At 43.6% G+C, this 59,694-nt stretch overlaps 2 protein-coding genes and 1 long non-coding RNA gene across 3 annotated transcripts; 2 read left to right on the forward strand and 1 right to left on the reverse strand.

Moving 5' to 3' along the window:
- Positions 1–15,175: 15,175 nt before the first annotated feature.
- Positions 15,176–32,731, forward strand: grhl1 (grainyhead-like transcription factor 1; the record flags this gene model as incomplete). The annotated part of the gene is made up of 16 exons (XM_080850226.1): positions 15,176–15,195; positions 17,687–17,876; positions 18,198–18,271; positions 18,615–18,978; positions 19,752–19,834; positions 20,206–20,362; positions 20,943–21,054; positions 22,242–22,336; positions 24,779–24,989; positions 25,421–25,554; positions 28,399–28,527; positions 28,898–28,926; positions 29,114–29,202; positions 30,904–30,989; positions 32,432–32,496; positions 32,617–32,731. The coding sequence occupies 16 exons, from the start codon at positions 15,176–15,178 to the stop codon at positions 32,729–32,731; spliced, it is 1,953 nt and encodes a 650-aa protein (XP_080706352.1).
- An 8,949-nt stretch (positions 32,732–41,680) lies between these two features.
- Positions 41,681–45,043, forward strand: klf11b (Kruppel like factor 11b). Its single transcript, XM_080849907.1, has 4 exons — positions 41,681–41,829; positions 42,655–42,912; positions 43,317–44,154; positions 44,347–45,043. The coding sequence occupies exons 1-4, from the start codon at positions 41,809–41,811 to the stop codon at positions 44,637–44,639; spliced, it is 1,410 nt and encodes a 469-aa protein (XP_080706033.1). The 5' UTR covers positions 41,681–41,808; the 3' UTR covers positions 44,640–45,043.
- A 3,303-nt stretch (positions 45,044–48,346) lies between these two features.
- On the reverse strand, positions 48,347–50,364 carry LOC308374163. The gene is made up of 3 exons (XR_013968862.1): positions 49,474–50,364; positions 49,250–49,299; positions 48,347–49,057 (listed from the first exon to the last, which is right to left on the reverse strand). It is a non-coding gene; the product is annotated as an uncharacterized lncRNA (long non-coding RNA).
- Between the last annotated feature and the right edge of the window lie 9,330 nt (positions 50,365–59,694).

Here is a 59,694-nt window from a genome sequence, read left to right on the forward strand (position 1 = left end):
TTACACAAGTGAGAAAACTCACTACACATTCATCAAAAACACCTACCCTGTACCTCTCTTTGGGTCTTGCCCATTCTCCCCATGCATAATCCCTTACAGTGTAGTTCAGAGGCTGAAAACATTTCCTCATTCTCACATCACAATGGCCTGTGAAGGTCAAATGATCAGCTAATGCTTCATGTCTACCATAACAATATATTGGGGCTCAGTCAGTGTAGAAGCAGTTTTGGTCTGTATAACTAACGAGCTAACTACCTAAATGGCCCGCAAAAGCCTGGCAAAGACCAACAACCGCCACTTGTGATAAAACCTTGTTAGCATACTAACTGGTGCCTTTAAATACATTGGTAATCAATGTTGTGAAGTCCTTTCCTCAGATCAAACCCTTTCCTACAATTTTACAGGGCATTCTGTCCCGCACCACAGAACTATGTAGTGCATATCAAAATTAATTTGAAGATGATGCCAAAAGTGGTCGCCCATAAAAGCAGACCTGGACTTGGACCTGGAAGTGAGAGTGAGGCCAAATGGTTTTAAAGTGTCAGTGTATGTTCATATGGTGAGGGTGGTTTGGCTAAGTGATCTGTACCCCTGAGAGCTGCACCAGCTCACGGCAGACAGCCGTAGACATGTATCCATGCATATTTAATACGTCACATAACCCAGGTCTGCTCCTACACCTGTATCCAGTAGGCAGGCAGGGTGCTTCCTCCGAGGCTGGCGCAGTTTAACCCCTTCGGCTGGCCAGCCTGGGGGAGAGACCCCTACATGGGGATCCTGAATGGGGCTTCAGTTGGCCTGCATGATTGGCTCAGCCAAAACATGAGCTCAGTGACAGACAGCACTGCCCGATGAGGAGATGCTATATGAGTGAGTGTGACTGGGTGTGTGTTTGGACGTGGGTGTGGGCATGTGGGTGTGTTTTCTGTGTGTGTGTCTGCAATTGTATCAGTGTGTGATTATGTGTGTCTGTCTGTGTGAGTGCGTGGATGTGAAGGAGAAGGCGGGGAAGAAAGAGAGAGACAGAAAATAGAACGGAAAAGATGCTTTTCAGAATCTTGCTGCTTCTCTACTGTTGTCTCCTTTGCTGTTCCTCTTTTCGTTCTCTCGACTGGACGTGGGCAAAACATGACTGTCCTGGTAACCGTAGCATCCCACTGGTAACCCTGCGCCGCTCTGCTTGATGAGGATAATGGCAACCCACTTCTAAACAAAAACTTTATTTTAAAAATGAATTTAAAACATTATATATTCCTATGTGAAATGCAGGTAGACAACCATGGCTTTGTGATCTGAATGAAATTTCTAAGCAAATTCTAAGGCATTGAAACACTGCATTACGATGCAGGTGTTTGCACATAGTGACTGAAACAGGAAGTAGCACCATGACCTCACTGACTACTGTCGATCTGAAATGTCTGAGAGAAAAGTTCCATATGTTTATACAAACACAGCCTTGTGTAATGCATAAAGAGATATTCACATAACCAAATGTTAGCCAGCAGTAAAGAATTAGATTAAGTCCATAACAAAGTTAAGACATTTGAAGGTTGGATGTATTTCAGGCCTTCAAGCTGACAAAATAATCATTCCTGTGTTCATTAGGAAGCCTGTTGTCATGGAGATAAATGCTAGCAAACAAGTGCTGACAAGATGTTACTTCCTTGTGTGACTAAGAGGCGTGAGGTCATATATTCCACTGAGAAACGGACTCTAAGTCAAACTGTGGCTTGTCTAGAGAAGTAGAGGAGTGGACAGAGATGGAATCGGAACCAGAGAAATCTCTGACAAAATGATCTACACAAGGAAAGGGAAAAGAAAAGGCTGGGGGAAGCCAGAAAAGGATTTGCAAAGACAAAATCAATAAAATAATACAACTGAAGTCATATCCTCAGATTTGTTACTTATTAATCAAGAAAGGTTGCTCAGTTTGAAGAGGCAGGTATTCCTCTGAATACTAACTGCCAACATTAGAACTGTCGTCTGTCATGGGGACTGTGATACCAACTCACACCAAAATGTGAAATGGTAGAGAGATGGGAAAAGGAGCACAGGCATGGAAAAAAAGAAAACAATAATCACTCCGTGCATTTCACATGGCCGCAGTCTGATCAACAAAGAGAGCGCTGGTTTCCATGGCGACCAGCACGATGCAGTGGTACGTGGGTAGAGCCTAATAGACGAGTCCTCAGAGGATTTCACGAGGAGCGTTGTGGGCTTTTGGGGGTGGGGGGGGCTTTAAAAGCAAAACATAACAGTGGTCCTTCTAACATCTGATGGTTTGATGTGTGTGCTAATGTGTGTGTGTGTATGTGTGTGTGTGTGTGTGTGTGTGTGTGTGTGTGTGTGTGTGTGTGTGTGTGTGTGTGTGTGAATGTGTGTGAATGTGTGTGTGTGTGTGTGTGTGTATGTGTGTGTGTGTGTGTGTGTGTGTGTTTGTGTGTGTGTGTGTGTGTGTGTGTGTGTGTGTGTGTGTGTGTGTTTGTGTGTGTGTGTGTGTGTGTGTGTGTGTGTGTGTGTATGCGCGTAATGTGTATATGTATGTGTGTGTGGGAGGCAGATTCTGTGTAACCTCCTCTCAGAAGACATAATAGTACATGCAGTAATGGACTCACACGCTAACCATTGAAAGATGAGTCCGATAGGGCAGCAATGGGTTTCTAATGATGTTGGCGTGTAAACTATGTGTGGGGGCTGTTCATACCTTTTTATTCACAGCTGTAGTATCGTGCTTATAAAAAGAACCACAACATAACACTTATTTCTCCCTGAAACTTCACATTAACACCTCATCCATTATAAAGAAGGCACACCAGCGTCTCTTTTTTCTGAGGAGACTAAAGAAGGTCCACCTGTCTCCTCAGATTCTGGTGAATTTCTACCGCTGTACCATTGAGAGCATTCTCACAAACTGCATCACAACATGGTACAGCAGCTGCTCTGTTGCCGACCGCAAAAGACTGCAGAGGGTGGTGAAAACTGCCCAACGCATAACCGGTTACACTCTCCCCACAATTGAGGCTGTCCAGAGCAAGAGATGTCTGCGGAGGGCACGCAGCATCACGAAGGACAGCTCACACCCCAGCCACAGTCTGTTTGCCCTCCTCCCCTCTGGGAGGCGCTACAGGGTCCTCCGTTCCCGTACCAGCAGGTTTAAGAACAGCTTCATCCCTGCGGCTGTCACCCTGCTGAACTCTGCTCCACGGGGGTAGCCCCCCCACCCCTTCTCACACCTCCCCCTGTCACTGTTCCCCCCCCCCCCCCCCCTCCAACAACTGAACTTTGCACTATACCTACTCCCCCCCCACCCTGGCTGACTGCCACTCACCCTCCTCTAGCCATTGAACATTTGCACTATACTTAACTTCACTCCTCCCCCCCCACCCTGGCTTGACTGCCACACACCCTCCTCCAGCCACTGAACATTTGCACTACACCTCATTCCTCCCCCCCTATACCTGGCTTGACTGCCACACACCCTCCTACAGCCATTGAACATTTGCACCTTAATGTCTTAAAACTGTATCCACTTCACTGTATTACCTGTATAGATTGTACTTTACTACCTCATTCTCTTGATTTCACTTGTTACCATCAGTTTACTTTCACCTGCACTTTATATACTTATCATACCTCACTCTTAGCTCAATTGCTGCTATTTAATTTCTGTTTATATTACAATATTACAATTCTGTGTCATATTCTAACTCTTACTGTACATATCATATTTATTCACTTAGTCCACCCTACATTTACACATACTCTGCACTTTTATTGCTATTTGCACTTACTGGTTAGATGCTAAACTGCATTTCGTTATCTCAGTACTTGTACTCTGTATAATGACAATAAAGTTGAATCTAATCTAATCTAAAACATCAGCTGTAACGGTTTGCCTATTTTTATTAGAAACCTTCAATTCTTACAATTTCAGCATCTTCGGTGCTTATAAATGCAAGTTAAATCTGCTTAACATTAGAATAGCCACAACTGGGGCAATAAGAGTTCTTTACATTATTTTGCTTTATAACTTGTATAAACTGTGCCGCAAATCCTGAGAGAAAATGTTCAAAGTGTATAGAGTGAGCATATTCTCACAGCTCACAGAGGAGAATCAGTGTCAGTCTGATGAGCAGCAGACGAGGTGGAAGGACTGACGCCGATTGCTTCACTTCCTGTGCAAACTGTGCATTTCCTCCCACAGACACAGCTGTTTTCTCCCCCTTTCCCAACAGTCGGGGGCCTTCAAGTGGCAGCTTGGCCCAGCCTGGTCCCTTGTGCCAGCACTTAGCTCCAGTGAGTGGATACAGCCCTGCCTGCCTGCCTGCCTGCCTGCCTGCCTGGAGCCCTCAGCCCTGATCCCTGGTCATGCCACACAGCCGCAGGCACAGCCACACCCAGAGGAGCCAACCACAGCCATGTCTGCTGTCGGGCTGCTCCCACAGACGCTCTCCTCTCCTGAGAAAGGAATGAGGGCCTGGCCCACATGCCTCGACAGCAAGCTGCCAGGAAGGAAACGGCGAGAGGCATCTTGCTCAGAAGTTTGCTGCTAGCTTACCCACGGGTGCTCATCGCTACTAACCTTGGCGGCAACTCATTTATATGATTTAAATTAAAACTAATTTTTAATATATGTAAATGTCTAGTTTGCAACTAGCCCTCCCATTGGTGCAGACTCAGTATTTGATGTATGTGTATGTCAAATGAAAACATGTAAATGGGAATGAATGTGAGTGTTATACATTCACCATTGTTTCTCCCAGTGGTTGTGGTTAGAAACTGGAAGAGTTTTGAGATTCTGTAAGGCTGTCGGTGGCATTAATTCAAATTTTTAATTAATGTAAATGTCTAGTTTGCAACTAGCCCTCCCATTGGTGCAGACTCAGTATTTGATATATGTGTATGTCAAATGAAAACGTGTAAATGGGAATGAATGTGAGTGTTTCTCCTAGAAGTTGTGGTTAGAAACAGGAAGAGCTTGGAGATTCTGTAAGCGTTGGCTGTGCCAAGGAACCATATGTGCAGAGGCTGCCGGTGGCATAAATTACCAGCGCCCGGTCATTATGGCGACCACGACAGGCGAACTGAGCAGATGATATATTCTCCAGCGCATAGACAGTCTATTCAGGCCTCTGTATAATTTTCTTTTCAACTCTTTAACATGACACCACCACGCCCCCCTCCCCCCACCCGCTCAGCCTTTCTCTCAGTGGGCTCTCTCTAGCGAGCTGAATATCATATAGAAATGCACCAGTTGAACAGCGTGCAGCACATCAAACACTGTGTCTTTTGTGATAGGCGGACCAGCGGTCGCTGGCTGTTGCTGATTTACATAGACAAGAGGTACAGATAGCTATTTGCATGAAGAGAGCTGTGTCTGCGAGGAGTAGGAGGTATGCACTGAAATCAAACCCCCATGCAATCCCCATGCAAACTGTCTCAAACAGCCTTCTATGGCAGATCCTACGTTAGTTGCTGTGTATGCACATATTGAGAAATATGATGCCCTGTCTCGTCCAAGGGAATGTACATATTCAGTATCTTGGCAGCTATTTTGCTGGTGCATCTGTGTGTTATACCCATAACAACCCTACCTTGGGAGTGAGGCCCAGGGTTATGACAGGGTGAAGGCCCATTTTGAGTAGAGAGAATACTAGGTGGTGGAAACCTGTGTATAATGGCCTCCATTTGTCTGTCTGTTTGTTTGCATGGAACTGCCTGCCATAAAGGTGTGAAGAGTGATACTGTCACCATGGGGCTGCTGGGGCTTTATTGTAATGTGTTTGTGAAATTACAACACGTTACACGAGAATTTTTATTAAACGCAAAACAAACACCAACTGTTCTTATCCGTACTCACTCACACACACAAGCAGTTCAAAGCGAGCCTCTTCCTCCCTCTTTTGGATTTTCTTGTGTACTACATATTGGCTGAATATACAATTGCAAAATTAACAAAAAGCTTTACTATGAATGGGGCCCCTGTACATGATAGATAGATGGATACTTTATTAATCTTGAGGGAAATTTAGGTAAATACATACAATACATACAGTCATTAACAATGGTTCTGTAATATTCCCCACTCTTCTCATAAGCCTTAGTAGTCTCTTTCCATTGAATGCAGTGCTCTATTATGTGCTGTATTTGATGGCAGTGTGAGTCTGTATTAACCTGGGGTGTTATTGTGCAGACCCGCCACACGCAAAGGGAGATCGATGCCCATCCCTTTCTCTTTCTCGCTCCTCTCCTCTTCTCTCTTTTTATGGCAGTGTGAGTCTGTAATAACCTCTGTTTAATGGACGTCATCAACCTCACCTGACTGACACTCATGTTGGCCTCTTGACCTACGGCCAGTGAGATATCAGGAAGTCCTGAGTCTTTAAATGTCTGACATAGTCAAGGGTCAAGTTAGCTGAATAAGAGTGGTGTTGAGGAGCATGTCAGGCCATTCTGTTATCAAACCGTCTTTTTGAAGCTCATACAGACTCCGAGAGGTCACCTCGCAAATTACTATTCAATAAGCAAGTCATTAAAATGGCCACGATTGATATTATGTTGTTCACAGTCGCAACACTAGGAAACCCCAAATGAGATCTAGCACTACATCGTTAGCAAACCCAAAGTTTTGAAAAGCTCTGATTTAATCTTACAAGGGGATGGACTGCTGGAGTAGGCCTGGCCGGCCCAACAGGTTTCCTAATGGTAACAATAGCTTGTTTACGAAGCAAGTCTTAAGACTGAGCAAGCTATTAAAAGAAAACATGGGGCTTTTCCGGTACAGTCAGTGCACTGCAGGTTTGACTGGTTCACCTGGTAACTATTAATTCTCAAGAAAACAGGATTTGTGCCTTTTTTATCATCTCAAGGAACACCTAATGTTCTTTTCAAAAGGGCCTCTCCCTTCTCTGGTAACAAATCAGATTTTGACTAATGGGCAGGCCTAGAAGATGGCACGATAAGGTCAGGAGTGGAGCAGTCCCACCATCACACTGTGATGACACTATCCACACTTGTCTCTACTGCTGAACGCTGGTGAATACAGTGTGCACATTCAGTCCAGTCAGGCACTCATCTCAGTTCTAGCAGCTTGATGTCCGGTGATAGTTCTGGCACTTCTGAATCATTTAAGAGTTTAAATGGATCGTTGCTTTTCACCACAGGATGGTGTTTAGGGGATCACAGACACTTGGTACTGAGGGGACCATTGAATATATAGGTCGCCCCATCCAAACCACAAACAGGTACAAGTGACATATCCACATGCAGGGAAACAGGAGGGCAACAGGAGAATGAATGCCTTGACTTTCACTGCTGCTGGGGCTGGATAATGGATACAATCTGATTAATGCATCTTGGGAAATGATGACTGTTTTTGGTTCAGAGTTTGGAGTCAACACTTTTACGATATAGAATAATATGGAAACACAGTGGATATCTCATTACCCACTTATCAGTGGCACTAATAAAATATCATCACTTACGGAAATAATAGTCAAAACTGAAAACTGACGCTACACAAAGCACCTAACAGCCTAGCCTATCCACTGTTGATCAGACAGTCACATTGTTTGGTGAGGATTGCCAATGTCGTGCCTGTAGCCAGGATCAGAGGTAGCGTGAATTTCTTATCGAAAGCCAGAAACACACCTTAGCATCTGCATTCTTGCCTGTGGGTGGGTAGCTTGGCTGAGGTTCAAGTGAAACTCCATGTCTGTTTTTAAGTGTATATCATCTCACCTCGAGGGTGTTAAGTCGCTCCGGCAGCCTCGTCGCCTTTCCTTCCAGCTAAAATGCCTCTCTGACTTCTAGAACAGTGCCCTACTGAAATGACACTAATTGGCAGTTTGATGAACTGTTTAATTTGCAGAGTGTATTTTATGCTACTGTCACTTTTTGTGAAAAAAAGGTTTCAACCCTTTCCAAGTTTCTGTATTTATTTTAAGGAATGCTGAACACTGTGGGCCAACTTAAAAAAAAAAAAAACAGTTGGAACTGAAAAGCTCATGCATGTTCCAACTCAGTGGGGTTATCCATCCCTGATGACAACTGCAAATGAAACTGTGGGCCTTAATCTTTACCCAGAAATCACCCTTACATCCCCATTCCCGTCAAAACCAACGGCAAACAGAACCTTTGTGGGATTTTTCCCTCCATTTTTCCCAGGCTTTATGGGAAAACACCCATGCTGGCCATGCTGATGAGAACCACGAGGTGCATGTCATGGCATCCACCACACCATCAGCAGCCAGGAAACAGTGTGTGTGTGTGTGTGGGGGGCTGAATAACACACAATCAAACAAAGGATCAAAATCCTGACGACTTCCATCCATGTCTGCTACAAATTTGACGGTTTTTCTCCACAGAATGTTCCACCCACACAGAGGCTGAGGGCCCGCTCTGCGTCTTGAGCGCTCCCTCATCTCTCTCTGCCTGCCTGTAATCGAGGCGCCGAGTCTTGGCCGGGGCACAACTGAAACTGCGGCGTGTTCGAACCTGTCCCCCGGATCAGAGCACCACCCTCCCTCTCCTCCTCCTCCTCCCTCTCTCGCAGTGCTGTCTTCTGGGGAGCGAAAGCCACTCAGGCCCCTTTCAGCTTGTGCTTAAGGGGATTAGCGACTCGCATTGTGGTTTGGTGGAATAGGGAACGCTCTCATCCTACACCTCCTCCTCCTCTTTCTGAGGTGGGAGAATTTGGTGGTTATACTCCTTTGTTTCACACTCTCCCTCTCTGCGGGAGGGCACATAATCACTGGTTCAAGTTTAGTGGACACATTGTGTGTGTGTGTGTGTGTGTGTGTGAGTGTGTGTGCGTGTGTGCGTGTGTGTGTGTGTGTGTGTGTGTGTGTGTGTGTGTGTGTGTGTGTGTGTGTGTGTGTGTGTGTGTGTGTGTGTGTGTGTGAGAGAGAGAGAGAGATAGAGAGAGAGAGAGAGAGAGAGAGAGCGAGAGAGAAAGAGAGAGAGAGGGGAAAAGAGAATTTTTCAGAATTGAAATATTTTGAACAGAATTGAGTTACAGTAGATAACATGGCATCAGCACTGACATCAGCACAGCATCTACATCAAACATTACCAATTATTTGAATTTAATTAATACATTAATTTGAATTAGAGAAACAAGAAAGTGATTGAAATCAGCCACTAGTAATGGGCCGCATAATTTTCCCTGACTCTTTTTGGCCAATACTGGCCTTCATTTCCATGCTAAAGTTGGCCTATCTTGATGCATTGCACAGTGGTCTAGCTCTAGCCTACGGCTACTATCTGCTGCAACAGTACCACCTGCAGGTGGATAGTGGTATTCCAGGCCTGTGAAACCTTGAAAATGATGTTGTTGCAACAACACAATCAAAGGTCACACACTGGAAAGCCATGTGGGTCAAGGGATGGCAGTAGCCTTGAAAAAGGTTGATTTTGTTGCCTGGTGTCAACATGGATGGAGTTTCCATTAAGTTGTCAATTTAGTAGGCCTACATTTATACCTGGAGATCATCCATCCCTAATGGTATATGCAGTAACATCATAATATTCTTCCCATCTCTCCTTGAAGGGACACTTTTGGCTCAGCTGTGTAAAATGCTATGTAGTCATAGAACTGTATGTGTGCGTGTGTGTGTATGTGTGCAGGTGTGTGCACACGCGTGTCTTTGATGTGTGTGTGTATCTTCTACAGATCACAGTCACTGGAAACTTGACAGGGCAGAAAAAGAGGCCTAACTGGGTGAGGCAAGGGGGCACGCTTGGTGTTTGCTCTCCTATAGACTCTCTGCCAAACAGGTTAGGGGGACACGACACAGCAAGCCAATACCCACCACCTCAGCTGGATTTGGTATTGGGGGGGGGGGGGGGGGGCAAACATTGATCATACTCCTTCACCAACATGGACTGGTGACTAAAGGACATTAAAAATACACTTGAGCTGTCAGGGAAATGCATGGATGCACACATCCACACAATCACAGAGACAGGGGCTGGTATAGAGAGTGAGAGAGATAGATAGAGAGAGACTTCAGTCATAGTCATGTGCTTCAGAGATACGTAACTATCATGTGACCACATTCTGAAAGTTGATGTGCTACGGCAGGTTTTAGAGGCTCCTTCTTCCTGGTTGAATATATAGAATCAGTGGAAATGGTGTGAGTAATCACAAACATATACTGAAAGAGAGAGAGAGAGAGATAAAACCCCTCTCCATCAATAGTTTTCTCCATGAGTTTTGAATGAAGCAACACCAAGGGTTCATGGGTTTGTTTTCTGTACTGAGTGCCATCATCGTACGACTCGTTACATTTGTCAAAACTGCAAAGGATAGCAAAAGGTGTGCTCTGAAAACATGTTTGAATCTTCAGTGATCTGATGAGAATGCAGTGGAGTCTGTCTGGGCGCATTCCAATCCGATGTAGTTGCAGGCAACCTATGAGTGAGCAACTTTAGGGTTTGTTGTATTGAACACCAGCCTCTTCCTCTGCTTTCCACATACTGCTTCTTCATAGGCTGTGACTTGTCATGTAGTGTTCAGATCCTGTTTTGTGCTCTTGCCTTGCATTTAATTGTGCCTTCTTCATACACAATACACTGGATGAACGTGAACGTGAGGGGGGAATAAGGAGTCTTTAACAAGTCTCTTGTGCCCTTACATACTTGATTTACATACTAGAATGCCATTAGTCTCTAGTGAACTGTCATGGTTTTTGTTGAATCTTCCTGCAAACGCTGATATGTTGCCTAGCATGGTATTATACGTATAGTTCTGACAATCTCTCAAAGGAAAACTTATTTTTATTAGACAGACAGAAAACAACAGATACTTAACCATCCTTGTGTAATCTCTGATGAAAGGTGATTTGGATATGCTAAGCCTGTGGTTTTGTCTAGGCCTGTGGCAACACAACAGTTCTCAATAAGAGGAACCCTTAACTACTCCAAATTACTCTCCAAACAAAACTTTGCTATACCAACTAGCTCCTTAAACAATGCTTTATTTACTGTGCCATTACAGTCAATCACTAGCTCGGTATTCTCTGCACCCAACAGTGTACAGAGTTTACTGTTCCGTTGCCATACCTTCAAGGTAAAGCTCTCCATGTTTAAAACAAGTCAAGAGCAAGCATGTTTTTCAGCAGGTACTCTTAGGGGACAGATCCATGTTTCTAAATATGTTAGTATGATCAGAAGACCTGAGTCCAAGCACAGTTACGTCGGTTAGGGGGGAAAAAAGGAACTTATCGCCTAACAGTCAGCCTGTTGTTGAAAGCTGTGTTGAAGCTGACAGGACAAGCTCATCTGACTGTAAACGTGTTTGAACCTGTGGTCTACCTCAAGTGAAAGAAACAAAAGCGTCGGGATAAACTTGTTAGCACCAGTGAAAGGCAAGTCATTCTGCTACTTTCGATAAGGATGTCTCACAATTCTGTTGCTATGAAAGAGGATTAGCCCTGAAACTGTTAAATTGTTCTAGATCCTTTGTCGAAGTTTACCAAGGTCTAACTGAAATTTGACAACCACAGTTAGTCCCAATATCAACATTCATCAAAATTTCAAAGTAAACACTGTACTACTGACAAACAGAAACTTTCAATAATTTCTAGGTAAACACTGTACCGCTGACATACAGAAACATCGTCAATACTTGTTTCTGCGCACAGGAGTGGTTTGAGATTGATAGAAAGTTTTTTGTTCATAGTTCATAGTTCATCGGCATTAACCTTTGCCCACTAGAGGTCCTTTTGAAATCCATCAGGCACACTGATAGGTTCAGAACCGAGAGCACTACCATTTTCATCCATAATCATAAACATAGCAGGCCTAAGTACAACATGTTGAGGGATAATAATGACAAATATGTTTGTTGTCACAGGGAGCACACCCTTGTAAGAGACAACTTCATCCCTACAAATATGATTTCCAAATAAGAGCAACATCCTTCACATGAGTTTTCAATTAAATTCAGTCCGTTCCACCGCAACTCACATCACTTCACCTCTGCTCCTCTTTACTCAACTCTTATTCTATTAGAGTCCATTTAGCACAGTATCTGCCCTCAACTCCTCTGACAGAGTGCAGATCACTCACTCCCTCTCAGTTCAGTTCAGTTAAAGTGATACAACCCTTTCCTCGTAGAGCATAGTACTGAGATGCTAACAATAGAAGCAGTGTTTCCCCTACAATGATATTAGGGTGGCTGTAAACCTAGGGGAAACACTGAGAAGTCTATGAATCCTTGTGGCAAGTATAGATTGGAAAACCATCCGTATAGCTGTAGGAGAAGAAAAGCCTGTCAATCTGTTTAGTGGATCTGGGAGAGTTATGATTTCCCATTAACGCCCCCATACCCCCCCCCCCCCTCCCCCCACCTGTTGTTTGTCACTATAACAGTGCTTATGGTCCATTAAGAGTCACTATCTTACGGAGAGCAGCCGCCTGCTGACACGCTCAGCAAGCCATGAAACACAGCAACAGACTCCCAAGCAAATCATCCCAACATCCCATAACACCTGAGGACATGGAGACGGTGCTCACCTCATAGCATGCTGGGAAAATGAAGAGGGCTTGGGAGGCGGGGGCGGTTTGGCATGGGGGTCAGTGGTACCCTCACACTCCCACAGTGTTTGCACTGTAAGCAGAAGGAGAGCCGTGATAACATCTTCCCAGCAAAGCTTTGGCAAAAACAGCCCCGCTCAGCATGATCACCTCACTGGCAGACATATTTGTTTTGCGCCTCAGATGGAGAAAACACAGAGCCCCCATCCACACGGCCTTCATAAAACAATCCTTTTCTTAATCGACACTGTTAGTCGGCCATCCCTGGGAGACCATTTTCCTTAACACTGCTGCTAGTTGTGTGAACACATCCTCTGGGGTGGCTCTGAATTAACAATACAGATTACAGTTTTCAGACAAGGAGTCAACATGGTCTTTTTTCCATCAAGCCAACAAAACAGAACTGGGCTATAAAATTGATCAGATCATACCTGACTGATAAAAAAACACAGTATGTACACTCCATGAAAGCTCAATACTTTTGTTTTCAAGTTCTTTGTGAGAAGCCCCCCTAGGCCTATCATCTGACGGATAAAGCCCCTAACAAGCCCTAACCCATGCAGAAGTGATTGCATTTGCATCTCATTTCCATTGCATCCTGGTTTTGTTTAGTGTGCCTTGGGTGCACACTTTGTTATTGAAGGTGGAATAAGATACTTCATGTCAACTGCCAGGAACTCTGGAATGAAGAAGAGAGAGAGAGAGAAAGAGAGAGAGAGAGAGAGAGAGATATGGAAGAGTTGAGGGTAAGAGTATTTGAGAGTTGGGGGGTATGTGTTGAGGGGGGGTGAGGGGGGCAGGAGTTGGTTGGGCGGGTGGGTTACCACATAAGACTGTTGATTCTCATTAAAACAAACACGCAGTTCAAACAGATATCTCATGCTGGGATAGTAACTGTCATGATGAACCACATGAAATAGAGTAAGAGAATGGCATATACACCATGAAGATTCTTCGACAATAAACATCTCAATATCATACATGTGTCTTGTGCACTTATACCTCTGTGAGAAGCTGTACTGTGAATCTCCATTTAAAATATCCAACCATTTAGGTGAGGTAACAAGTCGCTAATGTAATATAAATCATATTTCATCAGCCAAAAAGCTTCTATCTAAAATTATTTTTTTTCACAAAGAGAATACTTTGTCAGATTCTGTTGTGTGTAAGAACAAAACATGATTTGATCAATTCATTCCTGAGGGCAACCAGTGGCTCACCTAAGATCCGTTCTGAGCGTTCCCGTCTTTCTGAAAAGCTAATGCCATTCTGAGTCAGCAACCCTGTGTGGATGATCTCACCTCCTGACTAGATCTCTGCTGCTCAAGAGCCTAATGCAAACATAAACAAGTGCCCGGGAGAAGCAGGTGTCTCTCCAATGGGATGTATAAACAATAAAGCAGGACATTGATGGGGGAGGGGTGTGTGTGTGTGTGTATTTGGGGGGGGGGGGGGGAGGGGGCGAGTTCATGTGTGTTTACCTATATTGTTATTCAGTCGTATCATATCCTTAACACCCTGATAGCATCTCTTCTTCTTCCACTGGTTGAACAGAACAATTGTGTTTATCACTTCGTCATCTTTCTTACTTCTTAATCCACTTAAATGGGTGATGTGTACTACTAACACATCATTGAAGTGTGCCTTGTCTGTGTAGTGTATCTAGATGTGTAGTGTAACTGTTAGGTGTTCCCTCAACAGCTTTGCATATCAGTGAAGGTATGGGTGTCTAGAAATTCAGCCAAGTGGAACTATAGTATTTAGTGAAGGAACCCAACATGTTGGCCTAAGATTGATATTGGTCTTGCCACCCAAACCATGTTGTTTATATGATGGCCCTAGGAAATAGAGGTACCGTGCGCCTCCTAAGAACAATGACGAGACAGCTGTGCAAAACAACAAGATCTTCCTACAGGTGAACAGCATATGCAAATCTATTGTTTACCGTTAGATTTGGGTCAGGGTTATCAAGGGAATCTGTCAATGCAGGCAGGATACTTATCTGTGAACGTATCTTATGTCATAAGTTATACCACACGGTCTTCTCAAATAAACCTGGGTCATCAAATGTCTCCTGTGGTCTTGTTGAATTCTGCCGGTAGTGTGTTTAGACAATAGCCCGATCCAGGTGCATGCAAGGATTCTCGTTTCCTTTTACCTTTCACATTTGTTTAAAAATTCTTAGAATGTAGCCTACATCTCATTCTCGTCTTCTGTCTTCAGAGGCAGTGTCTACGGGTCTAATGTGAGTGGAGTTTAACTGTTGACCGTATGGAACGGTATCACACTGCTATAGACGGTGATGCAAACCGTTACTGGTTTCTAAGTGAAAATGAATTGCCGTAGATAATAACTTAAACCAAACCCACGTCTGGTCCAATCAAAAACAGGCAACCTGTGTGTTTGCTGTAAGCCCCGCCTCACAGGTAGACGTAATCCAATCCCATGGCCAGTCACAGGTAAAACCGGCCATAATTTTCTGAGTATATCCCAAAAAGCAAGAAAAGCCAACATAACCCGTTCTTTCAAACTAGACACAACTTTAACGTGGCCCTGATCCCGCGTGTGTTTCCCAAGTAAAGAGGACAGATCGGATTTACAGTACCAACTAGAAAGTCCAGTTCGACCGACAGACATGTCACAGGAGCATGACAAGTAAGTGATTTCAGTCTCCAGTTGAAGTCCAGAGGAACCACTATGTGGGCAACATAGAACTATTTTTGTACATCATCTGGATAATTTACACAATAGCCTTACAGGTCGCAGGTTAATGTATGCCGATACATGTGGATTTATCTTGTTGTCAGTGTGGGAAAACATCGCCTACTAAAACACTATGTTTGCCAAGATCTCTCTCCACTTGATTTCGGATTCATAACTGTCGGTCTGGGCTGCTAAGCTATGTTTCCCGTGTCATGTCCCAGCCTGCACGCTTACAGGTGTATCTGCACCTGTTGCGCTATACTAGGAAAAGGTCGCTTAGAGAGCAACGGTAGCTAATGGGCAGTAACGACTCCTCTCTTTTAGCCATTATGCTCATCTAAAAACCTAAATTCTGTGTTTAGTGTAAAACAAAATTCTACTTGGTCAATTCTGGCAGGATTCACGCAGTACTGAATGCTTGTGACTTGTCTAATTTATTTATTTCTTTAAAAAAAAAAAAACGCGTGCCGAAGTTTCAATAAAGACTACATGGCATTGGCTATTAGGTTATGTTCTGTAAAATTTTCAGGGCAATGACAAGGAGACTGTTGACTCTAGTGAAATCGTACACCCATTAGGCGTTGGCTGTTTCTACACAAGAACAATGTTTAAGCTCTACCTAGTTTGTTTTATAACAGAGGTTACAGACACACAAATGTCTTAACTTGTTTGATTGCTACTTTTCTTAATTCGCTCTATAATTAATGTTCTTTATAGACTTCGTTTTGGAATATTTTTGCCATTCAGGGAACTTGCTGTTTCATGGTGAAATAAAATGTCTCTGTGTGTCCTTTTAGTGTTGCTTATTCATTCTTAAGAGCCACAACTACTTTTCTCATAACATAACATAATCTACAAAGACAACAAAAAAAAGCAATGGATGGATTCTTTTCCGAACTTGATTCCATTAACACATTGCTACATAACCCATTACCATTAAAAAAAAAATCAAAACGAAACAAAACAAACAAAAAACATCCTCTAAAAAGAAATGTGAACAAATAGGTTTTCAGATTTCCACACACTATAAATGTAATGCAGACTTAAAACACCAGTGAGTTAAGATTTTGTGCGTGACAAGAGTCTTTTGTTTTAAGCATGGATTGCATGTCCATTGAATTTTATGGACACTGAATAACGGATCTATCAGGTTGCAAATAGAAAATCGGCCTTCAAGAATAGCACAATTAGATATTAAATTACTCATAATCCGTTTAACTGTAGATGACCCTCAGGTCTACTGGACAACCACATTTTGTTGTGGAGTGTCAAGTGGAAACACCTTGTTAAGTAGTTTGGGGTAGTTGCCTAGTGATTTACTTTACAAATGATGCTACATCTCATTAGAATGTGTACAATTGTGCATGGAAGACGACGAAGGTTTATGGGGCATCATAAAAAAAAAAACTAAGACAAAAAATGAAAAGAAAAACATAACGAATATTATTATGATGTATGTCTGGTGGTGTGTTTCTCTTGTTTTAAAGGTGTGTGTATGTAGAAGTGAGTGTGTTTGTGTTGTTAGCTGCCTATGATAAATATGATACAAAATGTTGCGGGGGGGGGGGGGGGGGGGGGGGTAAAGAATAATTATATAATAAATACTGATGAATACTGCTAAATATATAATACATGCTGCAGAACTGCATGTCACAAGTTCTTTCTTGTTTTCGACGAAGACGCAGATGACGCTGATGGGGAAAGTAACCTCTCTCAGCGTTGTTCAGCAACAGACTTTGTAAAGTAAAAAACACATCTCTATTAGAATACATTGGAATGTCAAGAGAGGTGTTGCGCAGTAGAGTTGTCAGTTGGCTTCCATCATCATTCCTATTTACCGGTAGATCCAGTACAACATCTTGTCAAGCGGGAAGTCGTGACCTTTGCTGAGATTTGTTATGCCACTGGTTGGGTTTTTTTCAGGTACTCTGACTTGGGTAGTTTTGACACTTGTGACAAGACAATGCCCCATCTTTGTTCTTTAGGAATACCAATGTTGTTCATCCAGTTTCTCACTTAGGCCACATCAGTTAGGCCATATTAGAGTCAACAAGACAGTTATATATATATATATATATATATATATATATATATATATATATATATATATATAGCGCGGAGTGTATGTATATATATCTGTCTCTCTTTCTCTATCTGTCTGTCTGTCTGTGTAAAGTGAAGTGAAGTGAACTGAAGTGCCATTGAGCAAGGCACCTAACCCCGATCACTGCTCCCCGGGCACCGCCAATGGCAGCTCACTGCTCCGGGTTAGTGTGTAACCTCACTTCACTGTGTGTGTGTGTCACTTCCCTGGATGGGTTAAATGCAGAGGTGAATTTCAGAGTGTGTGTGTCTACACCACCTCTGCCATAGAGAGGACTTTCACTCTTTTTCCACCCACTCACTCTGCATATTGTCGTTCCCCTCTGTCCATTCTCCTGAGCAGTAAGAGGGCGGTGCTCGTGCTGCAGAATGACCCAGCCTACAGCCAGCGGCGCTCCTTCACGATGGAGGACGAGGCGTGGAAGTCCTTCCTGGAGAACCCGCTGACGGCCGCCACCAAGGCCATGATGAGCATCAACGGCGACGAGGACAGCGCCGCCGCCCTGGGCCTCCTCTATGACTACTACAAGGTACCCAGAGGCTCAGCAAAGCCCCACAAGTCACGCCATTGGTCTGGTCTAAAGTTAGAGTAGCTAAGATTTCAAAGTGTGGGTAGACGTGTAGGTCTCTGCAGGGGGGGAGGATCCATTGTCCCAAGTGCTGGGATGGATGTAAAATGATATAAACATAGAAGATAAACAGTATGTATACAACTAGATATGTGTAAACATATAGACGTAGATTGACATTGTTTATAGTCTATAGTTCAGAAGCAGTTGCCCAGCTGAACTGATAACTGTGAGACCACTGGCTGTAGTCAGGCCTATAGACGCTGTGTTTACCTTTCCCAGGTGCCCCGGGAGAAGAGGACAATAACCCAGCAAAAGGCAGACATCATGGGCTCAGATGTGGATCCCAACAAAAGGTAACATCCCTGGTAATGCTTTGAAGAGAGAGTCATTGGATAGTGATTGCCCATAGATGTGTGTTTGTGTGTGTGAGGGGGGGAGGAGAGAGGGGGGGGGTGAGGCGGAGCAGAGCGGGGAGAGAGGGGAGGAAGGGAGAGTGTGTTTTCAAGTATTAACAATAATTAACACCTATGTATCGTGGACTCCTAAACTCTGGACATCCCACCGCCTCTTGCTGTAGGTGTATTGTGTGTGTGTGTGTGTGTGTGTGTGTGTGTGTGTGTGATTGTGTGTTTTTTCTTGACTTGATATTTGTTTGATGAACCTATGCTCTCTCTTTCGCTCCTGCCTTTCACCTAGGAGCCTAATGGCTCTTCCAGAGACATCCATGGCGGCCTCAGAGGGCAAGATCCAAGTCTTGAAGGGAGTTCCCTTCAACGTCGTCCTGCCGGGGAACCAGCTGGTCCAGGACAAGCGTTCCCTCTTCCCCTCCCCGGCCACTACAGTCACCGTCTCCATAGCAGCCGTGCCAAACTATCCAATCAAGACAGAGGGACCCTCTAATGGTTTCTCGGTGACGATCCCCGGTGCCCATTGCTCGGAGCCAGACAGCCACGCCGGGGTGTTTCAAAGGCAGCTGGCCCACAACCAGTTCAGCCCCAACAGCCAATCCCGCACCCCAGACTCCAACTTCCCTGAGACCTTCAAGGATGGGTCGCAAGAGGTATGGAAGGATCAAATAGCCCCTTTGTCCCGCCCCTTTGTTTTAGTTCTCTCTTGGTGTCTGCCTCTCAGCCTGTCTCCCTCACTAACACATAGACAAACACAATTGCACTCTCTCCCTCAGAAACGAGACATAGACACACACACACACACACACACACACACACACTGTCACACAACTCGTGTCTCTTCCTCTAGACAATACCCCATTTATCTGAGGCTGTGGAGCCATCACTTTGCTCAGCCTGCCTGGTTTTATTTGAACATGCCAAAATAGCAGCTAGCATGTCATTACACCATTGTCTCCCATGCACAATAAAGTGCTGTGTGCCCCCCCCCCCCCCCAACACACACACCTCACTCCTTTCACAATGGCTAAAGCTTTTCTCCCCCTCTCTCACTCCCCTTTCTGTATTAAAACCTGAAGGGGGGATTACCTCCCAATGGACAGCCCAACAAAACCCTTCACACACGGATGCTGTGTGTGTGTGTGTGTGTGTGTGTGTGTGTGTGTGTGTGTGTGTGTGTGTGTGTGTGTGTGTGTGTGTGTGTGTGTGTGTGTGTGTGTGTGTGTGTGTGTGTGTGTGTGTGTGTGTGTGTGTGTGTGTGTGTGTGTGTGTGTTTGTGTTTGTCAGAGGTTGCAAGGTTTGTTTTCCCTGGGACGCGACTCAGGCTCCCTCTCTGGCCCTGAGAGCGCTCCCTCGCTGGCTGGCTCGCCTCTCCCGGGGGTTTGTGTAAAGCCGGGCACTCGCGCCCTTCTTTTGTGTGCCACAGGTGTTCGCGTTCCCAGGGGAGCTCCAGTTACGCATGGCCCCCATCGGCCAGGACGGGTACTCTGCTTTTGACACCGTGTCATGGTAAGCCAACCGGGGGGGCCGCCGACACAGTCGTGGTGCCAGAGCACGACACGTCTGACAGTGGCCTCATTCATTTCCCTGGGAGTCAACTGGGAGTCACAAAATTAGATCAGTTGGCAGCAATAGCGCCAAGATCCTCACACACCCTGAATAGAGGTCAAAGGTCAAAACTATTACAGAGTTCTAAACACCGCTAGCAAAGGAAATGTAATACTAATTTGAATCTCACAACAGAACTTCAAACCTCCATACATCACATGGTGATTGATATGAATATTAGTAATCTTCTGTTTTAGAGGCATTATTATGCCGACAAAGTGGGATAATTGATGATTGATGATTGATCATCTCTTTTGTCATTGTGTCATTAGCAACAACTTCGAATACACACTTGAGGCGTCAAAGTCTCTCCGTCAGAAGTCAGGTGACGGCACGATGACGTACCTCAACAAGGGCCAGTTCTATCCCATCAGCCTCAGGGAGATGGACAACCCTAAAGTGCTCCAGCACCCCATCAGCAAAGTCCGAGTGAGTGCCTTTATCCTTTTCCACTGGATGGCATGGCTATATAATGAATGCCAACAGTATTGGGTGTGACTGTTTGTGTGCAGATGGGTCTGTGTGTGTGCATATAACATCCGTCGTGTTTCAGAGTGTAGTGATGGGTCTGTGTGTGTGCATATAACATCCGTTGTGTTTCAGAGTGTAGTGGTGGGTCTGTGTGTGTGAATATAACATCTGTCGTGTTTCAGAGTGTAGTGATGGGTCTGTGTGTGTGCATATATCATCTCCTGTGTTTCAGAGTGTAGTGATGGGTCTGTGTGTGTGCATATAACATCTGTCGTGTTTCAGAGTGTAGTGATGGGTCTGTGTGTGTGCATATAACATCTGTCGTGTTTCAGAGTGTAGTGATGGGTCTGTGTGTGTGTGTGCATATAACATCTGTCGTGTTTCAGAGTGTAGTGATGGGTCTGTGTGTGTGTGTATATAACATCCGTCGTGTTTCAGAGTGTAGTGATGGGTCTGTGTGTGTGCATATAACATCCGTCGTGTTTCAGAGTGTAGTGATGGGTCTGTGTGTGTGCATATAACATCCGTCGTGTTTCAGAGTGTGGTGATGGTGGTCTTCGGAGAGGAGAAGTGCAGAGATGACCAGCTGAAGCACTGGAAGTACTGGCACTCCAGACAGCACACAGCCAAGCAGAGATGCATTGACATCGGTAAGGGCCAGACACCGGACACCGGACACTTAAAGGAAATCATACACAATCCTAGAAATGCTAGACCAATGTCGTTTCCTGAATGCCAAGTGGTGAGCACCAGCTGCTAGTCCCTTATATGCCAACATCTGCTTTTGTACTCGGATGTGGAAGTGAAACAGAGGGTATGTTACGCACCACTTACTGTTCTGTCCACCTGCAGTGTATAGTACACAGTCTACCGCCCCCCCGTCCCCCGTCCCCCGTCCCCTGTCCCCAGCCCGCACCTACACTGTCGCCTACCCCAGCCCTCGTCTACACTGTCCCCTACCCCAGTCCTCATCTACACCGTCACATGCTGGTACTGTACTCAAATGAACTGGCTTCAGATGAAGTGAAATACAGAGCCAAAGATCAACCAAAGAATGGTTTTACTTCTATGAATATATATATGTATTTGTATGGAAAATACGTAAATAATGTTGTGCAAATTCATTTTGTGCGCATTATAAGACGATGTGTTTGAGAATAGGCAGGAGTGATTTGGTAGTTTGTTTACCTGACCATTATTCAGTTCTTCATGACCCTGCACAGAGAGAATGACCTCAAGTAGTCAGTCTCTGCCTGTATACATAGTGTTCATAGTGTGTGTGTTTGTTGTGTGTGTGTGTGTGTGTGTGTGTGTGTGTGTGTGTGTGTGTGTGTGTGTGTGTGTGTGTGTGTGTGTGTACAGAGAGCTTAGTAACCCCTGACAGGGAAAAGTTAATTTATTGCTCTGTGGCTTGCTGAAGGGGCCCTATTGTATTATGTCACACAACTTGGCCTTTGTGAAAATCAGACAGTGACAGTTAATCTATTAATTTCCTTAAGCATGGATAATACTCATGGCTCCAGCAACACCTCTGACAATGCAAATGTCCCTGTTTGACCAAATCTGCGAGGAACCAGAAATCTCAGTATTGATAGCCACTCCCACACCATACTAACTGCGAGGGCCAGTTCTACTCGTCTGAAACAGGGACTGCAAGGAGATATATTTTTATGATCGTTACACTATGTGAACTCCTCCCTTGGTTCGCTCTTGTGGAACACTCCGCTCTTCCATCTCCTCCTCTTCACACCCGGCCACTTGGTTCCTCCACTTGCCTCTCACGGTTCTGTCACCCCTCGCTCTCTCCTCGCTGACCTCCTCCCTTTGCCGTCCGCAGCCGACTACAAGGAGAGTTTCAACACCATCAGCAACATTGAGGAGATCTCCTACAACGCCATCTCCTTCACCTGGGACATCAACGAGGAGGCAAAGGTAAGGGCCTCAGGCCCAAAGACTCATAGACTGGGTGTGTGTGTGTGTGTGCATGTGCGTGTGTGTGCCCCCTCTACCACCCGGTCTGGTCCATCCTTTTCATAAACCAAAAATATACCGTATGATGAAACATTAGTTTCAGGCATGATTGTGTTTCCGGATAGTCAGATATGATCCAGAGAGGGAGGGAAAGATGCTTACGTAATGTTTTTCATTTTCCTTTACTGGTGATCATGTCAACTATGAGCTGGATACAGCGACTATACAGTCTGTGTCTTTGGGGTTGGCGTGACTGTCTGCACAAACACAGCCCACATTATTATTTGCACACATAAACCCTCTGTCTGAGTCAGACACAAGGTGCAGGATCAGTGTTGATGTGTTCTGAACTTGGCACAAGGAAGCATGACGTGCTCGGGTTTACCCTAGGCTATGATCGCTATACATGTGATCTGGGCACACTCTGGTTTGTTCTTGTCCACTGTGAAATTTTCCATACTTAACATGTTGGTTACTGTCGATTGAGCTGAATGGGAACGGTTTGCAGATTCACTGGACAGTTTGACTGTGTTCTTGTTGTACCATAGGAAGTGTGTGTGTGTGTGTGTGTGTGTGTGCGTGCACGTGAGTGTGCTTGTGCGTGTGTGTGTGTGTGCGTGCGTGCGCATGCCATGAACACAAGTGTGTATGTGAGGGAGAAATAGACTGTGTGTGTGTCTGTGTGTTTTTTTTGGATGTGTCTGTGTATTTGCCATGTACATATTAGTGTATGTGAAGGAAAAATAAACTGTGTGTGTTTGCGCGCGCGTGTGTGTGTGTGTTTGTGCACACACTCTTCACTCACCACCCGCTACACCTGTAGCCCTTATTGTGGACACACTTAAGACACACACCAACAAGCTTCTGAATAAGTCTGTCTGCAAGGAAAGACAAAGAATGAGGAAAGGCGTCAGGAGTGAAAGAGACCTGGGTATGGCGTGTGATGGAATCCTGTCAGACGGGTACGTTTAAAACCTGTCTTGTGCTCGCCGCGATGGCCGTCCGATCACTCCTCTCTGCCTTCAACCGCTTTGTGTTTCTTCATCAGATAAAGAGGCTGACATTCACCGTCAGTAGTAGTTGAAGGTTCATTGTACGTTCATGTGCATAAGCTATAGATTCATAGTATGGAACACAATGCATTCACAAAATACGGCTGTTATTGCCATAGTGAAACATTACACTGACACCACAAGACAGCCATCATCCATTTGTTTGTGTATTCCCAGCCATGTGTTTTCACATCCAGGATGTTGTTCATTAGATAGCCCTGGAGACATAGGATGTTCATCCGTGTATATGTACTGTGATCTGCGCCTTGTTTGGTGAGGTGTTGGATGTCATGGATAAAGAGTGGGATGAGCATACAGGTGTCTCTGTCGGCGTGGTTCACGGCTTGGTAGAGAAATTCGTTTTCAGGCAGTCAAATAGTGCCCTCTAGTGGCAACAGCTAAAATCAGCTAATTGTTCCGCAAGTAGTTTTGAAGTGAACTTGTGATCCTGCTATGCGAACCATTATCTAAAACTTTAGATTTTTCCTCAGCGAAGACATTTAATTAGCTCAATCGAAATCTTGACCATAGATATCAAATCAGTGCAGGGACTCACATTTGGCAGCGACACTCCTGATTGCTTAACTCCGCTTAGGCTGCAATGCACATTGGAGTACTTGGACAGTGCCAGCAGGGGGCGACATACACAGACACATGCATTGTTAGGTGGCAGGTTTTGCAATAGAATCCACTCAGCACCCCATGTGCAATTGAACAAATATGTCTGGAAAGTTTTCAATCACGTTTTTACGTTTCTGGATTTTATTTTCACTTATATATATATTTATTATGCTAATATTTTATCCTGTTATCTTTTCAGCCATCACTTTAATTTCAGGTTATTATGTCTATGTATTATGGTTTTGATGTTACTGGGAATATAATTCTGCCCTGTCATAACACTCATCATGTGTATGTGCTGTTGTTTTTGCTTCATTATCTAATATCTTTATAAAATCATCACACAGTCATGCATCAGGGACTAGCATGCGTGTTGTAACGCTTGGTTACAGACACATAAACTCCATTCACATTCAGTCTCTTTTGCCTCTCTTGTTTTTAGATCTTCTGAACATTCAGAGGATGAGCTCTCTCACTGCTTGCCTAATCTCCCTCTCTCTTTCTCACTCTGTCACTCTCCCTCTCTTCCCTCTCTCCCTCTCACTCTCTTCCCTCCTTAACTCTTTCTCACTCTCTCCCTCTCCCTCTCTTCCCTCACTCTCTCCCCCTCTTTTCCCTACTCTCTTTCTCTCTCTCTCCCTCTCTCACTCTCTCTTTCTCACTCCCTCCCTCTCTCATTCTCTCTCTCTCTCCTCCCTCCCTCCCTCTGTCTCCCTCTCTCCCTAAACAGATCTTCATCTCTGTGAACTGCCTGAGCACAGACTTCTCCTCTCAGAAGGGGGTGAAGGGGCTGCCACTCAACCTGCAGATCGACACCTACAGCTACAACAACCGCAGCAACAAGCCCATCCACCGCGCCTACTGCCAGATCAAGGTCTTCTGCGACAAGGGCGCCGAGAGGAAGATCCGCGACGAGGAGCGCAAGCAGTCGCGCAGGAAGGGCAAGACCACAGATGTCAACCCCAACCTGGGGAGCTGTGAGTGCCATCCCAGCTGCACGCTCTCCTGCAATGACAAACTCTTCTACATCTCTTACATCTCTAAACATCCTTAACTGATTTCGTGCCATTATTCCCATGGTCATGCCATTTCTTCTGTTGTTTCTTATCATTTAAATGTCTGCTTAATATTAATCTTTCTTAATTGTAATGATCATATTTCTTAATTGTAATAATTGCATTTCTTCTAAAACCATGCTTTCTGGTTAGCGGAGGGTTGGGAATATTCAGTAATCACTTTTGAGTGAATTTCTAACCTCTGGAGTCTCTTTATTGGCAAATAGTTTAAACTTAGAAACGTTGAATCTACCCTGAAATGCATCTCTCTCTCTCTCTCTCTCTCTCTCTCCCTCTCTCTCTCTCTCTCTCTGAAGATCACTCTGTGGATGTGAAGGTGCCTCTCATGCACAAGCGGAGCGACATCACCTGCTTCAAGGCCATGGTAGACATGGAGACGCAGCCCGTTCTCTTCATCCCTGACCTCCACTTCTCCAGCTTCCAGCGCCATGTGAGTGTCCCATCACCATCCCCCAGGGTACCAAACATTGGTGTAAGCCCAAATACTTCCTCTCATTGAATACTTCAAATACTTCCTCTCATTGAATACTTCAAATACTTCTCTCATTGGTAGTACAAATACTTCCTCTCATTGAATCAATTGAGCACTTATGATATTGATACTAAAGACACTTATGCAGATCAGGAAGGAAAGGCTGCGACTGCAGGTTATGAGTATGGCTGCCCACCAATGCGATGGAGACGGGTTAATGGTGGTGGATGAGTTTATGTGCATGAACACAAGTTATAATTGGGAGCTCAGTTGTGTGACACAGAGTAGTGCCACAGATACTGCAGCCTTGTCACAGATGACATGTTTGATTTGATGTGAGCGGTTGCAAAGGTGAACTTGGAGAGTGTGTACGTGTATGGCTGAAAACATGTAGAACACACAATCCTTAGACCCCCCCCCCCCCCCCCCCTGATAAGATAAGAAACCATATGCGTGGAGCATGTACCTTACGAGACATGCCTGAACATGCCCCTCCTGTCTGAGGAGGATACACTGTGGCCTTGAAATTACAAAGGCGAACACTCCCGTGTTGTGGTGGGCCTTGTGGATATTAGCCTTGGATAATGTTCCCACGCTTTTGCTTTTGAGAATACAATGAGGAACATATTAGGTTTGTGTGTGTGTGTGTGTGTGTGTGTGTGAGAGAGCGAGAGAGAGCAAGAGAGAGAGGGAGAGCTGCTACTAGCATGTAACCAAGATGCCTTGTCAAGGGAGGTCTCTATTTCTCAGTATCTGTTCATCTATGCCCGTGCATCGTAAATCTGAATCTGAATGAGGGAACACACACGCTTTTGACCTCTGAGTAGCTCAGTTCTATATGGTTGCCTTCTTCTTATTGACTGCTTAGTCAGCATCTTATCATAGCTTCGCCCTCAACAGGAGAAGAGTCTCTTGCCAAGTGCTGCCTTTGATCACTCTGTGGAGGGCTGTGGGAAGTACCTCCGAGACAGAAATAACCATGCACTCTCCTCTGGCCATCTGCTGGCCAGCAAACAGCCAATGGGAGTTGTTTAGCTGAGGAGGAGAAGTTCAAATGTCTGTATTTGAACAAGAAAACAACCACACAAATGTGGGGCACCAGGAGTTACATTTCGTGCACTGAAAACATTCTGTGCTGTGAAAGGCATTTATTTATTACAAAGCCATGTAACACAGGTACAATATGGCAGTCATATTTAGGCAAGCTATTGACAAAATATACTCTATTATATGTTATGTCTTGTTATGTTATGGTAGAGTGGTACGGTGTCCTGTCCTAAGAATTTCAGTTCCCAGTCCGACTCTGTTGCTCTGTGCATCTGACAATAAAAGACTTGACTTGACTTGTCTTGTCTTCTGCCGAGTCACTTAATGTATCATACCTTCAGTATTATAGCCGATGGACATAATTAATTCAGTACTTCAGTACTCTACAAAAGTGATTTCTGTAACCTGCCAACTCAGAATGTATTGGACTGAAGACCTTGTGTATTTCGTGCCACAAACGTCTAATTGTTGGCCTTGGATATCTGTTATGTGGACATAATTACTTTTGTCTATGAATTGAGTTTGTTTGTTCCACAAAGTGAGAAGGGCATTCAGCTTGTTTCCTACAAAATGAAAAACACCACAGCCAATTCAGTGCACAACATGGATCCTTTCGTCATGTTTTCTCTGCAGAAAGAATTGTGCCCTCTTCAATATTTCGTAGACACAAAGCTAGTGCTTGTCTTTTTTCTGTGGACAAAAGGCATTACAGTGTTACATGGCTTCATAACAAATGAATGCATTCTCAGGTGCTTACAACCTGTAGAGGCAACACTCTGCAGACACTAAAGAATGGAAAATTCAACATAACCTCAATATTTACACATGGTGTTACTCGAGGCATAGACAATGCATGTTTGTACCTGATTACCTACCAGTTGTCATTTATATTATCAGCCAGTGAGAACCTTATCCCAACTGATCATAGTTGATAGGTGTTATATTTAACTAGATGCTGAACATTACAATCTTAATTGAAAACTCCATTTTATTGTGATGGCCTGACAGTCCCAGTTGGGAATCTGGCAAGTATAGTATGTGGTTACAAACCATGGAGTTCTGCTCTCTTCAGAGATTTAGTTCACTGAAAAGCCATTACTTCCAATGTTTGACACATTTTGATGATTTATATCATCAACATCAACAACAACAATAAATTGTCAACAACAACAACAACAACATGTGATTTGGATACAGGCGTGTCTCAGAAATGCTCTTGTAGGGTCATAGTAAGGGTCATAGTTACCTGGTCTCTGAGCCTTGCCAAGTGGTAGGAACAGGGTGATCCTTCACTGGGCATGGTGTGTAGGTGTTTATGGCTGTGGTTAGGTGTTATCTGGCTGAACTCTGGTATCCTTGGAGAGGCTTGCCAAGCACACTGTGCCTCTGCCCACGCATGCACACACACACACACACACACACACACACACACCCACACAGTCCTAGTAACACCATAACAGGAGTGATCTGGTAAGTTTCCATGTGCTTGGCTGAGGACCCACACTGGGTCAGGTTGACCCAAGCTAGATGCTTCTCCTTGTTTTGCAGCATGTTCTCAGTACGTGACTGAAGGCACAAAGGCCAGAGCCTGTTGTATGTAAAAACCTGTACCAACACGTGTGTGGTGTGTGGTGTTTAGTGTGTGTGTGTGTGTGTGTGTGTGTGTGTGTGTGTGTTAGTGTGTGTGTGTTTGCGTGAGGATTCGTCAGAGAACATGCGACATGTCAGACCTGTCTCAGCACTGTATCACCCCAGGGGAGTTTTGGCTCTCCGCTGTGTCCTGTGCTGCTGAGGTCACATGGGGGCCTCCGAACCAAGACCCCTTCCTGCTGGGTGACCCTTGACCTACTTGCGTCCTCACACGTCTTGGTTTACCAGCCCTGGGTACCTGATTTGGAAATCTGAAAATAATCTGCCCAGGTGTTTGCTTTCACAGCAGGTGGCTGGTGAAAACACTCCTTTTGGTGCACGCCAGACGTTGGACTCTTGTTGAACGAGAACTTGTTAAACCTCGACAGTTCAGTCACCTAAGTGAGGTTAAAGGGTTCCCTGCCTGCGGGAATTGGTGTATGCACAGCACTAAAATAGAATTTCAATGTTTGACCGAATGATCAATGTTAATGCTGGACTTTGCTCCTTTGTCTAACCTTTAGTCTAATTCTCATCTGTGCATGTTGGTCTCACATTAGACTCATATTTAGACTCGAATTAAACTCATGCCCTATCCTTTGTCTCTCTTTTCATTTCCCTGTAGCCTTTCACTCCTGATGATGCGGAAGATAGGTACGTTTACCATTACACACACACCAGTTAGATCCTCCATGTTTTCCCAATAAACTGGTTGAGTTTCCTAGAAACAGGCATGTGTTTGCATAGCAGTTAATGATGCCATAATGATGACTGCCTCCCATCTCTGGGGATGGGCTCTTTCCAAGACATTCTGTTTATCAATATTGTACTTCACCCACAGCACGGGGATGAAGAGATTAACCTATGGCAACGAAGAAGAGTTTGGCACAACGCCCAATAAAATGGCCAGGATGGATGAGCCTAAGAAAGGTATTACAGCAGTGTTGCACTGCTCACCTCACCTCACAGCTGTTTGTGCCCTGGTCCTTTGACTGTTTTCACCACCTTAGACTAGTGATCTACTGCAAGAGTTGGGCAGGAGCTGGAGAGTGAGAAGAGAAGAGAAGGGTAGAGAAGAGAAGAGAAGAGAAGGGTAGAGAAGAGAAGAGAAGGGTAGAGAAGAGAAGAGAAGAGAAGAGAAGGGAAGGGAAGGGAAGGGAAGGGGAGGGTGTGTAAAGAGAGAAAAGAAGAGACGAGAAGAGAAGAGAAGGGAAGGGAAGAGAAGAGAAGGGTGTGTGTGTGTGTGTGTTTGTGGTGTTGTTGCTCACTCCCACAAGACTGGCTGGCTGCCTGACTGATTCCATCCCCCAGCCCCACTTGGGGGACGGGACTTCTTGTGCTTCCTGGTATCCATGGTCACAGATTTAACCGCGTGCCGCTCACCTACCTCCTCCCCCACGCCCCTCAGCGCACACAAAAACCACAAACACACACATAGACACACACATAGACACACATACACACTCATACACACACATACACACACACACGCACACACACGCACACATACGCACACACACACATACACACACACACACACACACGCACACACATACGCACACACACACATACACACACACACACACACACCCCTCCCCCATGCTGAGCAAAAACAAACAGCTCATCCTCTGTCGTATATTGCCCCACCTATCTTTCACAGTTCTGCTTTGTTTTCAAACTAAGCCACAACGTACATTACACACACCCAAAATGAAATTCTCACAAATTTCACCATAAGTTTAAGTGATTACTAAGATGTTTTCTAACCCATAACCCCCCCCACACACACACACACATACACACACACACACACACCAAAGCAACTGAAGCAAAGACAGTGGCTATCCAGTCACAACAAGAATGCTAACACCAGCCAGTGCTACGAGGTCATGACTCCAGTCCAACCCCACTCCTCATCTCCCCCCTCCTCACCCCTCACCTCTCTAACCATCTCCCCTCTGTTATTTAGTGATTAAGTTTGCAATTTTGTGTACTTATAGGTTGTGAAAGTCCTTGAAAAAAGTAATGGAAAAGTTTTAAAATTGTATCAGTAAAAATGGGAGGGAACCCTGATATTTGCCTGTTGGCCCCACATCAGAGCAGGCGGCCATGTTTGTCCGGGCTCCCTGCCAAAGGCAACAGGCCCAGGGGCTCCAGGCTGCGCTGGGGACCAGCGTGTGTAATCTCTGGCCCAGGGTGACACGCTGCCTTGCCCATGCATTTCCCATCCTCCCCCTCCACCCCTGCGCTAAAGGCCAGGGTATGGGAAAGCCACGTTGGTTTGGAGCCCGGCCCTGTTTGCAGCCTCAGCTGCCTGGAGCTTAGGGGGGGAGAACGTGAGGCGGCGAGGGCTTGCGGTCCTGGGCCAGTCCCTCACCAGAGAGAGAGAGAGACACAGAGACAGAGAGACAGAGAGACAGAGAGAGAGTCCTTCATGTTAGGCTCCATGTCCTCAGAGACAGGGATGCGGTCTGCTTCAAAGTGGTGCCCCCCGAAAAAACAGAAGCCCACATAAAAGGTGGCATTTTCACTTAAAAAAAAAAGATGACATTAAGGCTGAGATAGACACAATGTGCCGGATTTTTGTACCAAGCTTCTCACCACATCTCGCCCACACTCTCTCTCCCACAGTGCTGCTGTACGTGCGCAAAGAGACGGAGGAGGTGTTCGACGCACTCATGCTGAAAACTCCCACACTCAAGGGCCTGGTGGAAGCTGTAAGTACCAACAGTTTTACAACCATGTCTAAGCAGACAGTAGACGACTATGCTGGCACACGTGTCCAAAACAAACACATGACACATGACTAGCTGGATTTTAACATTACTGGAAACTGGATTGGATCTCCAGACCTCTTATGAGCATATTCTCAAGTGTTTTTGATTTGTTGAAATATATTCCCTCCTTGCGGGGTGGACTAAGACACACAGATAGATAGATAGATAGTGAGAGAGGGAGAGAAAGTGATGGAAAGAGAGAAAGAAAGGAAGCAGCCTGAGGGAGGCCTGTATTCTAAGTACATGACATGGCCAGTCTGGGTGGCCTTGTTTTCTAAGCCTGAGAGGAGCACAGCCTGGACTGCCAGGCAATTATGAGTGTGCAGCCTCAGACAGCCCCGACACTTGGACCTGATCCTAATTCAGCTCAGCATCTCCAAGACAGACCGAGCGTCAGAGGGGGAGAGAGCAGAAGAGACGAGCACAAAGCACATGGACACGTGCCACCCTGAGAGGGAGAGGGAGAGAGGGAGAGGGAGAGGGAGAGGGAGGGGAAGAGGGATAAGGAGAGGGAGAGAGAGAGAGAGAGAGAGGGAGAGGGGGAGAAAGAGGCAGAGGGAGAGAGAGAGAGAGAGAGAGGGAGAGGGAGAGGGAGAGGGAGAGAGAGAGAGAGAGAGGGAGAGGGGGAGAAAGAGGGAGAGAGATGAGAGAAAGAGGGAGAATGGCAGAGGGAGAGAGAGAAAGAGGAAGAGACAGAGTGGGAGGGTGAGAGAGAAAGAGGGAGAGGGGCAGAGGGAGGGAGAGAGAGACCTGCCACAATGCTGCTTTACGCAATAAAAGGGGGGTCAAGATGTAAGGTAGGGAGGGGGGAGCTCTCAGGGGCCTGGTCTTGTCCAGTGCGGTGGATACACAAACAGCCAGCCCACAGCAGGGGAAGGCCAAGCCCAAAAGAGCTCGGCATGGGTTCTTAACGGCCCCCGAAACAGCTCAAATGGGCTCCGACAGCACTTCCACTGGCCTCCAGGGCAGGGATGTGTTGCTCATTGACAGTTCCCAGGAAGAGTCCTGCTTGTTGGGTAAAGACCTCCCGGGGGGGTTCCCATCCAGGCCTCCATGGTGGATAACAAACACTGCACTGACAAACTCCAGATCCCGCCCCGTGAAAGAATGGCATGCATGGACTGGCCATTTGAAGGGGAAACATGTGTCAATGGCCCCAGAGAAGACAGCGCTGGGAGGCCCGGGTCAGGCGGGGTCATGCTGTTGAATGCACTGAAAAACCTCATGATTTGTCTTCTGGCATAGCCATGTGATTCAAAGCAATGAGACCGATAGATCCTAGACCTCAATTTTATGTTTTCATTAATTGAAAGACACTTTTCCCTGTAGTTTTTTTTCTTCAGTATCTCCCTAAGTAACAGTTATTGTATGTGTTATTCCAGATATCAGAGAAATATGAAGTTCCTCTTGAAAAGATGGGGAAGGCCTACAAGAAATGCAAAAAGGGGTATGCTGCTTCAGAACACATTGAGCTTTGTCTTTTGAGCCGCTGTCAATCACCTTACCACGGGTCTGCGTAGAACCGCATCTGATAATTCCCTCCTGTGTCCCTCTCTGAACTTCCCAGGATCCTGGTGAACATGGACGACAACATCATCAAACACTACTCGAACGAGGACACCTTCCAGATCGAGATGGAGGAGGTTGGAGGGGCGGTCAAGCTCACACTGACAGAAATCTAACGGGCGGACGCCTTCAAAGCGTTCCCCCTCCAGTGACAGGCCTTCTGGTTTACACGTCTGTAAAAAAAGAAAAAGGGAACAGAATCCTCAGTGTCTCTGCTGTATGATACGTGCTGTCCTCTGCTGCCTGAGGAACTACATGTGTTCCCAGAATTCCTTGCTGATCCTCTCGTTTATTGGGGGGATTTAAAGTCTTGTTTGAACCTTTCTAAGGTGCACTAATGCACATGGTCTCAGAGCTTTATCAAAGGCTTGAGATTGATGCAGTGAAATAGGAAACGGGTCATTTATGCTAAAGGGGGAAGGATGTGAGATGTTGGAGAACTTATCTTTTGCGAACACAACCTTTTGCTGTAGGTTTCTTTGTAATACTGGCAGATTGTCTGCTAGACGAGGGGAAAAATGCACTGCTCTTAAAGTAAGTCTGATGCTTGGGTAAGCCCTATACTTTACTGTTATTGTTCCCCTTTGAAAACCAGAGCACTGAAGATCTTTGTCTTTTTACGAGATGATTGCGAGTATAAATTAGGTTGGGAAAACACTGGTGAAGCTGTAAATAGTGGAGACAGGATGGCCCTGTTGGCTCACTGTATTATACACAACATGTGGCAGTATTTAGCATGAACTGTAAGCTATTTCTCAGTGTATCTTTAGTTTCACCATTCTGGGTATGCGTGTGTGTGTGTGTGTCTGTGTGTCTGTGTGTGTGTTTGTGTGTGTGTGTGTGTTGTGCAGGTGGGGCACAGCAAAATATTTACATAAGCATTAGTGAAGCAGATCACCAACATTAATTGTAAAAAGTATTACTTTAAGTTAAATCTCTACCCTCAGTGCATTCATATAATCAGCCGAATACTGCAGGTAACTCAATCTATACCTAATTGTAACAGACATTGAGATGGTTAGCACAAAGTGCAATATGTGTTTTTTTGACCACATCCACAATTAGATTAGTAAAATCGTCAGTCACTTTTGTAATACAATATTTGCCATGTCCAAATGTTATAAAGCCATTGAGTCATTTTGAAACGCTAAATATTTTTTCTAACCACTATTCAGTTCCTGTTTTGTATGAAAGTACTTACTCAGCTCATGTGTATATATTTATTAATAAATCGGAAAGGGTTATTTTACATGGTGTGTCAAAAATGTTTATTTGAGATCCTGTTTTTGTTTTTATATTACATCAATCCTGCTGTATTTATGCCAAGATATTTTTTATAAAGTTCCAGGGTGTTCAAGTGCCTTTTTGCCCCTAAAAGGAGACTTCCATATGTATCTCATTTATTCCCTGCATATCTTAAACACTCCTAAATAAAAGCTGCGGTAGCTGTGTGCGTAAAAGCCAGTGTGATGTTCTTTTGTGGTCAACACTTTTGCAACTGTTGGAGTTGTGATCCTGGAAGCAGCGTGATGTTCCTGACGCAGTGGTCCAGCAGCCTATCAGTCTGGCCAGAAGCCCTGCACCACAGACACAGGAAGCAGGCAGGCAAACAGACGTCCACCACACCACTGTCCTCAGATATCCCCAGAAGGCCTCTCTGGAGCCCCCCCACCCCCTCTTCCTCTTTCTCTTCCTCTCACTCAGCACACGTTACCAAACACCAGTTCTCCTCTCCTTTCCTTCCTTAATCCACCTTCTGGATAATGAAGCCGCAGTCTGGTGGATGTCTTTTCTTGATCTCTTGGTAGAATGAAAACCGCACTCTCAAGCTTTTCTCTTTTAACAATAAGACCAGTTTATTTTAGTACAGACGCGTTTCGGCCTTACGCCATCGTCAGTGTGTTTTCTTGATCTCTTCCCAGGCATGACCACGCAGCGAATATCACAGGCCGTTGTTTTAAAACCAATCGCCAATGAACACCAATTCCTAACTCTGTGGTAATGGATTGACAAGATAACAGGCCCTGAAATGCTGACAGGCTGTCCACACCAGTCATCTGCCAGGGAACCTGTAGGGGCAAACTGCGAAGGCAATCTGGCCTTCAGGGTGTGGAGGGGAGGTGAGCCTGACTGAGCCAACGGGGCCTGCATGCACCAGAGATAAAAACAAACAAACAAAACAAAAAAAAAACGAGAGGAGCTGGTTAGTCTTTAACCACCCAGCTAAGGCAGCAGCTCTTGGGGTGGAGGAGGAGTTGGTGGGAGGAAGGGAGGGAGAGTGAACCATCTGCTCGCCCTGAGTCATCCAGCCTTGCTTGTTTACTCCTCTTCTGTGTTCTCCTTTCAGTCACATTCTGTTTCCTTCCTCCCCTCCCTCCCCTCTTGCGTAGGGTGGCCCTAGTCATCAGGCTGCTGCCCTGGCTCAAGCCCCTTGCCCCGACTCTCTTGGTTCTGCCCGTCAAGCTTGGCATTTGGGCAGGGTGCCAGTCACTGAGAGTCTTCCCCGGGGCCCATCTCTTTTCTTAGCATCTCCCCTTGTGCCCTCGCCCTGACCCACCTCTAGTGGGTCTCACACACACACACACACACACACTGGCACACACATACACGCAAGTGCTCTGGCCTAGATTCCCAGCAACAGGTGAGGTCCCACAGATTTTTCAGGTCAATGTCAAGTCTACGCCAGAGCTTGCCAGTTGATTTTTTTCCTCCACTGATTGATTTTAGTTTACCTCCAGTCTTATCACTGTTGACAAAATGCCTAAAAAGATATGAATGTAGTTTACCTGGAACAAGCCTTGTGTTTTGTTACAACAGGTGTGTTGTTTCGTTGAGTATTGGGAAACTCCAAGGTGTATGACTGAATCGTGATTCTTTGTTCTCTTACCCTACAGTTTGACTTTGCTCAGAAAAGTAGGTCAAAGGGAAGTTGTGCTCTGAGGTAAGGTGTGTTTGTGTGTGCACACTGGTGTTTTGTGGTTACTGGTACACTTACTGGTCACTGGCTTTTAAAAACAAACATATCCTGGCAGTGCTTTCACTAATCCATTTATATATAATAATACGGTGTAAACCACAACTGAGGCGTGAGTCAGCTGAGCTGCAAATGAGTTAGTGATATAGTCTCAAAGGGCTGCTTGGGGGTTTATGGCATCAAAAAACAGGATCAGCCAGGAGCAGAACAGCACCAGGGCCAAGCATTTGCACCTGGGCTCAAAATACAACACGGATATGACTTCACAGATTCATACGGAAACGGGAAAGTTCTTGGGAAAACATTGTTTGTTTTTTTTGTTCTCCCTTGATTTATTCCACAGTGTGTTTATCTGTGTTGTAAGCTCTGCACGCTGACATGGCATGTCCCTGTGAGTGAGGGCGGGAAATGTCCCGTTGCCATTCCTCACGTCTGCCGCATGACTCATGCTGCTCTGGCAGCGTTACTGTCAGAGTCACACCCCTGCACTCCCCAGCCGAGCAGATAGGAAGGGCAGCTTGTTGGGCTGAAAGTCTGTCAACTCACGGCCGAAATGCAATGGACTCTGACGACTAGCAGTATTGTTTAGTGATTGAGAAAAGGCTCAGGTTTAAAATACTCGTAATCTTATGAAAAGAATCTTAATCTTTAAGAATGTAACTGATTGTGAGGTCAAAAGGTGTCACAGTAAATCTTGGGGAAAATCTGTCTCCATGATCATGCCCCCGAATTGTGATTTTGTGTGTGTGTGTTTGGGGTGGTTTGGGGTAGGGTAAGGAGGAGGGGAACCCCTTAAGCATACTGCTCTTATCTGGTGAAGAGCAGATGTACGGACTGGGTGAGCTATATTTGAACTGGGATATATCTGTTACAGAGAGGCCTCACTGCTGAGTCTGTCACCCCAGGGTCTAATTGGCCCTAGGCCTGCTCCAAATTAATATGAAGCCCGCCTGACGCGGAGAGTCTATTTGTAGTATACAATCCCTTACATGACATGCATGACTTCATCTGTTTTGGATGTGAATGGAGGCTTGACCAGTAATCCATAGATGGGAAAATGTCCATAATTTTACTAGCAAAACATTTAAATGGGAACCAATACAAGTTTATTAAAAGTGCAGAAACTGACAACTGAAACTTCGAGTACCACATGTGTCCAAGAAGGACATTTTGAGAAAAGCTTAATGCAACAGCATGGCGTGGTTTCTTATTGCCTTTATTAGCCTGGGCAGGCTGTCAATTATATGAGTATGACCTTGAGGAGATAAGACCTTGATTCAAAACAAACTCTTCCCACATGTGGCTTACCTTTAATCAGATATGGGAGGTGAAGCCAAATAAAAGAAATCTGTTAACATACATAACTATTTAACTCTAACTTTGTAAACAATCCCCCCCCCCCTCCCACACACACAAATAAAGTTTGATTTGATGATTTAAACCGGTGTCAGCTGAGTAGGCAATAATGTTTAATGTGGACCAGGACAAATCCGTGCACACACTGCAAAAAGAATGTGGACCTCTGAATGTGGCCTGAGTGACTGGATCTCAATACAACTCAACTTTTGCAGTGTTAGGACTAATGCACCCTGATACTGTGTCCAACAAGGCAGTGGTCAGTAGCGAAACAGGAACAAAATCTGAAAAAAGTGGCCAGCTGCACAACTTGGAGACCCATGATGGACACATGTTTAAATGGAGATCTTGGCTATAAACTTGTGATCCGAGTCATCGAGACAGATTTTAAAACCAAGTGTAAACCGTGAAAATGCGTACCCATTGTGTCTTGGCTGCATTCACAGCCATACATAGAGCTGTCCACTTGTGAGGGGATCAAGCCAGACACATGTTAATGCCAGGTGTTAAGAGGACCTCCGTGCCTCCATATCTGTGAACCATCAAACAATTTTATCAATTGGAGTGGAACGTCCTGTCCTTCAGTTTATTGGCACATAACAGTAATTTGCATGCCAAACATCAGTTGCCATTTTGCGTATTGTCTAGAGGCTATGGAAATTAGGACATACAGTATACTGATTATTACCATTATTTGGGTTCAAGTCACCTCTAAGCCAGCTTGCCATCTCAGAGCCAGCCTCTCTCCTGCAGGGGTACAATTCCCACAATATTTTGCAATTACTGTAAACATCACTCTCCACATATGGCAAAAGGTGAAGCACAAACCTGAGGAGATGTTCAACCAATGAAAGATGAATCCATGCCATTAATCAACATTCACTTTGCATGATGACACTTCCTAACAATTATTTCCATCTCTTTGTGACCATCCTGCTTCCAACACTTCCTCCAAAGACCTCGAAATAAAAGAACTCCTGTAAAAGTTCCATCAAGGCCCACACATGCTGGCCAAAAGTAAGGAAATGTTCCACACCTGTTATTTCTGTAGTTATGAACTTGTATGCTTTGTTGGTCACGTAGACACAGGCACAGGCACAACAGCACAAATCATTTCTCACATGCAACATACCATTCACATTCTGTAACATGTTGTCATGTGCAACAATTATATTAGATTGAACCTTATTGTCATTGTGCAGAGCACGGATACAAACCCAATGAAATGCAGTTATGATCAGAACTGCAAAAATATAGTATTATTTACAGATGAAGAACAGAAGTGCAGGAAAAGTAAGTACAATAGCATAAGTGATGCTATCTTACAATGTACAGTGTTATAATATACAAATGTTATTTTTGTAAATATTTCAAATACATATTGCATAGGTGGACAGAGTAAGAGAACAGAGAGTGTGACTGTAAGGTATGAACAGCATAAGTACATTTGGTTAAGTATGCAGACTATAAACAACATATGTACAGTTGGCTATATGTACAGCGACATCATTTGAACAATGGAGGTGGTTCACTTTAGTGGAAAATATGAATAATGCAAATAACATGTTTGTTACATTACTGCAAGCAGTGTTGTAATGAGTGCAATGGTGTTATTAGCAATTAACCTGTCTACTAAACTAACTCCTTAAGTTTGTCTCCTTTTGTGTTTCTGTATGTAAGCATGTTTGTATTTATGCTGCTGCCTGTCTTGGCCAGGTCTTCCTTGAAAAAGAGATTCTAAATCTCAATGGGTCTCTCCTGGTTAAATAAAGGTTATAATAATACTACTAATAATTAGAGTGGTGGTGTGGAGTCAAGCAGGCTCACAGCCTCAAGGAAGAAGCTCTTCCTAAGCATACTGATGCGGGAGTGGAAGCTCTTGTAAGACCTGCTGGAGGGTGGAAAGTCAATGGTTAGGGTGGGAGGCATCCTTCGTGATGTCTCTCACCCTGCCAACGGCACTTGTGATAAATGCTTTCGATGGTGAGTAATTGGGTGGTGGTGATCTGTTGGGCAGTTTTCACCACCCACTGGAGTGCTTTGCGGTCTGATGCGGCTGCTGGCTGGATGCAGAGTAGTTTCCATATCACACTGAGATGCGGCATGTAAGTATGCTCTCAATGGTAATAATCTCCATCTATCACCCTCATCACAAGATGGCTTGGACTGGGCTCCTCTGACCAGGTCAACATTACCCGCAGGCAGAAAGGCATTGGGGAATAGGTCATATTAATAGAGAATTATTCATTGACCTATGTCCTCTATAAGGCAAAACCACAGGTGTTCAGACCACCACCACCAACTGTTAAATCTAGATTCTAGAGAAAGTGTGCTTTGTGGTAGTGTGCAAGAGATATCTAATAATGCAATGTATTACATTACATGGCTGTTAAATTAACACATTTTAGATGAACTAAAAAGAGCATTATTCTAAAAGAGTGAAAACCTGTCTTATCTTTAGTTACACAGTTACACTGCATTACCATTGGAAAGGCTAAAACACAGCAAAGCATACAATGTCACAAGCCTGGAGAGTGATTGTTGTGTAATGCCTACTTTCGCGTTTTCATAACAGTGACTTCAGAAGTTTATCAGCAGTCCTTCACGCAGCTCATAAACCATCAGGTGAGTGGCTATTCAAGGTTGGGTGACAGCCATCATTAGGCGATTTGCGTTAGCGAAAGTTATGAGAGAGAGGTTAGAAAGTTTCTTTCCTGTTTGCTGGCTTTCACCTCTGTACCTCTTCACCTGTCTGAGTTACCAGGCAAGGCCTGTCCCTGCAGAACCAATGCGTTTAAACTCTGCTATTCCTGACTTCCCTGCCCTTTCACCTACATGGCAGGTCTTTGTAGCGTTTCCAGTGGTGAATGCTCCACAGTCTCATGTTAGCTGTTTTACCAATTCTAAAGCCCACAAAGACTTTGCATTAAGTCATATTAATAAGCAACACTCAACATATCTTTGGCTTCAAATCACCGAATTGGCTTACTGCCAAGCAAGAGGAGTACTCTAAATATGGAAAACCACCCGTTATTTTTTTATAGCATAATTAACTTAACAGTTACATTGTGAGAAGATCTAAGGGTTCATCAGTTGTATATTTATATCAAATGATTTTGCTGCTGCACTCAAAATCTCAATAGAGTATGTTAGAATGCTTCAGTTCAATCATGTTCAGCCCAACCGACTACTCCCAAGCAGAAACTGACCTCCCTGTCGACTATATTGCTTACATTGTGATATAAAATGCATGTCAAAAATAAACTGCATCCCAGCATATAGTTGAGGAAGTATGCGGGTATGTTCTTTTTTGGAAGCATATGGCATGGGAGAGGTGGTCAGAGAAATCTTAGCAGCGTGGTATATTTATGTCAGCCGGAGGCAGCTACCCCAGTTCCCCTGACCCTTCCTGGAGTTCCTGACAAGGGGTGTAGTCTGTGCCAAAGAGGAGGGGAGCAAGAGAAGCGGTAGTGAACAACATAACCTTTCCTCCAGTTACTTTGCCTATCCACGGTCTGACCTGCTTGTATCATTCACCAGCATGCCTCTTTTTTTCCTGGCACCCTGTGTCATTGCACAATCACATACCGCTTTGAGTGGATATGGTAGTGAATCTGTTAAAGGACCCATGACTTATCAGCCAGGATGAAACAGTGCACAGCAGCTGTCTTCCAAATGCAGTGGGCTTAGGTACAGTTCATCTGGAAGAAATGGGTAGTCTTGAATGTTCCATGAAAATGTAATGGAGGTGGGGTGGGGGGTGTTGATTACAACTGTTGTCCTGACTGTTGTGGTTGTCATCCATGAAGAACAGATAACTCACTTAAGATCATGTTTGATTATTTAAATGAAATGAGATATTCCTGGTATAATGAACACCGTGAAACAAAAGGTGATAATCACTATCACAACAATTTGTCACAAAAATGATTAATAACTTGCCCACATTATGTTCACAGTTTAGGTACTTGCTTTGTTATTGGTCATCTCTACAGTGCCTCAAACTAGCCTTCTTTGAAACAAATGGACATAAAACAAAGAAACCAAGAGGTTCAACAGCTCCATCCTATTCTATAATTCCTTGGAAGTTCAAGAGAGGACATGGAGGGCTGGGATGGTGATTCCTGAGTGATGTCTGACAAAAAATATCTGGTACAGATACATCTGCTTAAGGATGTTACCATAAATGGTGAAGGCTGTGAGAATTTATTCTACATCAAAGGTAGCCTCTTAGCATAAATTGGGTTCTTCTGCAGCAATATATTTTTTATAAACAAACCAATTGATATTGATTAAGAACCTAAATCGCCATATTATTTTATCCGCGAGGAAAGCCGATTTGTCTGACAAAGGCAGTGAGATTCTGAAGACCACGTGTGAGCCGCTCTTTCCTGCTGAAGTTGGCCAGACACACTTCCACGTTATTCACTGTTATCCTCGCTCAGGGCTACGACCTTTCGCCTAGTTTTCATGCTCGGAGTTCATCGAGTTTACGGTGACACTGTTGACTCCCCCACTACGCCCACCAACAGCCACGCACCCCCATTTCCGCCAATCGTCCCGCTGTCATGCACTGATCACGCGTTGCCTTGCATGCCATTGGTCAAGGTCTCGTACACATTTGTTTTTCATTGGTAGCATGTTGCCACCCGCCAGTGTGTTGTGAATTTTGTTTTCTTTTTTTCCCCTCACTTGTTTCACTCAGCTGAGGCTGGACCTTGCTGGTAAAGGCGAGGTGAATTCCGGCTGCAGTTCTCTCGAAGCGGGCGCTCTGCCTCTTTGTTTCATTGTATCACGCCGAAAGAAACGTTGTCACAATTTTTCTTCTTATAACAACACTTCGAGGAAATAACATTTAACAGAATGGAAACGTCATGCCGGCCGGTAAGACTAAATCGACATAGATTTGTGTTTTGTATTTTTTTGCTTTTTATTTTCTGTCCATGAAATTAAAATGTAGCCTATTCGGTTTGTTTTTCCTTTGCGCTGTAATGCAAAAAAAATGTTTCGATTTGACTTCCTCTCATTGAACTAATACAGATGATTTACTGCAGTTTTTGAGTTGTTTCTTTGTCACCATCATACTTTATAGAGTGACAATTGGAAATTTAACTCGTGTTTTGGTGTATAACAGTACAGTTATGTTTACATTGGCATTTGTGTTGTGCTTTTATATTTTTTTGGAGATCGGATGTTTTAAATTGTTTGTTCGTGTAGCCTGGCAACTAACACTATTTCCTGTAATACGTTTTGCATCCACTGATATATTAAAACCTTAATTCGAATTATATATATGTATCTTGTCACACTTATATTTAAAGTACAGCCTGTGTTCACCGGCTTGATTCATGAGTTTTTTTATGCTAATGCTTTCAGATGGTCTCACATGGCTTATTAGAGAGCGTCATTGTTTACGTAGCATTAGAGCTTGGGAGGTGCCATGCTTTGTAATTCAGTCTGAAGCGTAACGTTGAAAGCTCGACAGTTTAGCCCAAACCACCTACCAGTGGACAATCCTAAGAGGGTCCTTCTCTTTTTTTAAGACTCCCCTTGTTACTTATAACCTGTTGCTACAAGCTGGTGTTCACTAAACTAAGCATAGGACAAGAGTGGCATCATCAGACTACTCACGCATGACTGCCATTAACGACATATCAACGCGTTTTCACAGTCATTTTGACACTGAGGTCTTGATTCTTTGTTCCTCAGGGAGATCGAATGGAGTACTCTGCAGTGTTCCTGGACAGAAGAAGAAATGACAGTGAGCATTCCTCCTGCAGCATTCTGGAATATAACGACCTGGAGGCCGCTGAAGCCCTGATGTGCATGAGTGGGTGGGGTCAAGTGTCGCCCAGTCCAAGCACCTTTAGGCCGCGGCCCCTCACCCCTGCCTCAGACTCCTGCGATTTGCTGCCACAACCTGACCACCCGGAGACCACCAAGGACTTCGTTTCCCTCTCTTCACTGGTAAGGGGCCACCCTTCTTGGGCATTCATGGTGTGTGATGAGCTTGGACGACTATCCTTGCTCCACCAATCCTCCTCAGCCTCACATGTAAAGGGGGGGCGGGGGCGGTCCTTATCACAACCTGAATTGTTTGCTGAAAACTCTTGAGATGGCTTTATGGTAGTCAGAACAGGTGGCAGTTTACTGATAAGTGTGATAGTGTGAACTTCAGTCAGGCCTTCCACCTCTACAGGAACGATTATCTGATAAACAGTAAAGCTACCAGGTAGGGAAGGGTTCACCTGGAGATGGAAGACAGTTTTGTGTTGGTCTTTTAGGTTGGTCTATGTTTATTTATGTTTGTGGGAAAATCTGTTGCTTTTTCTACAGATGCTAATTCTTTCTTATTTCCTCTTTCCTTCCAGTGCATGACTCCACCTCACAGTCCCAGCTTCCCAGAGACCTCAGTCACAGCTGCCCCACCCACGATGAGCAGGTCTTACTCCAGCCTTTCTCACTTCCCACAAACTCTCAGACTGGGCATGTGCCCCATTCCTCAGACCCCCTGCAGCAGAATGTCCACAGAAACGGCCAGCACCGTGCCATGCAGAGCCATGGCGACCAGCGTCATCCGCCACACAGCCGACAGTTTACCGTGCCGACACATTCCTCCGGCTGGGGTTCCACAGTCGCAGCAGCCTATAAAGGCTGAGGAGCAGACGCTGGAACGCCACCATACAACCCCACCACCCCTGATGCCTGCAGCCCCCTCTCCCTGCAAGTCTGAGGCCCCATGTAACCCCCTCCCTACTGGTAAAAAGCTTCCCTCTCCACTGGCCCCTCAGAGTCCACCCCCCACCCCGAGTCCTCCAATCATATGCCAGACATTCCCCATGAACAGCCAATCGGGTGTGATCTCAGCCCTGATCCAGAGCCCCTGCCCAAGGCCCTGCCCAGGGATGAAGTCCATCCTTCCTCAGCCGTTGCTGGTGGGCACTGCAATGCCTCAGGGTGCGGTGATATTTGTGATGCCCCAGACGTCCGTCTCGCAGACCCCCCATTGCCCGCAGCAGTCAGTCATGACGGTGGGCAACACCAAGCTGCTACCTCTTGCCCCGGCGCCAGTCTACATGCCCTCTGGCCAGAGCAACACGGCGCAGGTGGACTTCTCACGCAGGCGCAACTACGTCTGCAACTTCCCTGGCTGCCTGAAAACCTACTTCAAGAGCTCCCACCTGAAAGCACACCTCAGAACACACACAGGTAAGCAGTAACAGCAAAACCTTTTTAATAAGTAGCATATGTCTGTTAGCTTCATAGAGGATAGTGCATCAAAATGAATCCAGGAAGTTTACTGGAAACACCTTCATCATTGGTGACAGTTAATATAGATAATACTGTGATTCAGGTTAAAGTGCTGCCATCTCATGTTTGTCCTTGTCTTGTTTCCTATAGGGGAGAAGCCTTTCAGCTGTAGCTGGGATGGCTGCGACAAGAAGTTTGCACGCTCTGACGAGCTGTCTCGCCACCGGCGCACGCACACGGGCGAGAAGAAGTTCGTCTGTCCCGTGTGCGACCGACGCTTCATGCGTAGCGACCACCTCACCAAGCATGCGCGCCGTCACATGACCACCAAGAAGATACCATCCTGGCAGGCTGAGGTGCGCAACCTCAACAAGATCGCCGCTGCCAAAGCCTCACCCCCTCCTGGCCCCTCCCTCCCTGTTAGGATGCTCATTTCTGCCTAAAACTGAACTCGATTATGTGAAAAGAGATAAATACTGACCTCTCAATAAGGAAAAAAAATCATATCTGGGAGCTGCGTATAAAAGCACAAGGCTGGCAGGCCTGCTATGGACACACCCAAACAAACAGAACATGCACTGGACTCTCTCCTGTTTGTTTCTCTTGTCTAGCTCACATGTAACTCTTTTTAAGAGGATTGATTTTATTTTGTTTACTTGCATACGCTGTGTACAGTGTATTCACTATTTTGCCAAAGTCTTTGTTTGATGTCTATGTCTTTTACATTATGTCTGCCTTTTGTACATACTTACATGTTTGTATCCATCTGAACGTATGGATATCCTGTAATGCATTCATTTATAAAATACAGGAATTAGTCTTTGTTACGTCGTGGAGAATCCTTTGGGGGGCAGTAATCAACACTGTGATTCTTTATTGTTTGTGTTATTTAAATACTCATTTTTTAAGTAAAAAAATGATATTGTATATTCATTGTCTTGGATTGATTTGAGTTTCTTTGTATCTGAGGGTAGATTCACCCCCTTCAAAATGATAATGTGATGTTCATGAAAATAGATACGCAGCAATGTTAGTGGAGAGTTGCGCAAGAAGTAGTTCACATGGTGCAGATGGGGGTGTGCATCACTTCCTTTGGCTGTTGTGCAAGTGCTGACGAAGTGCCAATGGGCCTACCACAGGCTTTGGCAAATAGGTTATGAATCTCAAAAAATCAAGGCCAAAGGAAGTAATTCACATCAACAGTTCCAAACCAAAAGACACACTGTTAGAAAAAACACATTTTTCAACATCAATAGTCCTGCACACACAGAGCATTGACCAGCTATCCTTATATGAGTCATTTGAGTCCCATCATGACTCACTAGAGTAGTTAAGAATACTTTCAACTTTAACACTGTTATGTTTCACTGGTTTCTTTAATGCCTAAGGAACAGGTGCACTCAATCATTAATGGGAGATTGGATTCAGACAGATTCCTCAAGAGGGAGATTAAACAGAACAGCTGGCTTTCCCATTCCTGTCAACACGCTTTTGTTTGAATATCTTACATTTATTGTAGAACGTATGATAGGCCTACACATAGCCTACACAACATGCTTTATCCAAGACAGTTTTCTGCTGAATGGATCGTCTGGGACGAAAATCTGTCCACATCAGTGACCTGCTATATAGCGAATGACAATAATGTTGAAGAAATACAGCTTCCAAAGATATAGCGTTCCCATATGTAAGTAGGCTAAATATGTAAGTTGTGCATGAGTAGGTTAACCTGTCGCCCGTTAGGAATAAAAATATATTGCCCTACGCCAGTCGAACGTGTTTAACGAGGTTACTTGACTCTATATGCTCATAGGCTGTAACCTATATATAGCATACACAGGCTTTTTTCGTATTTTCTCCTCTTATGACAACATGCCACCTTATAATGTATTTGATGCCACATGAATAATCGGAGAAAATATCACTTCCTTCGAGCCAGGTACAGTGGCCCTCCGAACTACCAGTCATTCGTTTTAGTTTACTGACGCTATGTCACACTTTTCATCTAAATAGAATTCCCAAAACGCCAGTCGCATTGGAGGTGCGACCAATAAAAAAGAGAACTCGATGCCCGCCCCCTTGCCATACTGACCGACTTTCCAGGCATGTTAAATAACGAAGTTGTGTAGCTTATCTTTTTATCCAACAGCGACACTCCGTGGTCTACCTAGATAGCAAAAGGCCAGTGGTCCGCTGTCGGTGGCGGTCCGCCCCTTCCACGGGCGGTCTACTGGTGAGTTAGTCAGTCAAACGGCCCACCATTTTGTCACTTGCTTTTAAAACATTTTCTATTCATTTATACTTAATTTCTTTTCACCAACCATTAATTATTTTTTTTAGATGTTACCAGTGTGCAACATATGGAGCCCCATTAGGCTACTGTTACTGAGCATGACCGTTTTCACCTTCAGAGACTTCTAGCCTACCATGAACTTGTGTTTAGCGGCTAATATATTAAATATATAATGCCAAGGATATGGTTTACAAAAGACCAGAACTTACTATCATTTTATGTTAATTTATTAATATCTTCCTCGCCTTGTTAAAATAAAGATGATGGTGGTCCTAAAGCGAACTAGATTGGCACACCACCTTGTGGTGGTGTCGACTAAAATCCACCGGTAGACCGTTATATGCTTGCTATCTGGAAACTTGCAATGGATGATGAGGTAGGCAGTGGGCGTATTGAAGGTGCGTTTGAACGGAAAGAGTATGCAATTGATATTTCATTAATGAATCTATAACCGGCAGAGCTGTCATTTCAGTCAATTATCTAACACAGTGGTTCTCAACCGGGGGTACGCGTACCCCTGGGGGTACGTGAAGGTAGTCCATGCAGGGGGTACGTGAGATTTTTTAAAGATATATTTAAAATTAGCCTCCATTCAAAAATCCGTTAAAAATAGTTATAATACGGCTCTTCAGAATGTTCCTAAAAATTCAGTTGATTTGTATCCATATGTGGGTTAAATGTCTACGTTCACAGGTTTGTAATTTCTTGATTCACACTGCGAAAAGTTTATGACCGCTGCCATTGGCAACAGGTTTTTTGCTTCTTTCATTCATTCCGCAAGTATCCTTCCGCAAGTAGTGACGTAACGGAAGGTCATTGAAACTTGAAGTCAGAAGGTTGGTACGCATTTGTGTGAAAAAACATTTTTTTTCTTAGCGGAAATCACGAAATGGCAACAAACTTTTTAAAAAGAGGTATTCTGGAGGAATGTCTTCTATCGTTTTGGCAAGTAACTGTATTATAAGCGCAATTGTTTTCGCGAAAACATGGGACCTGAACACACACAACTCCTGCACACAGAAGTGCGTTGGCTCTCTCGAGGGAGAATAGCCTACTCAAACGGCTGTGGGAATTACGATCTGAAGTACACACCTTTATGATTGAGCACAGATCTCCGCATGCCACACAGTTGCAAATATGTGCTATCTGGCAGATATATTCAGCAAACTGAATGAACTGACTATATCTGCAGGGAAAGGACACCAGCATTTTAAAACTGTATGACAAGGTGGGAGGCTTCCTGAAGAAAGCAGAGCTGTAGAGAAGAGCCTCTGCACAGGGGAATATTACCTGCTTTCCTCAGATGGATGATTTTCTCTCTAGTGAGGATGTGGACAGAGCTCCAGTCAAGTTGGACATCGTGGGACATTTGACGAATTTGGTTAAAACATTTAATTTTCAATTTCCTACTTTCCTAAGTCTACACAGCTGGATTGGGTGAAAACCCCATTTCTCTTGTCCGAAGCATGTGGAAGTAAGCTACCTGTCACTAATCTGGAAACACTCCTGGAAGTGTCATCTGACCGTGGCCTCCAGATGAAGTTTGCCACATCCACACTCACACAGGAGCCCCCTGACCTGGGAGAGAGCGCTTTGGAGCAGCTACCCTTTGCCTCCACATATTTATGTGAGGCCTCTTTCTCTGCAATGACTGTGATCAAAACAAAGCAGAGAAACAGACTGTGCAGAAGAGCTTGATCACAGCAGTTGTCTCCCTGTCACCAAGACTGACAAAGATTTTCAGTGAAGCACAAGCACAAGTTTCTTACTAAAATGTAATTGCAAACGCCCTCAGTTCAATGCAACAATGTTCAATCTTCAGTGTTGACAGTTTAATAAATCAGACAATGATGGCATAGCGCTGTGTATTACATATTTTGGTTAGGGGGTACTTGGCTTAAAAAATATTTCACAGGGGGTACATCACTGAAAAAAGGTTGAGAACCACTGATCTAACAGGTATCTTACTAAATGTTAGCCCTAGTTATAAGTCTAAACCTAATAAAAGTGTCCAAATGTATTTGTGCAAGTAGCCTAGATATTTGAAAATGTTTGACATTTGAAAATGTCTCGGTCGTGTCTATGAAGGGAAACGCTGGTGAAAGTGGTGTAGAATGATTGAACCAAAATAACACAGTGAACCAACAGCAGCCCATAATCCGCCCGAGTTTAAGCGAATTCCTCGGGAAGGGTGGAGGGTCTTCTAACAGTACGTTCAGGAAATGAAACTTAAATGTAGGCTACAGAACAGCCACATTCCAACATGAAAAGCCCTCGCACAAGAAGCCGTCGCAAAGGTTTGCATAATAACAAAAACAATATAATGACAGTGATCTAACAATTGTTATAATATGATCTTCATTAAATGATGCAACACATATAGGCCTAACATTAAACAGGACCATGGCTGGGTTACCAGTTAGGAAAGGGAATTTTTTGTTTAAATATGCAATTCAGTTATAAGTTTAGCTAAATTCTCTCTCAATAGTTTTCATGAGGTCCTCTTCTGTGGCGTCATACAAGAGTACAGACTTGTCGAGAGATGGACCATTACAAGTGTCTGGAACTCTGAAAAACAAAATGAAGAGGTATACAGTATACTAAACTCAACATTTAGATATATAGGTTGTTTTGCCCTTGATACATGAAACCAAACCAGTATATAACTAGCTGCTCATTTGTAACCGAAACACTCTGCCAAATACCGTAACCAGTCAACGTTACTTAGCTGAATAATGGATCAGGCAAGGAATGACTCACAATGCTGCATCTTCGGATTGTGTTACCGGACAAACGTTGACCAACCAACCCTGCAGAGAGTATTTACAGGTTTACGCGCAATGCATTTCCAACACAGTTGCCATGAACAGTATTAGTCACCGAACCCATTTCTGTCATAAACACAACACATGCAATGCGTGTAAATATGGCATGCCTTTAACATGATGGTGTTATGGGCAACTTTCAACACAATCATGGCCTACTTGGTGTTGACTTGTGCTGGCACATGATATTTTCCCAAAAGGCTTGTTGGAGACTTGTTTTTCTTTTACGCTCATTTCAGATTGTGCATGAGAGCAAGATCCACTGCGGAGTCCGGTATTTGACAATTGGTGAGTTGATGCCACATGCTTATCATTGTTCACCCGTATGTAATTGCACAGGCCAAATGTTTTTGAGCTGAAGAATTGTTTTTTAATAGAACTTCTTTTGTTTGCATTACGTTCCTTTCCGTCGGATTCGGCAATCATCTCATCCGGCTCACATTCTAAGTCAGTGGACCATTCGGAATTTTGCCCTTCGCTCTGAGAGTCGGGATGCGTCTTTTTACGAACCAAACTTAAGTTAGTACATGCCGTAACTCCAAATGGCTCTATCAAGCTTATGTTGTTCCCGTTGGCTAGGACAGAATCACTATTGACATCGTCAGCGTCAGTTTCAGATGCAGGTGCAACCTTTTTCCCTCTGCTGTTCCCGCTCCCCATGTTAAAGGTATTGTTGATACTTCTGTAAAATGTCAGACAGCCTTCCCTCCCTCGCCGTTCTTCCCATTCTCATAAGAAGAGAGGAGAGGTATTACGTTGGTCAGTATAACCCTGGCATTAATCGAAGCATATGTGAAACAAAAAGAAGCATGTTTGAACTTTGTTTTTGTCCATTCGTTTCTAAACATTGTCGTCCTGTCGAAACAGTAGTCAATACAGTCTTTTAAAAAAAAAATCTTTAAAAACAATCCAAGTGTTGCGTAAAGGTTTCGTCGGTCCACAGCCCTGAGTTTTATAGAAAGGTCCACCACGAAAGGCCTCTGTGTTGATCACTGTAGTTAATCCTGACAATGTAAAATTCCTGTGAGAACTTTTCCAGAGGGGTGCGTGGCTTGCTTGAACAGCTGAGCGAACATTCCCAGCGCAAGTTACACAACTACCTCCTTCACTTCCCATTGTGAAAACTCCTCCTTCTCCATTAGTCTGGGAAAACTACTGTCGTACTTTTGTCTAGTCCATTCAAAAGGATTATGTTACATAGTAGCCTACTGAACAAACAGGAGTCTTAAATTGACTAAGGTGAAACTATAGGGGGAAAAAACATGACATGACCTTATATTTGGTCAATCAGACACCTTAAGCTGATATTTTTTTTGTTTACACATATTTTAAGCACAGGGCAGACCTCTGTTCTATAACAGAGTGCCCTTTCTACAAAGTGCTAATGATGCTCTTTCATTCCAATTTCTCACATGTCTTTGTGTCCTGGAGCTCTGTAGTAAAGCTTGAATTGTTTACACAAACATGCTCATACTCTCTCCCCTCTTCCTGGGAATGCACTAGTCTGGTACAACATCTGGAGACTGACCCCAGCAAATCACATCTGTTCCTTCAGACTTCCCAAAAAACATCTTTAAAAGTGGTATGTTAGACCAGTTAAGTGTGATATGCTGTGTAAGTAGGAGAAATAAAAGCATAAGGACATTTCACACGGTTTATTTTCTGTCCGTACACTAATATCTTTTTGCTGCAAACTTGATGAACTTGACTACCGAAAAGTACACAGTAAGATTTCTGTCTTGAAATCTATAGACTACATGTTGAGCCATTCCTGAGTTGGCCTACTGTTTCTGTGCTCCTTGGCAAAGCTGAACACATCTGGATGTCCAATTTGCAGCTAAGCCCCACCACCAGAGGGAGGGACCAACAGCTGAAACCTCTCAGTCCCACATCATAGCTGTGGTCAGGGAGTTCTTAAAAAAAAATAAAGGACTGCAGCACTGCAAGACTGTGATCCAGAGCTACCTTGTACAAACACAATGGATAATGACATCTCTAGAGCTTTATTCTACACACTACCTGTATATAAAAAAGGATAAAAGTAAAATGTAGTGGTCAACATTTCAGCATCGCTCCTGTTCTTGATGTCTAGCTCAGTGGAGGATATGGAAAATGTTATGCAAATCTCTTGATGGTCATAATTGTTCTCTTTTTCTGTACTTTTGGGTCTGTCTGACTTTGTAATTGAAGGGGAGGAAACCAAACAAGAATGCGTTGTCATGGGGCTGTTGCCCACAACTCTTTCACTATGGAAAATGCAAACAGAGCTCTAATGGAACATGTCTTACACAATTCTCCTTAACATGCCAAAGAATGTATTATACATTAGTATATGCTGCACCTTTATTGCATTTTATTGTAAGGTAAATTAGTAAAAAAAAAAATTACATACAGCCGCGGAAAAAATTAAGAGACCACTTCAAAATTATCAGTTTCTCTGGTTTTACTATTTATTGGTATGTATTAAAGTAAAATGTACATTTTAGTTTTATTCTATAACCTACTGGCAACATTCCTACCAAATTTCAAATAAAAATATTGTCATTTAGATCATTTATTTGCAGAAAAATGACAATTGGTCAAAATAGCAAAAAAGATGCAGTGTCTTCAGATCTCGAATAATGCAAAGAAAACAAGCTCATATTCATTTTTAAACTACACAATACTAATGCTTTAACTTAGGAAGAGTTCAGAAATCAATATTTGGTGGAATAACCTTGATTTAAAATCACAACTTTCATGTGTCTTGGCATGCTCTCCACCAGTCTTTCACATTGCCGTTGGGAGACTTTATGCTACTCCTGGCGCAAGAATTCAAGCAGCTCGGCTTCTTTTCATGGCTTGTGACCATCCATCTTCCTCTTGATCACATTTCAGAGTTTTTTTTATGGGATTCAGGTCTCGAAATCTCTGATGAGTCCAATTTCACAGTAGGTGCAAGACTCTGTGGCTTGTAGGCCTCTCCAGGTCTCCGTCTAACCATCAGACGACCATGTGTTGGGCAAAGCTGAAAATTGGACTCATCAGAGAAGACGGACTAGGAGACCCTCCAGTCCGCTTTGGTTCAATCCTTATGGTCTATTACAAACCTCAGCCAGGCAAAGTACAACGTTGTCCCGGAAGAAAAACTTGCTTCCTTTTGCTCTGACAATGTTCCCCAACTCTGAGAAGTGTTTTTTTCCAGCAGGGCAATGCTCCATGCCACACAGCCAGGCCAGTAAAGGTGTGGATGGAGTATCACCAGATCAGGACCCTGTCATGGCCAGCCCAATTTCGAGACCTGAATCCCATAAAAAAAACTCTGAAATGTGATCAAGAGGAAGATGGATGGTCACAAGCCATGAAAAGAAGCCGAGCTGCTTGAATTCTTGCGCCAGGAGTAGCATAAAGTCACCCAACGGCAATGTGAAAGACTGGTGGAGAGCATGCCAAGACACATGAAAGTTGTGATTTTAAATCAAGGTTATTCCACCAAATATTGATTTCTGAACTCTTCCTAAGTTAAAGCATTAGTATTGTGTAGTTTAAAAATGAATATGAGCTTGTTTTCTTTGCATTATTCGAGATCTGAAGACACTGCATCTTTTTTGCTATTTTGACCAATTGTCATTTTTCTGCAAATAAATGATCTAAATGACAATATTTTTATTTGAAATTTGGTAGGAATGTTGCCAGTAGGTTATAGAATAAAACTAAAATGTACATTTTACTTTAACACATACCAATAAATAGTAAAACCAGAGAAACTGATAATTTTGAAGTGGTCTCTTAATTTTTTCCGCGGCTGTATATTGAATTAAATGATGATGATGGTTTTTGTTTTGTGCCTTAAAAATACAAGTTGAGACAAAATATCTGCTCCTTGGGACCTAACACATCCATAGCCCATTACACATCAGGTTAAGGCTTTCTATGTCCATAAGAGCTCACAATAGTTAATGGTTAATATTAGTTATTATTATTACCTATTTTCCCTCATGAATCAACTCTCGAAACGCTACATGACAAATAAGATGCCTATGTTTTTGCCTTTTTACTCCAGTATAGGGGGTAAACTGAATGTGAAGTGCCTTATTAACATTTCCATAATGTATGAAAAAGACCAAGGCCTAGTGCATATCAGCATTTGTTTATTAGAGAAATACAACCAGGCACAGGAAGACTTTCATGCTGGAAACTAGGATTGTGGGTTCTCAGCTTAATCTAGTCCCACTTTCATAGGTGAACTAAATCAACACAGTCCCTGGCAGATGCGTTTGCAATTATCAAAAAGCAAAGCAATGGAATGGCTTTAACACTATAATTTTCCAGGAATGGATTTGCAGTTTCAGCTGGTTAATATCAAGCCATGGTCATGTGTGATGCAAACACATTCAAGTAGCATCTCAGCAATTCATTCCAAAAACATCTGTTACCTTGTACCTTTCATATGAAAGGTAACTGATGAAAGCTAATCAGCATTAATCAATGTAGAAATCCTTTTCAGCCGCTGGCCACCAGCAGAGACGCAGAGCCTTGCAGATCTTTGCGGGGTCTCTCATATGCTTGTGAACAATATCGATGAAGATTTGACCAAGATAGCCATTCACAAACTTCCTACAGACCCATCCGAACAGACGGTAAGCGCCGCAGGCCTTGTTCATTAGAGCTTTTACATCCTCCTAGCAGAGGAAGGAAATTAATAAAGACAGTGGAAAACAAGAAAAAGTAATAATTAAAAGTAGGAAACAATTAGGAGCATTATCAACATAGCAACGCTATCCAAAAGCATCTAAGCCAAATTAGCCATGCATGATATGTTCCATACCTTTGAGTCATCTGCAGGTATTGAACGAACAACCTTGCCAATCACCCATTTGCAGACGCTGCAGATGCCAGGTATTTGATGGGTGACGTTAAGTCTCTGCAATAAAATGAAACAGTGATTCAGAGAGGTGCAAGTAACACATAACCAGTCTAATCATTGAGGGATTTCATTGCATATTGTTCCTGCTAGCTCACACAGCAATGTACCTCTAACTCCATACGAAGATCCTTCAATTCATCTTCCAGGGGATCTTGTACTTCTTTTGCACCTACACACAGATAATGAGAAGAAACAAGAATTACTCAAGCATGATGTTCACATATGAAGACAGTGTGTGTGATGTTTATGTGAGAGTAACAATGAATAAGGTCCATGTACGCGTGAAAATAAAAGAAGGATATCCGTACCTTTTGGCTGTCCATCTTGAAACCCGTCAACCTGGTTGCCAAACACTAATGCAAAGCAAGGGGGGAAAAGATTAACTTCACTAACCCTGGTTGGTGAATCAAACTAGTTGAATCATTAACTAATTATTATTATTATTATTTTATTTTGATATTAATTATATTATTATTATATTTTACTTACGGAGACAGAGAAGAAGGCCACCTGTCACAAGCCATGTAGCCATTTCCAGATTGTGCTCGTGTTTCTCTCTGGCGTGGTAAATTTATACTGTCTTGGGATCCAAGTCAAACTTTCTAGTTCCTTCCTGATTAGAACCACTAAATTGCAGAACACACTGCAATGGTTGGAGGGCATGTCACACATGATGGGTGGATATTTACTTATGATTCAGAGGAGAAGCTCTCACCGGTCTGCCCAAGCATAAGTGACAAGTACACATTAAGGCCAGAGAGGACACCTCGATACAATTAATAATGGATGTTTGAAATAACTTTACACCACGGCTTGGTTGAATTGCCTATACTGTCCATAACCAAACCCTTGGGGCTGGCAGCCAAAAACTAATATGAAGAACAGATTCAGTTCACCTTCATCATAATAAGTTTGGGACTTGCCAAAACAGACAACGAGGCAGGCGGTCAGAGAGTTTCCCTCTTTTCAAACGGGGCCTATGTTTTTCTCCGTGTGTGAGGAATTTATACTATTTTGGATTCAAATGAATCAATAATCTGCAAAACTAGATGGGTCTGAGTGAGAGAGAACTCATTATGATTTGAGAAATGAAAAATTGCTGTGTGATCATGTGGAGCTTTATGTGATACTTGTTTTGGTTTGATCAGTGGGCCCTAGCCATCTCTGATAAATAATTATTGAAGGGTAAATCACATGGTGTGTGAGACTTATCAACCAGAGAAGCAAAGCACACACAGTGTAAGAACCCCCAGAACCCAGACCTATGCACTGCCCCACTCACAGGGCATAAATGTTGTATGACTCTAAAGTAAAATCTAAAAGTATTTAAAAAAAATACCTTCTTTTCATGCTTCCCAAAATGTGTTAATGGTTTTCATGACCAACATTTTGTGTTGTGTTGCCTATTATGAAAAAGCTGTCTGACTAAAAGTTGATGTTGTTTTTTTCTCTTACTGCAGTCTTTCTAAAAACTATAGCACTATAAATGACAATACATTAAATATAGAAAGTGATGTGTATTTTCAGAGTGGTATATAATAGCTGTGCAAAACTGGAAACTAGAAAATAAACATAGTTGTGTTGGTTTCTAAGTAAGGTTTAATTCTTAGGAAATTGTTTGGGGTTGTGACACTGCATGCAGGAAATGATGGCAGAGGGGTTAAATATCTGCAATATAAATGTAGGCTACATGTACATGTATATATGCACATATGCAGCATGCATGTATTTACACGTACTGTATGTGTGCATGTGCTCAAGTAATTCAGCGCATAAGTGTGAGCTGTCATATATACAAACAAATGACAAAAAATTTAAAAAGAAAAATATACAGTATAGTGTAAGCATTAAGGCACATTGCCTATAGCCTACATCCTTATCCGTTTACACATCAGATTAACACCTTTGGCCTTTCTGTTCCCCTAAAAGTGGTGTGAGTGTGATTAAGACCCAGCCGCTCGTCTTCATCAGCCATGATGAGGAAGAGCGGCTGTCATGCTATCCAAAAAAGCGGAAGTCATACTAAAAAGGTCAACCAAAAAAGGTCAACACTTTGACCCCTCTGCAGATGATGAGATATTTCATAGTATCATGTCATTGCAATGGTGGATTGCAAGGCAACATTTAAAGGCACAATATGCAACAATTATGCTTCAGGATTAGGGTCAGGATAAGCAGTTTAACCTTAAAATAACAGCTTAAAAAAAATTGGGGCGCTACAATGACTTTTAATATGGAGAATTGCGTCCGTGCCAATGGCATAGCAGTGTCGATAGGCATATAACTGCGTTCTGTAGTTTTGCCTGCCGATGCCCGCCGACCTGACTTTGATTACCTTCTGCCGATCTAGTAAGTAGCTTATTTGCCGTCTTGCTTAGTCTTGTGTTGCACATGATTGATGTTTGACTGTGTAAGGACAGTCGTTGAGTAATTAGTTTGTCATAATGTCAAAGTCAGCACATTTCAAGAGATTTCGTTAGTTTTAGCTGCTAGCATACCTTTAGCGAATAGCTATTAATCCTTAATGCACCTTTAATGTATTGTCCTACTTTGGGTGTAATGTAAAATGCAAGACAATCAAAATAAAATCAGATGTTTTGGACAAATATTAGTTTGAAAGCTTGGTTGTTGGCTGTTTAATTCAGATTATCTCACACCCTCCAGCAATTGACCAAAAATGGAGAAGAATTCAGAGATTGGTTGTTTCACATCTCATCTATTCAACCAATCAGAAGTTTGCATTTGCACAGATCATAAAGCATGCATTGAAAGAGAGAACCCTCTGGAAACAGCACTTGTAATAAAGATATTAAAGTATTAATAATCACTCTCTTTATTTTAATAATGCCAAAACAACCACTGAATGATAATGATAATGTTAAGACAATATGATATGGAAGCAAAGCAAAGCATTACAATGATTTTACAACCAAACAGCACTGAAGCACTGAACAGCATACTCAATCAATTATTAAAAACATGACTGAATGCAATTTCACAAAAATAGCATGTTACCAATTTATCTATACTCGCAAATCGGTTGCACAACATGCATGTGACAGAGTTACTCAACATTGCGTTTGTTCCAGGGCTCTGGCCACCAGCACAGACGTAGGGCCAGGCAGATTTTCCTTGGATCCCTCATATGCTTATTGAGGATGTCGATCATTATCTTGACATGGTAGTTGTTCACAAATTGGCTGCAAATCCAAGTTGGTACACCAACATTTGTGCAAGTCCCATGTATGATGGCTTCCAAGTGGGCCTGGCAGAAAATAGGAAAGATAGATAAGAGAAGAGAAGAAAGAGGAAGAATGAGAATGAGAAGACAGAGCAGCAGGAGGAGGGAAACATCCAAAATCAAATTAAGAAACAATCTGCCATCAGTAGTACCTATAAAGAAGGATATTTTTAAAAGGTATTTCACTTCACCATACCCTTGTCTCATTTTCAGGTATTTGACTGATGACCTTGCCCAGCACTAGTTTACAGACACTGCAGACTCCAGGGATTTGATGGGTGATGTTGAGTTTCTGTAAAGTAATGAAGAGGGACTTTTTTGCAGGCAAAGCTTTGTAACTGAAATGTACAGGATACAGCATGAAATCATCACACAATGGCAGTATATCTTTTCACATGCAATACCTTCAGCTCCAAACGCAGAAACATCAGTTCATTCTCCAGGATATCATCTACTTGATTTGGACCTACATCGAGATTAAAGAGCATGAACTTAACCCATCTGATCATTTTGATATTAACAGTTGAAAAATACCTTATGTGCAAATGGCTACGCTTATGGTTTAGCAGACACTTTTGTTCAAAGCGATTTACATAACGTATAAACTTTTAGAACTAAATTGTAAGGAAAACACTCTCGCCTTTGGTATGCCTCCGAAGGTGTTGTCCATATTTAGATCCATGTACAGGGCCATTCACAGCTACAAAAGAGAAGAGAAATATTATTCAGCATTTGTGCAATTTGCCAGTTTGTAAAGAAAGCATACTTGATCATGAAAACATTTCACCCACCGAAGCAGAGGAAGATGGTACCTATGAACACAAATCTACTCATCTTCTAAACAGTGAGGATGATAGGTATGCAGGTTCGCCTTTTATAGCTGATCTCAAGCAACAAGGTTGGAGCCTGTTAACCTCAACATGTTTCACCATACCCACCCAGCCTCAAAAACAACACCTCTACAACCCTTTGCTTTTGGAGGGGCCAAAGCACATTGCCCACTATGCAATTATCAAAAAAGTAGCATGCACTACATTAGATCGTGAGATAAAATGCAAACATAAACATGTGAACTGCTCACCTTGTGCTACAGAGAGCCTTTAAAGATACATCTTTGATGTGGAAATGAAAGGTGCAGGAAGCAGGTCTTCTTGTCATAAATAACACAATTACAGTGCCTTGCATAAGTATTCACCCCCTTGGATGTTTTACCCTTTTATGGCTTTTATAAATCAGTCATGGTCAATATAAGTTGGCTTTTTGGACAAAAAAATTCACAAAATAGCTCTCTTGAATGTCAAAGTGAAAACATATTTCTACACAGTTGTGTAAATAAAATAAAAATATGTAATGAAAATAAGTGATTGCATAAGTATTCACCCCCTTGATCACCCCCTTTATATAGACTGACCTAATTCAACAGAGGTCCAGCCAATTGGTGCTAAAAGTCTTACAATTAGTGAAATAGGGATCATTGTGCAGTGAATGTGTCTCAAGTGATTGTAGTATAACGACATCTGTGTCTGGAAGGTCCATTCACTGGTCAGTATTCAGTAATCAGTATTACTGGCTATTGTTAAACAATTAAGACCCAAGATCACTCTAAGCAACTCAGAGAAATGGTTGTTGAAAAGTATAAGTCAGGGGAAGGATACAAAAAAATGTCCAAGGCACTAAACATCCCCTGGAATTCTGTTAAATCCATCATCAAGAAATGGATGGATTGTGGCACATGTGTAAATCTGCCTAGATCAGGCCGTCCTCACAAACTGAGGGGCCATGCAAGAAGGAGACTAGTAAGAGAGGCCACCAATAGACCTATGACTACTCTGAAGAAGTTTCAAGCTTCAGCAGTTGAGATTGGAGAAACTCTGCATACTACCACTGTTGCCTTGGTTCTTCACCAATCAAAGCTTTATGGAAGAGAGCTACTGTTGAAAAAAAGGATCGACTTCAGTTCGCCAAAAGGCATGCGGGAGTCTCCATGGTCAAGTGGAAGAAGGTTCTGTGGTTTGATGAGACCAAAGTGGAGCATTTTTTCAACAGTGGCTCTCTTCCATGAAGCTTGGATTGGTGAAGAACCAAGGCAACAGTGGTGGTATGCAGAGTCTCTCCCATACCAGCTGCTGAAGCTGGAAACTTCTTCAGAGTAGTCATAGGTGTCTTGGTGGCCTCTTTTACCAGTCTCCTTCTTGCATGGTCACCCAGTTTGTAAGGACGGCCTGATCTAGGC

Source organism: Sprattus sprattus (assembly GCF_963457725.1).
Source record: "Sprattus sprattus genome assembly, chromosome: 13".
NCBI lineage: Eukaryota > Metazoa > Chordata > Actinopteri > Clupeiformes > Clupeidae > Sprattus > Sprattus sprattus.

Bases quoted from the DNA above. Each gene is read 5' to 3' on its own strand.
- klf11b (XM_080849907.1), top strand. From the start codon at position 41,809: ATGGAAACGTCATGCCGGCCG. The intron at 41,830-42,654 runs GTAAGACTAAAT...TTTGTTCCTCAG, and splicing joins TGGAAACGTCATGCCGGCCG to GGAGATCGAATGGAGTACTC. The intron at 44,155-44,346 runs GTAAGCAGTAAC...TGTTTCCTATAG, and splicing joins ACACCTCAGAACACACACAG to GGGAGAAGCCTTTCAGCTGT.